This window comes from Pieris napi, chromosome 18, assembly GCF_905475465.1.
Source record: "Pieris napi chromosome 18, ilPieNapi1.2, whole genome shotgun sequence".
Taxonomy (NCBI): Eukaryota; Metazoa; Arthropoda; class Insecta; order Lepidoptera; family Pieridae; genus Pieris; species Pieris napi.
In genome coordinates, this window is record NC_062251.1 from 4373629 (window position 1) to 4445717 (window position 72089).

The following is a 72089-nucleotide window of genomic DNA, read 5'->3' on the forward strand; positions in this document are numbered from 1 at the left end:
AAAATTTCCGAACACACCAAAAGTTTTTTTTATAACTTATAAATTGTACTGAAAAGAAGATGAATTATTACGTAAAATAACTAATTTTGTTTGAACGTACCTTCGAAAACCAAATAATTACACTGCAACGCAAATACACAATTTTCATCCGCTCCAAAATTACGATCGGCTTTGATTTGTCAAAATCAATTTAAATTTGACAGTCGTGAAGAAAAAAAGTGTGATGCCACTCGATTAAATATATCACCATGATAGTAGTAATCCTGCAACAGCATGCATTGAACTCATACTAATAATTTTATGGTCGTTTGAATGGTATGTTGCAGTTTTACTACTTTATGCATTTAAGGGTTTGGCGGTAGTCGTATTTAGTACAGAATTGAAAGATAATATAATAATATAATAAAAGATAAAAACTTACCACTTATGTTACATTTTTCTCCTATCTCATCCCATATTTTATTTTTCATAAATATATTTTTATAATCCGTAAGTGACATATCATACAAAACTGGATTGCACTTCACCATCTCAATAAATGAACCGTTATTCGTTCGTTTCGATGACGCCATGTTGCAAATGCGTCCTTTCGCTAAGGAATATCGTGCGTAACTATTGTCATGTTAACCCCGCTTGCGGAGTGAGGGGCGGGATGCATGCCGCTGCTCCCGCGCAGTATGTACCTCTACCCACAGCGGCAGCGAATATCGCTCAGGTCGCTCTAGCCGCGGTACTTGATACCAAATCCTGAGCGAAACCCGCGCGGTATGTACCTCTACCCACAGCGGCAGCGAATATCGCTCAGGTCGCTCTAGCCGCGGTACTTGATACTAAATACCTGAGCGAAACCCGCGCGGTATGTACCTCTACCCACAGTGGCAGCGAATATCGCTCAGGTTTGAATAGGCCTTAAGTTCGTCCGCGCCCGAGGCACTGCCAGCAATTGCGACCGCTTACCCCGCCGAGTGTGGTTATTTGGCACACGCAGACCCAATCTTTCCAACATTTCCGCATTATAGATTTTACCTCTAAGGATCTTAAAAAAATGGCCGCCCATCTAAGATCTCCCACACACCTTGTAGTTTTTTAACTAACTAAAAATAGGGTATGTTCGATTTGTTTCAATTGTTTCTTTTAAATGAAAAACAGAATAACATTGTCGTACATTTTAATGAGACATTTTTAATAAGATTTCGTGTTGTAAATGATAAAATATTTAAACAGTTAAATGTAAAAAGTTAAATATGGTACTCTATGGTATAACCACTCTCACGTACGGGCCGCGCGACTGTTTTCACGTCACCTGTACAACGATTCGCGCGGCCTAGACCCGTGCGCACCGCGCCCGCTACATCGCAACAAAATCTAATATATCTGTTGAAATATAATAACTACAACTATGAAAAAAATACTGCATAACAGGTTAAAGTATATAGATTAAAACACATGTTTTAATAATTGGATATTGTTAATAGATTAGTACTTAAAACGGGATAAAATATTTGAGCCTGAGCAAAAATGCTTATATGTTTTATAGATGTAGGCCATAAGCAAAAAATATAAACGATTTCATCATGAGAATAATTTTACAAAAAACTAGACTAATTATCCTTTCAAACGATGCCAAGATGTTTATATTTATTCAACATTGAGTAGGGTAATAAATTAAAACAAAACAACCACTTCTCGTAATTTTACCATAGCCTCTCGAGTCGCGCGCTATGACTTTTTGTGCCAAGATGGTTGCCTTAGGTCTACCATACACCTTTAAGTGTCGTTTTTTAACTAAGTAAAATATAGGGTATGTTCGATCTGTTTCAATCGTTTCTTTTAAATGAAAAACAGAATAACATTATCGTAAATTTTAATAAGACATTTTTAATAATAAAGATTTGTAAATAAAATAATTAAAACAGTTAAATAAAAAATATGGTACTGGTATTAAATAGTTAAATGTGGTACTCCATAAAGCAGCCTTCAATGCATATATTTATGTTGCATTCTAGACACTTCCATACAGTTCTTACAGTGACCTTTCGCTGGGCGCACATCCAACAGCGAGCTTGTTTATGCCCATTTCTCACTGGAAAGTGTCTGTGTTTAGGTGAGGTCTATTGGTTGTTGTTGGTCTTGGTCGCGGTGTCAGTGTCAGTCCGGTTCGAGATGTAATAAGTCGGGGTTCCGTAGTCAGGTCAATATTTCTGTGTATTTTTAATAAGTCTTCCGCCAGAATTGTCCTAAACTGCCTATGGGAAATTTTGGGATTTGCGGACTTAAAAATAACAAAGCAATTAAATAATGCTGCATTTAACATGCGACGGAAAAGTTATTTGTACCAAATTTTGTTTTTTGTAAGAACTGAGCAGACAGGAATTGATCTTTCCTGTCCACGCCTCCCATGGATTTATTGTAGTCTAGGACAATGCTTGGCTTAAATTTCAGTCGATTGTGTTTTGTCGAGATCCGATTTGGAGGTAATATAATATCGAGATCAAGTTAACTATGTTAGCATCTCGCCATACACATATCGACAAATGGGAACAGTAGCTAGCCACTACTTCACCTTGTCGAAGTTCCGTTTTTGTCAGTCTTTAATGAATTTTAACCTTTTACTATTTTTTTATTTTTATTTATTTTTTTATATATTTTTATGAATTATTTATTTTCGTTCGTTTTTAAAGACTTGTATATCAATGTGTAGCAATACTTTTTGCAACACTATAATCAACTGGTGGACTGGTGACTTGTAATAACAGGTTTTCCCAACCTTTTTCAAGCACCAGTCTCTCAGTATAATACATAGCTTTAAGCTTATTGTCAAGTTTATTATTATTATTATTAATTAAATTAAATTAAAAATTTAAAAAAAAATCGAACTAATACCCGATTCAGCCTTAGCAGGTTTCGTAGCAGTCAGTATTTTGCGTTTTAAACATCGCGCTAGTAATGGGCAATTGTAAAAATTGTCCAATATTAACGTATGTCCACGTTGAACTAATGGCTCTACCAAGTCGTATACAATGTTGGAAGTAGCATTGCTGGCACGGACTTTTATATTTCCAGTCGATGTTTGGTCAATCATTTTAGCCTCGTCAGTTGAGGGACTGGTGACTTGTAATAACAGGTTTTCCCAACCTTTTTCAAGCACCAGTCTCTCAGTATAATACATAGCTTTAAGCTTATTGTCAAGTTTATTATTATTATTATTAATTAAATTAAATTTAAATTAGTTTTGTCGTTGGTATCGTCAACTTTGTTGGAACGGTCATTGTTATTTTCAATCGATGCCGATGGTTTGTCAGTGGTTTCATACTCGTCAGGTCTGACGTCATTTGTAGTTGCAGTCCTAGTCTTTTCTTATCCAGCATATTATTCCAGAGATAGCCACTGGAACACTCGCACAACTCGTAAGTTTTCACACTTGTGCAGCCTTTGACAAAATCTTCTGAGCGAAGCCTAGTCACTCATGTCACTTCAGAAGGGATTCGTCAATTACTATCTCTTGTGATGGACATTATAAACTGGAAAATTTGTCGTTAAAATAGTCAAATATCGGCAGAATTATTATACAAATCTTTTGGTTGGCGTATTGATTAGTCTCTGTACAAAGTTTGTACATAAAGTCATTGTCAATCATCATATAAAAAATGTCGATGATACGTGTCGTGTCTGTAAGGCCTACAACGCACTAGCGGCTGGCCGCGATGCGGTGTGCTGCTGCGGTAGGCCGCGGTATATACGGTCTGCTGTAGTGGCATGCCGTATTCCGGCTAACCGTCCCTATTGCGGTCTGCCGCAATCGTCACTCGTCAGTGCTTCTTCTTAACCCTAGAAAGATAACGTTATTTTTTTGTACTGAAAAGATAAACATGCGCCTGAGAGGCGCACTATTTTAATAGCAGATTTTTTTAATGAATGTCAATTATTTTTATTTCATTCACTACTGTAAATTGTTGAATTATTAATAAGTAAATAAAATACATAAGTATTATCATAAATTTTTATTCAAAATATGAAAATTTGTAGGTTTTTAACAGGGTAGGTTTTTTAACAGGATTTATAAACCCTTAACAAAAATTAGAAGTTTTCTGTACTTAGGTAGAAATTTTTAAAAATAGGTAATTTTTATAGTGTTTTTTCTTATTAATTAATTAATTATTGTATAATCAGTCTCAATTTTAAAAAAAATACTGGAAAAATCAACGGCTAAAGACAATTGTTGCAACCATCTTTTTTATGTTCTCCGCACACTGTCTTTTTACATATTGTGCAACTCATCTTGGACATTCTCTTCTTTTTTTTGTACATAAGCTACAATACCGTCGAATTTTAGCTGGAGGTTCCTCATCAGCTTCTTCAGACATATCTCGGTTAGTTTGTGGGAGGATATTCTCAACACTTTCTCTTGCATAATCTCGTCAGTTGTAAATATCTCAAAGCATGTAAGTGGTTCAAAAATATTTCGAGACATGCGACTAGGCCCTCTATTGGAATGAACTATATTGATCACAGACGTTCTTCTGTTATTTTGTCCTTTAGCAGTAGCCCAAACATGCCTATTCTTGCCCCTGATCACATCATTAGGCGGCGTTGGTCATGTCCAGTATTTTCAGTGACATTCTGCGATGAAGGATCATTCGAATGTTTATAAATCATAGCTTCATCTACGTACTCATCATCAGTATCGCTTTGCACATTGTCTTCACTTACATGGTCCTCGATCTCACTGTCACTGCCGACATCTGCGCCTTCATCTTCTTCATTCAATAAAGAAACAATTTCTCTTTCATCCAACACTCTTCTGCTCGCCATGATGCTAAAACGCTCCTAAAAACAATTAATTACAATAAGTAATCACCAATAAAAAAAACGTACCTTTAAACTTACCGTACATTGGTAAAAAGTTAAAAAAACAAAATCACTATGAAAGTGGCGAAAGTTACACAAAAGATAAACATGCGCCTCCCGAGCGCAACGCATCGCTCTAACAGCAAAACTGTGGTACTTACCGAACAGAAGCAGTAGTCTCTCGGAAGTGATGACCAAGCACTGAATTGGCCCGGAAACACAAACTTGTATGCGCGTCGGTAACAAAATGGCAGCGAAATATATATTTCGCGGGCGCCTCTGAGGTGCACGTTATCTTTCTAGGGTTAAAGAAATTTAAAGATAAGTTCTTTGGATACACTACGATGTCAGTAAAATCGTATGAAGAATTATTATCAAAACTATATTTAAATATTCGTGGTACACGATTTCGGATGTCTAAATCCTCAGAAGAAACTAACCATCAGGTAAGAAAACAGTTTATTGAGTTGAATCACATTTATTTAATTAAGGCACATAGAATAACATTAACAATAAAACTACGGTGAATTAAACAATTCAGACATCAACGAAGAGTCGTCTTGGTTAGCCGAATCCTGAGTTGCCTCTCCAGTTGTATCCATTGTGCACGTGGATTTACCTGGTAGATTTTGACGGTTTTGGTAACCTGTAGTTGTGGATTCTCTATTATATCAAGTGTTTGATATTCCTTTCCAGCATATTCACTTTCATACATATGGTTTCGATACCCTCGATCAAATTGCGTATTAGGATAACTAAAATGAAATGATGGTTGTTGAGCATTTCTTATAACTCTTATGATTTCACATCTGGCTTCTAATTTATTAGAATCTGGATTTTTTTGAACTCATTTAAAATGGAAAATTTGCATTAGAGGATGATGGTAATTTACATCCATTAGAAGGCTCTGGAATATTGTAGTCCCTTACAAGAGACTCATGTGCTACATGATCGAAACTTTTACTGTGGAGGAGGGGTTCTGGGTTTAGTGAAGACTGTTTTTTATAGGATATTGTACGTGAAGGTGTTGAACCAGGTAATACTGTATTTCTACCAGGAAGAGATTTACTTGGGAGAGAGGATACAATATCCGCAAATGATTTAGAAGGGGGGGATGTAATTTTGACGCTTCAACATAAGATAAGCTATTCTCTGCCATTGTTAGTTTAATATTTGTTTGTCTGACTTACTCTGGGTACTTTTTGCTTGAAGCATAGTTCAGCCCAGAGCATAAGCAGCAAGAACCATGGTCTTCCTCCAAATTACAACTATCTCCAGTGTGGCCCTGACCACACTTGTAACATCTGGACTTTGACCTGCATTGTCCTTGGTGTGCCCAAAGCGGCAACATTTAAAGCACTGAATAGTCGGATATATAACGGGTGTCACAGTAAGAGTTGCACTTTTTCATTTTAAAATAAAAACAAGTCTTTTGTGACAGAGTTGTGTTATTTTTATTGTATTGTAAAGAAGACATGTTCCGATTAAGTATGGAATAAAATATCCGGCAAATGACCCCCACGGCTCCGATGACAGGCCATTACTCTTTTCATGACTTGCACAGAGATGTGGCTGTATGTCACCGATGACGAGTTGGATTTCCGATTTGAGCTCAGGAATTGTTACATAAACCCGAGATTTCACAAAACCCAACAGAAAAAAATCGCACGGCGTTATATTGCACGATCTTGGTGGCCAGTTGACATCAGAACTTCGTGAGATAATGTGTTCTGGAAATCGTTGCTGCAATAAGTCGATTGTTTCATGCGCGGTGTGGCAGGTTGCGCCGTCCTGCTGAAACCACATGTTGTCCAGATTCATGCCGTCCAGTTGAGGCCACAAGAAGTCCGTTATCATATGTAACGAATGCCGTTCACATTCACTGCAATTGCGGCCTCATTTTCAAAAAAGTAAGGTCCAATCACGCTGCCTTACCAAAACCCGCACCAGACAGTTGCTCGGTGTGGATTGCATGAGGACTTTCTGATTCCCAAATTTGACAATTTTGTGTATTCACGAAGCAGCCATTCATATGGAAATGCGCTTTATCGGAGAAAATGACTTTTCGAAAAATTGGCATCGACTTCACTTTGCTCCAGTTTCTAATAGTTATGGGTATGAATTATTGGATATCTTAGACATGTATAACCTGTGCATTTTAGACTCGGGTTCACCTACTCGCCTCACAAAGCCTGGTGAAGCAATTAGTGCCATTGACCTGTCCATTTGTACTCCCAATTTAGTATCTTCTCTATCTTGGTCTAATTTGTGTTCATCTTTCAATAGTGATCATTATAATATAAAGATAAGACTTTCTTGGCTGACTACTTAACAAGATGTAACCATTTCCACATTCTTCCTCTCTCAGTTAGGCGTGAGATTGCAGATGTTACAAATTTAATAAATTTAGCTACAGGTAAAGTTGACTGTCCTGAACTAAGTAAGGTATGTCTGAACAGATCTTCGAGACCTTGACGAAGAGTGCTACCAAGGTTTGCTTCATTATACTTATCGTTTAAGCTTCCATATATGCTTGGTTCATCGTCAAAAGTGATCTCAAACCTTTTGCCAAATGCGATCAAATCATCTTTGACCGCATTAAAATTTCGCACCAGTTAGTATCCATCATCTTCAATAGGATATGCTGATAGACTTCTTTCCGTTTGAAATCTTATATTGCTGTAGATTTGGTCACCTCTTATCGTATTCATATTGAGGGAGTTTGTAGACCAGTGTTGTGGTGTAAGAATACTGGCCCTCAGGATGTTAGATAATGCCATTGCACAGCATTGTACACCTGCAAACCCTGATGTGAAAATTACATCGTTTCCTTGATGCCATGAAGCATGTACAATTCTGGAAGAATGAATTGTCATATAAGCACTACTTCCCTCGGTAGGTTCTTCGTTGGTTTCCACAGCAATCTCTACTGGTGCTTCTTCTACTCTTACAATATCCTCGTCATTCAGTACCACGCTTTGATCGATTGTGACGTCTTTATAAAGTGGATTGTTAGCAACTAACCAGTTTAGTGCGTCATATACTTTTTGCCTAGATACTGAAAATTGTCGTGTTACATTGATATTTTCAAGGCGCTCTGTAATACCAAATTTACTATTCCAGCATTATTTATGAAAACTCAGAAGAAAACATCAAAAGTTTCATAAAACGCTACTTTTCTTTAGAGCTAGAGAGCAGTGAAATACAAGAAATTAGGAGAATAGGGAAGAAAGGAGAAAAAACCCGACCAATTACTGTAACATTCACTACACTGGGCACAAAAATAAGAATTTATAAACAGAGGAAAATATTAAAAAAATACTGAGTATTACATAAATGAAGACTTTCCACAACACATTCTAGAAAAAAGTAAGAAATTACTAGAACAAATGAAAATAGAAAGAGAAAAAGGAAACTATGCCACCATCAGGTACGATAAATTAATAATACGCCGCAATAACGTAGAAGCATCAGGCAATAAGAAAAGAACCCTACCAACATCACCGGGAATAAACGATACTATAGGAACAATACAAGGTACACAAGTAAACAAAAAGAACAAAACTCAGACAAAACAAGGACTACAGAGAACGTCAAGTTTATCAGAAGGAGTTCTTAAACCAGGAATACTTAATTATTTAACCAACAAAAACCCTGGAAACCCACGAAGCGAACAAACAGATAAAAACTTAAACCAATAGCAATTACCGCCCCCCTCTCACATGAAAAAAGCGACAAGTAAACAATTAAAGAATAAAAAACATCTTCCAAGCCGGCCGGTCACCGTGGAAGATCACGACCAAAACCCTCCAGAGAAAATAAAGGTTACGAGCGGCAGAGAATAGAGAGTACTGGTCTTCTCTGGAGGAGGCCTTTACCTTTCATGGAGAGGGTTCTTGCTAAAAAAAAAAACAAAAAAAAAACATTAAATTAAGTATTGTTACGTTATTATGTCAATTTCATCAATCAATTTACTTATATATTTCTAAATGAAACTATAAAAATGAAATGGATTTGAGTATATTATTATTACATTCTAATTATTTGCTAATCATAATCACATTAACTGTAATTTATTTATTTTTTAATCTATTTTGCATGTACTTTGTAAATGAAATTGTAATACTTATGGAATGCAAGAAATAAAAGGCTTTTTATTTTTATTTATTTATTTAACTATTGACACCATGCACCCCACGCTTTTTTTACAATAAAACATTTTTTTTCATATTCAAACTATTAATAACTTATATAATTTTTTACATTATTCTTAATTAATATTTATTAAAATTTATTTTCTGTTTTTTAGTTTAGTTTTCTATATAAAGCGTGTGTTCTAGTTTTTTTTAACTTTTAAACTTTTATATCTCAATTCACCACCGATCTAAAATACATCCCCGGTAAAGACAACATCGGCGCTGACGCCCTATCACGTGTAGAAGAGATTGTCACTATAAATTACGACGCACTTGCAAGAGATCAGGCTCAAGACCCTGAATTGCAAGCTTTGCTAACCAAAAACACAGCACTACAACTGAAACAGATCGCTGAAAACCAGCTGTACTGCGATTTTTCTAAAAAATCGCCTAGACCGTACATAACACCTGCCTATCGCAAACGCGTTTTTGAAACCATACATCAACTCAGCCATCCCAGCGGCCCTACCTGAATCCTGGTTCCTCTGGTAAAGAAATTCAGACAAGTTGCTAGGAATACTGCGGTTTCTTTCGTTTCTTTGTATATTTCTGAATAAATTCGTAATTTCATATCTGGTTTCCATAGCCAAATCTGGAGTCATAGAATCCATAATGGGTACAAAGGACATAAGAAATGCTCGATTTCCTTTTGCGTCACTATCGTTATTTAACTTTTGTAATTGTAAACTTTCGTTCAAAAATTTTGTTATTTGAAGAATTTGGGTACTTTCCGTTTGTTTCTTTTTTTTGGGAGGAACTTGGTTTTGTCGAGGTGGTCTCATCAAATTATCTTCTTCCTGATTTTGTGATTAAGTCGAAAGTATTGGAGATACATTGGACTCTCGTTCATCTACAGTACTGACGGTAGGGCGTAAAAAGGACAACAAGTCAAAATAAATATATCTTTTTTTTGGAGCCGATTGACCCGACACTGAGGTAGTTTCTGATTTTACTTCTTTTATATAACTATCTCTAATATTCTTCCACTTCTTCATCAGATCTTTAACTGCATAAAAAACCGTTCGCCGTTGTAAAACCAACATTTTTGCAATATTTGATGAGTTCGTCGTATGCTTTTTGTTTTAAATTACGGTTTGTATAAGCCGACTTATTTTTATGTTCCCGATATATCCTTATAAAACCTGTCACTGCTTCCACGCTCCAAACTGCCATTTTGAAATAATTGTCATCCACACGAGGCACCCGCATAAAACTGTACAAACGTTCGTACACACCAATGCGCAACTGTAAAACCACCACTCGCTTGATGCGTCTACACGGACGGATTGGACGGCAGATCGGAATGGCGCGGGCTGTTTCCTACGGGTCGCACTGTACGTGTGAAGGCCGCTATTGATAGAGTGGTTAATGGTGGCAGGAGAAATAGATTAGAGTTTCATTTGGCGAAATGCAAAGTCAGATCTTTCTCGAGAGCACGGTTGCCCACTCGATACACTGTTAGTGTTCTAACGTTGGCTAGAGTATCAGAGGTCAAAGATCTGGGAGTATATTTTAATGCGAATCTTGGGTTTGCGCAACACGTAGGTAGATAAGATGTACAACGACCGCGTCGAGCTGTCGTAGCGACAATTGTGTTTTCGTTCGCTCCGTGTTTGGAAAATTCCAATGGTGGGTTTTTAGTGGCGGAAATTATAATTTAAATTGCAGAATAATTGAAAGTGAATTGTCGGCCGCCATCTCGTTTACTAGTTGGGTGCCAAGGTCGGGCAAGTTAGTAAAGCGTCGGTCCGCCATCTTGTTGACAAGCTTGGTGGACAGCTGAAGGTTGGACGTCTCTCACACCGAAGTGAGTGGGCGTCAGAAGATTGGATTTCGTCACACCGAAGCGGATTGGAACAATAAATTTTAGTTTTAATTTTTTTAGAATTAAGATTGTTATGTGTGGTGTATTGTATTCAGTTCTTTATTCATTTATTCATATATTTATTGGGTAGAGGGGTAGAATCGGAGGTAGTCGGCGGTAGAGTTGAGGGTAGAGTCAGGGGTAGAGTCGACTCTACTATAAAGTTGGGGGTAGGATCTTATAGCACCTTGATATGCGGCGAGCTATAGGGTTAGTTTTTTCGACGTCTTTGGATAGTGACGATGTGGGCATTGTGGATTCCGGTGAAAGGAAACGGGCGTATACTAAGAGCCCGGTTGGCAACGGCAAGGAAAATGCTTCTCCACCTGCCAAGGGTAAGCCGCCGAAAAAGGCGGCTTCTCATGTGGTAGGATTGGAGGAGGCGGAGGTAGAGTTGCGGCGTCAGAACGCTCGCTCTCGCCTCGTAGAGAGGTTAGGAGAAGGTGCGGGGAATCTCTCCTATTATGGGGCCCCCGCCAGTGTTGATCTTAGGTTAGCGGGGTTATCCGGGGAGGAAAAGTTGGTGGCTCCGAATTTTGCGGGGCTCCAGGGCCCCAAAGGTTTTGGAGTCCCGGAGGGCCCAGGTGTTTCAAATGTCAGAAGTTGGGACACGTGCGTGCCACCTGTGACTCGGCGGTGGACTTGGCGGAGGCGTGTTTTCGATATGAGGTTGTGGGCCACAAAGCCTAGCAATGCGCTGTCTGCTCAGCGGTTGGAAAGCCGGCAGACCATAAAATGGGTGGAAGGGCTTGCAACCCTCCGAAGTTGAAGAAGAACCCTGAAGGTTGGTGTGGCACAACCATCATAGCTGCACCAGCCTATTGGGGGGGATCTTGAGACGCTGTGCCGCAACTCAGGGGTTGTGACTGCACACCCTGGCCGAATGTGCCACTTGGTGTAGGCAACATCGCCTCGACCTGGTGTTGGTCGTGTGGACGGACCTCTCGCTGCTGAGTGTTGTGGCCAGGCGGTGTGGCGATTGGTTCTTCCGGTTTTCCGGTGGGCCGGTTTGCCGGTATTCCGGTATTTCCGGTTTTCCGGATCGTCAGCGGGAGGTGCGTTGATGTGGCCGGGGAGGTGTGCTTGGCGACGGCAAGGTGAAGGGTGGGAAGGCGCATGGTGCATGGGCCCAATCGGGTCCAACTGCGTCTCACTGCGTCGTCGCCAGGCCCTTATGCGGACATACCCGCCTGAGCTCTGTCTGGGTTGAATTCCTAGTGCGACCCCCGGGGAGCTCAATGCGGTGCCAGACGTCATTCATTTAGAATGGGTGTAGTCTGGTGCCGCAGGCGGTATAGAGGGTTAGGAGGAAATTTTAGTGGGTCGGTTCTCCCCTCTGGTTAGCAGAGGGACTATTAGATAACCAACCCCACAGTCCCCGCGATAGCGACTGCATACGCTCGCGGGACTGCATTTGTGCAGTTCTACCTCCTTTATAAAAAAAAAAGATAAGACATCCAAAAAAGGTTCACGAATATCAGTGCAATTAAAATTTTATACAATGCTATCAAGAAATACAAACAAAACCTTACCGACGAAGACGCTATCATACATATGGATTTTTCAGAAAATTATTGTTCTAAATACGGTCAAGAAATACAAGCATTTCATTTTGGAGGGTGGAGACTTCAGCTAAGTCTTCATACTGTGGTAGTGTATACCAAAAACTCTGTCAAGTCTTATTGTACCGTTTCCAAAAATCTCACACATTCACCAGCTGCTATATGGGCACATTTGCGGCCAATCTTTAAAACTCTTCCACCTAACTCAATACAGAAGCAAAACGATGTTTTACATCCTGACTGCAAGGTTTCAACAAAAGGTTTTAAATTTGAAGAAGTTTATCTGGAACTATTCAGAGAATGGCCCCATGGCCTTTGATGGCAAATGGGCCCCTGATGGCATTGAAGCGACCTGCAAGAGAACCGCTGATGCCGTCGTTGCTACAGGAAGTGATATTGACAGCTTGGAATCATTTGTAGACGCCATTCAACGAAGATGTTCCGCAATTACCTTGTTCACAATCGACGATAAAGACATCCAAGGATTGACAGATGACCTTCAAAATGAAACAGTTAATTTAAAAAGCTTTAATGGCACTCTAAAAATACATCAAGTAAAGGCTGAAATATTAAGAAGTTCAAGTGCCGCTAAACTCATTATGAAAAGTTTAAGTTGAACTTGTGAAGACGATTGCCAGCATTTCAATTTAGGAGTGTTAGAGTACAAAAACAAGAAAAAACTTAACGTAGATAATATTTACACAGACTCTGAAAGTGAAAACATTGACAACTCACAGGATTCCACAATTGAGACCGACGACGCTGCACTGTCCTAGTTTAATCAACCAACAGAATTACACCATAGGTGATTACGTTTTGGTTAAATTTCTAGTAAGAGTAATAATGAGAGAAAAAAATTTACTGATAATAAAAAAAAGAGTGCTTATGCTTTTTTTTTATTTTTTTTATTTTTTTTTTATTGGACAATTCACACCAATTGACCTAGTCCCGTGGTAAGCTGGTGAAGCTTGTGTTATGGGTACTAGGCAACAAATATACATACATATTATAGATACACATATAAATACATATTTAAACACCCAAGACCTAAGCACAACACCAAATGCTCATCACATCGATGTTTGTCTCAGCCGGGGATCGAACCCGGGACCCATGGATTCGCAGTCAGGGGTACTAACCACTAGACCAATGAGCCGTCAAAGCCGTCATGGCACTATCTTACTACTAACACTTTCACTTTCATTGTGAACCACTGATTTTATTTCACTATTATCACTGCGTTGCGCGCCCGTTGAGAGCACCAGACGCCGCCGACGCTGACACCTCCAGGCGAAGAGCGCCGCGCACGCGCACGCGCCGACCAGGCTGTAGCTGATGGAGTCTTGATGTATTTCGTGGCTCGATAGCTCAGGCATTTCATCCATGTTGCTCTTCATGCTCTTTATTTGGGATTCCAAGCTGCCAATAGAGCTGTTCAGTTTATCGATACTGTATCGTTTCTTTGAAGTAAGGCTTTGTTATATTGATAATGTGGTTGATTTCTGGAACATCTGGTGTAAGGATGTTCGGTGCCAGTTGTATAGTATTGAATTGTTGCCCGCATGCCTTCTTCTTCTTCTTATAGTGCCATCTCCTTGCGAAGGTTGGCGATCATCATGGCTATTTTAATTTTGGATGCCGCGCTTCTAAACAGTGACTTGGTGCTTTGACCAAACCATTGTCTCAAGTTTTTCAACCAGGGCGTGCGTCTGCGGCCAGGTCTCCTTCTACCTGCCACTTTGCCTTGTATGATTAGTTGAAGGAGCTCATATTTTTTGGAGTTGCGTAAAACGTGTCCAAAATACTCAAGTTTCCTTTTCTTAACCGTCATAAGCACTTCTTTAAGCCCGCATGCCAGTAATGTGAAATCCTTGCCTTTAATTTGGCACTTATCTTGCAGAGTTATTATTTCAGATTTCTTTATATCGCGACTATGTATTGTATTGTCACATTTGATCCGCAAATTGTATATATCGCAACAGAAGTACAGATACTGCAGAGGATTGTTTAGTTTTATCCACTGGTTGCGGCAGGTTGTGGTAGCTACTTTGCAACTAAGTGGCGTTTGTGGTTAGGTTAGGTTAGGTTAAAGCATATAAAAATCCTATGTTGGGTTTTTGTATCGGATAACTTCGTGAGTGGTTTCAATAATAGCTAATAATGGAGGGGTCTCATCAGAGACGCCTCCATTATTAGCTGCATGCAAGAGGCAAGGTAGCCTACACCGTTGATAAGACCGCGACGCTATCTGGAGTGCTCGGTAAAATGCTGTGTCAGTAAAAGTTGATTGTTGTATTGTAACTCGTGAGTAGTCGTGATTCGTTTGTAGTAAAATCATATGGCATTGTTGATTATGCTCGATGTTAGTACATAGTTTGTCCAAGTGATTTCATATTTTTTTGTATGCCAGTTCACCTTGCCAGTACGGGGCCATATTGTGGTACACAACTAAGGTCCATTTGTCTCTGATAAGTTGCATCTATATTTCTAAAATAGTTTTAATAGAATTCAGTTTTTAAGAGTGTTAGTAAAAACATAGGTAATATTGTTGTTGTGTGTTTGACCTCTGAATCACTTAAAAAGGTTGCAATAGTAGTTTCGTGGCATCTAAAAAGTACCAACACTTGCACTTACACAAATGAATAAATATATAAACACTAATTTTTCTTCTTTATTATTCAACAAAATATTATATGAAAACAAGCATTTTACCTTTAGTAATATTTGGAAAATTTAAAATACCTATACATCCTGTTTAGTTTGAATCCTTAGACCATTTGCTGAGAGAATCACTTTTAGCGTGACATAATAATCTTTTTGTTAACATAATATTCTTAAATTTTTTACGATATATCCAGATGTTAGGTATCCCTTGTTTCGTGCTGAAACATAATTAATGTTTTTAAGTTGCTTTCGCTCATAAATACCACGGCTGGTCATTTGTCGGGTAAATACGAAGTATAAACTCTTAATTGGAAGTTATAAACAAAATACGTAACTTACGATTTACTAATAAATAAACTTACTACTTACCTTTAAGCGGCCCCATTGCCAGATGGGTTTTAATAATTTTCCTCGCTATGCTAAACCATTTTATATATTAATCTTGCTAATTATTTTCCATCAGATAAATCATTTTTGAGATATTTTCACAGTTTATCTTTTTTTTAATATTCTTCATTTTATTTCAAACAAAATTTTGTTTTATTAAAAATATTTTGTTTATGTATGATGAAAATTTTGACAATTAACTCTTTTTATAAATAAAATGAGTCAATTGTTACGATATTAATAGACAACAACTCTAGGTTCACTCTCTCCACTTATCAAGACGTAATGTAAAATTTCTTAACAGAATACCGTGAGATTCCAAAAATTACTCACGGATTAACAGTGAGTTACAGAATCGCAGGGCAGGTTAACATCGCTATTAGTTGCCTTCGCATTGGTGGAGGGTATTACGGACGCGCTAGTATGGTTTTGCTTCGCGCTTGTCGATTGTTTTTGTTTTGAACGACAATTTATTTGTTTGTGACCCGTTCGACCACACGAAAAACATTTAAGCGGAACACTCGGAACATGCCGTTTCAAAGTAAAGGTCGATTCGACCAAACAAGAGTAAATCTTAATCTTAGAATAAATCGTCAGTTAATCGAGAGTAAGGGTCGATTCGACCAAACAAGAGTAAATCTTAATCTTAGAATAAATCGTCAGTTAATCGAGAGTAAGGGTCGATTCGACCAAACAAGAGTAAATCTTAATCTTAGAATAAATCGTCAGTTAATCGAGAGTAAGGGTCGATTCGACCAAACAAGAGTAAATCTTAATCTTAGAATAAATCGTCAGTTAATCGAGAGTAAGGGTCGATTCGACCAAACAAGAGTAAATCTTAATCTTAGAATAAATCGTCAGTTAATCGAGAGTAAGGGTCGATTCGACCAAACAAGAGTAAATCTTAATCTTAGAATAAATCGTCAGTTAATCGAGAGTAAGGGTCGATTCGACCAAACAAGAGTAAATCTTAATCTTAGAATAAATCGTCAGTTAATCGAGAGTAAGGGTCGATTCGACCAAACAAGAGTAAATCTTAATCTTAGAATAAATCGTCAGTTAATCGAGAGTAAGGGTCGATTCGACCAAACAAGAGTAAATCTTAATCTTAGAATAAATCGTCAGTTAATCGAGAGTAAGGGTCGATTCGACCAAACAAGAGTAAATCTTAATCTTAGAATAAATCGTCAGTTAATCGAGAGTAAGGGTCGATTCGACCAAACAAGAGTAAATCTTAATCTTAGAATAAATCGTCAGTTAATCGAGAGTAAGGGTCGATTCGACCAAACAAGAGTAAATCTTAATCTTAGAATAAATCGTCAGTTAATCGAGAGTAAGGGTCGATTCGACCAAACAAGAGTAAATCTTAATCTTAGAATAAATCGTCAGTTAATCGAGAGTAAGGGTCGATTCGACCAAACAAGAGTAAATCTTAATCTTAGAATAAATCGTCAGTTAATCGAGAGTAAGGGTCGATTCGACCAAACAAGAGTAAATCTTAATCTTAGAATAAATCGTCAGTTAATCGAGAGTAAGGGTCGATTCGACCAAACAAGAGTAAATCTTAATCTTAGAATAAATCGTCAGTTAATCGAGAGTAAGGGTCGATTCGACCAAACAAGAGTAAATCTTAATCTTAGAATAAATCGTCAGTTAATCGAGAGTAAATCAATTTTATGTTTTACCAACTACAAATTCTAAGAATAGTGGGCTTATTCGGGAATTGCTACTATACCGCCGTTTCGCACGGAATAACAGCTATTCCTAGAATAATTTAATGGCGTCAGTCAGTCCAATCAGCTGATTTCTGTCGTTTCACAAATATGTATTCTGTGTTTTAATTTCAAGTCAACGCAACGCACTAAATTAATGTCTGGCATTGTATAATGAAACGTTTAAACAATTTACTATTTATTTATTTATTTTTAGATTTTTTTATTTCTATAATATTAGAATGAAATTCAACTAGGCTCAACAGAAGTTCCTTTTTAGACGAAAGCCTCAAACAAACAAGAAATAAAAACTTTTTGTTGTCGTTTGACACCTGTTAAAAGCTACTTTTTCACACTATAATACGGCAAAATCGAGTTGACATGATGTATGCTCTTACACTGTCCCGTTGTAGAACAACATTTATTTGCCGAGTTTTATTTTCGTTCACCATTCTCTTGCTATTCGCGTATTGTTATTCCTAGCGCAATTATACTATCGATTACGTGGACAAACGACTATGGATTTACTCGAGATTAAAATCATGGAATAGATTATTCTTGGTATAGTTACTCGTGTATAAATTGAAGTTTGGTCGAATCGACCCTTAGAGACTTGTCGTAACATCTATCCTTATCGGAAGTCCAACGCTTTTCTGATTTACTCGGGACGGGCTTAATGAAAGTAGCTAAGTAATTAACTAACTCAGAAGGCTTCAAATTATGATTTGTAGCAGAGGCTTTAATATGAGGATCAGTAATACCACGTATAACTATAGCACTAATAAGTTCGTCACTCAAACCTTGAACTACCCTTAAACGCAATAAAGAACGACGCGCATATTCGGCGTACGTAGCATAACCATCGGAATTCGTGCTCATCACCTCATATAAAATATTTGCCACATCAATCTTTTGGACACAAAGAGACTTAAAATCGTTTTTAAAATTACTCCATGTTCTATCAGACGTGACCCAATCGTCCAACCATGATTTGGCATCACCCTTTAGGCAGAATCCAATACGCGATAAACACTCGGAATCGCTCCACTTATTAAGAACCTGTGCCCTATCTACCTCCGCGAACCAACAATCGACATCGTGCACATTAGGGTCGAAATTCGAAACATAATAATGACGTGAACTACCCCACTTTAAGGATTGAATTGCTTCTACGATTTTTTCAGTAGATCCAGGCGTGGACTGCACAGGCGTTTCTGCATTGTACTCCGTCGTTATAGTAGACCTATTCTCTAACGCACCTAATCGCGTCATTATTACGTGCAATGACTCGCGCAAATCCGATCTGCGTGTCGAACCACGACTAGAACGACTACGACGACGACGTTTATAATCACTATCACCACTCGTAATCGAATCTGTTTTATTACAAAGAAGATTTTAATGCAGATGCAGAGTTGCATTTTCATGCAACATCTCACGGAAAGGGGCCATGCGATGGTCTAGGGGGGAATCTGAAACGTTTAGCTGCGCGTGCAAGTTTACAGTTACCTGCAAGTTTGCAGTTACCTCCAAGTAAAGCAATTATAACACCAATGCGAATATATGAATGGGCAAAATCATCTTTAAAACAAACCGCCATTTATTTCTGTCTAAAGATGATATAGAGCGTCAGAGAAGTTTGGAACCCCGATTTGCGTCTACGGTCACCATTTCAGGAACCAAAAAGTTTCACAGCTTCATTCCAACAACCACAGGCCTTCTTGTAAAGAGGACCAGTTCTGCCATAGATTCCCATTGTAAAATTGTTAAAATTACAAAATAAACAGTTCTTGTGTTGTACCAATGTTGTTTTATTATATTTGAACTATTTTATCACAGTAATTTATACAAGCCATTTTATTTGACGCACACCAACCGATCTAAGCAAGTGCTACATATGACGCCCCTTGCGACGCGGGTGTATATTATTCAACGTATCTCCTAAACTAACAGAGATCCCATTTTAAATTTTCTAGTGTACTTTCATTATCATTTAAGCTATATTTTGAAAGAAAAAAATATAAAAAAAATAAGTCGAAGTGACTGTAATTCTGGTTTGAAAAGTTTACTTCCGGTTTTGGCCAATAATTTTTTTTTAATTTGTTTTTTACTGTCAAAAAGAACAGTAAATTTTTAATATGTATCTGTTAAATGAAACGAGTATTTTATTTAATCACTGTGTTAATTATATTTTAATGTTAAGCAGACAATGGCGAAAAAGGAAGTAAGCTTAATTATATTACACAGAGCAAATCATAGATACCAGATATATCATAGACAATAAGTAATGTATTCTATAATAATTGCTGAAGGCACCAAATTTACATTCCATAGACTAACACTCCTACTAAATTTGAGCCTTCTATTAAAGCTTACAAATGAAAACCAAACATTAAATAGCTTAGTTATAAAACTTTATATAAACATACTTGAGCAACACAGTAATATGATAGCTTTACATTTTTGGTTTCTCAATCACACCAAGTTTCTCTCTGAAATATTGAAATTTTACTTTACATAGAGCTTTTGTAAATATATCAGCTAACTGACTATTAGTACTAACATATTTCAAATCTATCAATTTTTGTGCGTATTTTTCTTTTACAAAGTTATACTTAATATCAATATGTTTACATCGTTTATGAAAATCATTATTCTTGATCAAACAAATAGCACTTTGATTATCTATATGAAGATTAATACAACTCTGTTTATATTCGTTAATATCAAGCATTAACTGCCGAACCCAGAGAGCTTCTTTTGTAGCACAGCAGGATGCCATAAACTCTGCCTCAGTGGTAGACAGAGCGACGGTCGATTGTCGTTGAGTGCTCCACGTCACTGCTGCTCCATTTTTCATGAAGATGTAACCAGTGATAGACCTTCTGGTGTCAGGATCATTGGCATAGTCGGCATCAGAGTAACATTCAAGTATGTTACTTTGAGTTGATCTGAAACAGAGTCCAAAATGTTTTGTTTCTTTTAAATACTTAAAAATACGCTTTACCGCATTCCAATGCATCTGATCATAATTGTTGAGGAAGCGAGCAACTGTCGACACTGCATACATGATGTCAGGTCTGCTCACTATTGCAGCAAATATGAGAGAACCCACAGCTTCTCTGTAAGGAATGTGTTTGTTGTTGCTATCAGACTCAGTGCTTTTTACCAAAGTAACATGCGGATCAGCAGGAATGCTATTAGTATTGGTATCACACATGTTAAATCTTTTCAGCATCTCTTCAATGTATGTACTTTGATGCACAAATATATAATCATCACATCTTTCTATATGCATTCCTATAAAATGTAATGATTTACAAATCTTTACATCAAATTCTTTCTTTAAGTCATTTATTACTTGAGTAAGAGCAGAGGCATCTGTAGAGAGTAATAATCCATCGTCCACATACAGTAATAAATATATTTTAATACCATTGATGCAGCCCACATAAACACATCTAACAGCATAACTGTTCTTAAAACCATATTTCTTTAAAACATTATCAAATTTAGCATTCCAACACCTAGGTGATTGTTTTAAGCCATACAAAGATTTCTTGAGCTTGCATACAATATCTTTTTGCACAGTAAGGCCCTCTGGCGGCGTCATGTAAATCTGTTCTTTCAACTCACCATATAAAAATGCAGTTTTAATATCAAATTGTATCATTGACATTTTCTGTTCTGCAGCAACAGATAAAAGTAAGCGAATTGAGTCATACCTGACAGTTGGTGCAAATGTCTCAGTATAGTCAATACCGCTTTTCTGTGTGAATCCTTTAGCGCATAGCCTTGCTTTGTACCTTAGTCCTTCAGTTTCATCCTTTATACGAAACACCCATTTACATCCTATAACTCTAGCTTCAGGTGGCTGTTCTACTAACTGCCATGTACCATTATCACTATGTGATTTCAGCTCTTCTTCAATCGACTTCATCCACAAGTTAGAGTCTTTTGATGACAATGCTTCTGCATATGTTTGTGGTGTGACAGAGAGTGGTACATTACTTGAGCATAGGTAAGTCTTAGGTTCTGTGTTCTTATTAATTTTATTTCGAGGACGAAGTGTAATATTAGAACTCTGAGGATACTTCACTGACATCTCCGGTACATACTCAGGGTCATCAGAACCATCGCTGTGATCCACGGGTGTATGAGACGACAAATCTGTGGTGTTATCTTCACGGTTTGAAAAACTTTCAATCACATGATCTGATTCTTTATTTTCTGATTCTGACAATGAGAGAGGAACCACATTTCTTGTTATACTATTCTCTAGGAAAATTACATTTCTACTTTTTATGACATTTTTTGTTTTGGAATCTAATAATCTATATCCTTTACTATTTTCACAATAACCAACAAAAATAAGTTTCTGTGATTTAGAGTCCCATTTCTTAATTTTCTCTTTAGGTATTTGAGCCATTGCATAACAACCAAATATTTTCATGTGACTTACATCAGGTTTCCTTCCACTCCACATCTCCTCAGGTGTTTTATAATTTAGTGCTCGTGTAGGTGAACGGTTCACTATGTATGCTGCTGTCATTATTGCTTCAGCCCACAAGTTTTTCTGTAAGTTAGCATTGATTAACATACATCTGGCTTTTTCAAGCAGTGTCCTGTTCATACGTTCAGATAAGCCATTTTGTTGAGGCGTGTATGGAATTGATGTTTGATGTTGTATGCCGGATGACTTCAAAAATTCAGTAAAATCATTATTTATATACTCAGTTCCATTATCGGTTCTTAATACTTTAATTTTAGTGTCAAGTTGGTTCTCTACAAGACATTTGTATTCTTTAAATTTATTAAGACATTCAGACTTTGATTTTAAAATGAAAACAGTCACTTTTCTAGAATAATCATCAGTAAAGGTAAGAAAATACCTTGCATTTCCGAGTGACTTCACTTCCATGGGCCCGCATACGTCGGAGTGAACAAGTTCTAGCAATTTTGTTGCTCGGAAACCTTCACTTTTGAATGGCAAGCTTGTTTGTTTACCTTCTATACAGGAGATACAGGTCACATTACTGCTCAGAGACATTTGCACACCTTCAGCACAGGTGTCCAGCTTCTTCAGGTCAGTGTAGTTCAAATGACCCATACGCTGATGCCATAAGTAGAAATCATCATTTTCTGTTGAAGCAGATATGTATGCTGGAATACTATGTGTATTTAGCCTGTACATATTATTTATCATTTTAGCAGCTGCAACTTGCTTGTTTGTTTTATTCAAAATTTTACAACCTTGTTTGTCAAATTGTACTTGACAGCCACTATTTATTATCTGACTGACAGAGAGAAGATTCGTAGCCAACTCAGGAATATAGAGAACATTCTGTACCTTGATAGTTTCCAACTTACCTTGTGTATTGACAACATTAATATTTACCTTTCCACAGGCCTTCACAACTAGCTTCTTGTCATTAGCTACTCTTATTGTGGAAATTGGAGGTGTAATTTCATCGTAAATCAAGTTACGATTCATTGTCATATGCATTGATGCTCCAGAATCAATATACCAATTATTGTCGTTGTTTATTGTTGCAGATAACACAGCAACATACCCAGAATCTGTGTTCTCCTTAGACTTCTGTTCCTTTTTCTTACTTCGGCAATATTTGCTTATATGCCCATATTGATTGCACACATAGCACCTTGGGCCTTTACTTGTTTTGTTTTTATCTTGAGCTTGTTTGACAAACTGATTTCCCTTACTTTTGACATACAATGCACTAGACTCAGAGCTTCTTACTTCTTGCAGAAGCTTAGTCTTCACAGAATCAGCTGTAATTGTCACACCAGAGCTTTCAAGTGCCATGATCATTGGTTGATACATTTCTGGTAAACCGGCAAGTAATAAAGTCCCAAGCCATTCATCATCGACTTCAAAACCAATGTTTCTTAACTTGTGAGCAGTGGTCATGATCTTGTTAACATAATCTTCAATGTTCAGACAATTTTCAAGTGTTGTATTGATCAGATCTCTCAACAGACCAACTCGGCGTGTCAAACCTTTGTCATCGAAAGCTTTGGCTAAATTATTCCAAACTTCTTTAGCTGTTTTGGCTTCTTGTATATGTACATAGTTGATGGGATGTACTAATAAGATAATTTTCGACTTCGCTTTTGTGTTAAGTTTGGGATCAATTGTTTCATTGTCTTTCGCAGTGACACAACTCCATAATTCCTCATGTTCGAGGTAGGTTTGCACTGCAAATCTCCACGTAGGATAGTTTTCTCTTCCCGTCAGCTTTTCAATCAGTGCCATCGTATTATTTGAAGACATTTTTTGCTGATGAAGAATATTGAAAAAAAAACGCGTGGCGAGTTTTGAGGTTATACTGAACTCAATTTCGCACTTTTCACTTTAACTATTTTGTTTTTTAAATAAAATCAGGTGGTCTGGGCCCATAACCTGTTAAATGAAACGAGTATTTTATTTAATCACTGTGTTAATTATATTTTAATGTTAAGCAGACAATGGCGAAAAAGGAAGTAAGCTTAATTATATTACACAGAGCAAATCATAGATACCAGATATATCATAGACAATAAGTAATGTATTCTATAATAATTGCTGAAGGCACCAAATTTACATTCCATAGACTAACAGTATCGAATAAATTGTAGTACTAATCAACGACAATTCTTTTGAAACCTATAACTTGGTAAATATACACTATACAAAAAAAATATTTTGCGTACACATTCATACCTACTAGAAGTACAAATGGGCTGAATGTGGTCGATTTGCAGAACCTCACTTTTTTTTCCCTGTCCGCTTCACGTGAAATGTCCCTATAATTATTTCGTGGTGAGGAATAAAACTGAGAGTACTATCCAGCGTCACATCAAGGTCTCGTATACGATCAACCTCCTCAAGAGCAACTCCATTAATTAAGTAAGAAGATTGGAATAAGTTTTTATTCCTAGTAAATTTTATATGAAAGCATTTACCAGCATTTAAAATCATGAGGTTTTTTTTACACCAAGTGTGTATGGCAAGTAAATCCTTTTGCAATAGAGCAATATCATTCGTTGAAGTTATTGTCTTAAACAATTTCATGTCATCGGCAAACAATGACGAATGATGAACATTCACTATAATGAACATGATCTACTATATCATTTATAAATAAAATTCGTAGTCTTTGGTAAACAACATTTAATCATAATACCAAAGACTTGGTTTATATATATCATCCTGTGCACTTCCGCTTTTATTTCTGGTTTCAGACACATTTTTTAACTCCTTGCGGAATGCACCCGATTAGATTTTGTATTTTTTTCGTGACAAAATCCCGGTTCGCCCTTATAAAACCATCATTTTTGCAATATTCGATGAGTTCGTCGTATGCTTTTTGTTTTTAATTACGGTTTGTATAAGCCGACTTATTTTTAACTTGCCATAAACATGGATGTTCCCGATATATCCTTATAAAACCTGTCACTGCTTCCACGCTCTAAACTGCCATTTTGAAATAATTGTCATCCACACGAGGCACCCGCATAAAACTGTACAAACGTTCGTACACACCAATGCGCCGCATCGAAGTGTCAAACCACCACTTTTTTTTTTTAAATAATTTATTTCATAACCATGGATACAGAGTCCTTCTTTCGGAATCATAGAATTACATAAGGTCCTTAAGAGTATGTAATGGTAACGTGCAAATGTTATATTTATACCATAAATAATAAATATAATATTAGCATAAACATTCTTAAAGTGTGTAATAAAAGTGCGTTGCAGACATGGCAAATGACAGGTATGTATAAAAAGTTATATTTTACTCGTGAGTTGTTTTTTTCTGTGTTAATATCTAGTTGATAACCTTAACTTTTGTACTAAATAAATATTCTAGCAAAATAATATAAATAAATTACGTATAACTTGTTACAAATACTAGCGTACTATATATAGGACAGTAGGATAATATACATGATTTTAGTACAATAATACAACTTTTACTTTACAGACCGTTAGCTGCGCATGAAATTTTAGATGCTTTAGAAAATGTTTCTGATAATGAAGAAGATTATAGAGAACGACTGATATGTATTCTACCTCCTCCTGTTGATCCTGACTGTCTCACTGACGAAGATTCGGGTGAAGAAGATAATGTAACTTTGAATAATTTGCCACGAAACATTCTGCTTCAACCGGCTGAAGTAATGATTCAAGGGCAGATTATGGTGAGTGATACAGAAGAAGAACCTTCTGATTCTACAGGTCGAACTAAACGTAGGCGTACCTACGCATGGAGAAAACGGGACTTGGCAAAAAATCCCGTGAATTGGCCAGATGTTCAAGGCGCTTGCCAAGATAAGCGCCCAATTGAGTGGTTTGAAAACTTCTTAGATGAAGATGTTATTTCGTTGTTGGTGTCAGAGAGCAATAAATATGCTGTCAAAAAGAATTTGCCTGGAGACATAACCACTGAAGATATGAAATGTTTCATCGGCATATTGTTGGTTAGTGGTTATTCATGGCTCCCCCGTAGAAGAATGTATTGGGAAAACTCCCCTGATACAAAGAATGAATTGATCAGCTCGGCTATGACTAGGGATAGATTTGACTTTATTTTTCGCCACCTTCATGTCAATGACAATCTGGATTTGCAAGACAAATACACAAAAGTACGCCCCCTAGTTACACTTCTAAATAAAAAGTTCTTAGAGTTTTCTCCTCTTGAAGAGCATTACAGTGTAGATGAGGCCATGATCCCCTACTATGGTAGACATGGCTGCAAACAGCACATAAAAGGTAAACCTATTAGGTACGGGTTCAAAGCTTGGGTTGGTGCTACACGGTTAGGGTATGTTTTATGGATGGAACCATACCAAGGTGCTACAACTATGTGCAATCCAATATATAAAGAATTGGGGCTGGGTGCAAGCGTTGTTCTCACTTTTTGCGATGTGCTGATTTCACGTGGCTTCGACCTTCCTTACCACGTAGTTTTTGATATATTTTTTACTGGGACGCCCTTGCTGGAAGAGATAACAAAGAAAGGCCTTCGTTGCACTGGGACAGTTCGAGAAAACAGGACATCTAGTTGTCCTCTGATTACATCGAAGTTACTGAAAAAAAAGGAACGTGGTGCTGTCGATTACAGAACGACACATGACAACACGTTCATTATTGCTAAATGGCATGACAATAATATATTCAGTATTGCTTCTAATGCTGTAGGAATAAATCCTAAACAATCTGCCAAACGCTTCTCACAAAGTGAAAAGAGAAACATTGTCATAGAAGAACCACATATGGTGTCCATCTATAACAAATATATGGGAGGAGTGGATCGGTCTGATGAAAATATTTCACATTACCGAATTGGTATACGAGGTAAGAAATGGTACATGCCGTTGCTCACACACATGGTCGATCTTGCCGAACATAATGCATGGCAGTTATATAAAATACATCATGGAAAACTGGATCATCTTGGCTTTCGCAGAAGGGTAGCAATTGCTTTGATTGAATCAAACAGAAAAAATGCCAAAAGAGGGCCTAGCCGACCCTCCCATCATAAACATGCTGATAGTCGTAAAGACCAAATGAATCATCTGGTTATTCCTCAATCGAAGCAAACACACTGTCGTCAATGTCACAAAAAATGTTTGACACGTTGCAAGAAATGTGATGTTGGAGTGTGTGTCAAGTGTTTTGAAACATTATCATTCATAAATAGTGTTAATCTAGTAAATTACATATAACAATGGGTAATATAATCAATAGTTATCTAATAAACTAAATAATTAACGTTAATACAAATTGTAATTATATCCAAATTAAGTATAATACACTTCTGGACACATCTATTGGCCCACCTTGCATTTTCAGTTTCTTTTGGTCGTACCTAAAAATGTATATTAGGTCGAGTAAAAAGTTTTTATGCAGTTTTGAACCTGATACATTTTACCATCTTTTTCTATCGTATTGTTTTAAATTTGAATTTAGAATACCACACCACATGGAGATACGCTTAACAAGTCGGGTATGCGCCTTGATAAAGTCAGTTGATTTTTGAATAAAAAACGTGTTTTATCAAATAAAGGTTTAATTTAATAACGTGTGTTGCCTCCATGGGCATCTACGACAGCTCTCATACGATTAGGCATAGAGTTTATCAACCGCTCTATGAAATTTTGAGGGATCATCTCCCATTCCTCTTCTATGGCAGTTTTCAATTCCTGCATCGTCTGGGCAACTGGCTGACGAGCCCTAACACGTCTTTTTAGCTCGTCCCAAATGTTGGCAGCCGTGGTCCTGTAACAACCTCAAGTTGAGTTTTGCCGCTCGCGGATATACCGCCCCAGACAGTCAATGAGCCACCGCCATAAGCAACCCTCTCTTCAAAGCAGCATTGTGCAAAACGCTCTCCCTTACGTCGGTAGACCTTCTTCCTACCATCATTGCCATGTAACGCAATTTTCGACTCATCAGAAAAGAGTACACCGTTCCAATGCTGCTGAGTCCAATTAAGTGTGAGCGCGCGAAATGAAGGCGCGCTATTCGGTGGGCTCGCGTTAGTTTTGGGCCATTAGCTGGCTTGTGTGGTACCATATCGCGTTCTTTTAATCTTCTCCGAACAGTTCGAGCGCTCACATTTACTCCATGGAAGTCGCAAAGTTGGTTTTGTATCTCAATGGAGGTAAGGTGACGATTTCTCAAGCTGGTCGTCACGATGAATCGATCCTGCCTTTCAATTGTGACCCGAAATCGTGGCCTTCCTTGGCGACGAACAAAGCCGCCAGTCTCTAGGTATCTCCGATAAACATTTCGGAACGCAGATAGACTTAAATTAAGTTGATCACTCACATTTCTTTGGCGGCTCTCTTAAGTTGGCGGGGGGAAATTAATTTTGTGCACTTTTTTTTGGCTCTATCAACTGTTCGTTAACTGTTCTTCATTGTGCTATAAAAAAAAATTTTGTTCGTTTTTTTTTTTTTTTTAATTATAAAAACTCTCTATTATATGACCCTCAATTTGGAACGAACTATAGATATTTTGATTTTTTTTTTCTAATAGTTTAGAACTATTCAATAACTGTTAGTTCAAAATAAACAACTGTTCGGCTTTCATTATCCTGTAATTTAATAATAATTAACTTTTTTTTATAAATCTTAATTAAATGTTATTGCGCATGCGCAGTATCAATGCGCATAGTTCTCATAAATTATGCGCGGCCTATTTGAATTCGATTCAAAGAGACAACACAACAATAACAGCAGCAACAACAAAATCATCATCACCCGGTTTTTACTTTCATTTATATTTTGTTATTTTATACAAACAAAATGAACTCTTTCTTAACATCTAAAGTCGTATTTCTTGTACTTATTCATTCTTTTAACATTCCTGATTAAATAAATTAATTCCTGATGAAATATATTGATTGAGAAAAATAGAAAAGGATTAGTCCCATGCAAACTATCGGTCTTACTAATAAAAAATCACTATACATGCGTTATGACAAGGTGATAGTAATTCAGTGAATAGAGCTTGTACAGGGCATAAACACCTCTTTGACCAATAATCGATGTGTATTGGTAGAATAACAAAACGACCCTTATTTATTGTTACCCTGGCAACCCGCCGTGTTTGATTGACGTTTGATTTAATAATTTTGATACGACTCATAATTCTAATGTAAGTTGTATTTATTTTATCAACCAAAGCAATTATATACACATTTACTCAATATACTAATAACATTTTATTATTTGCAGCTAATAGAAACTCCAAAACCTCAGACAAAGAGGACTAGAATTTTACATAAAAAGCCGCGTTCTGCAGTACAAAAGTTAGAAGAGGTTAGTATCAATGTGATAGAGAAAGGACTATTTCATTCAAAATCCCTCAACGATCATACTTAAATTTTTTAGGCATCTCAAATAGTGGAAAGTGCCAAACTCCGCAACACGGTAGTGTTACAGTGTTTCCAGGAAGAGCACGAAACAAAACAAAGGCAGATGGCTGAAACACATGAGCTCAAACAGAAGCGACTCGCCGAAGCTCACGAAAGGGCTAGACAGAAGCATCTTCTAAGGCTCAAATTGTTACAGCAGCAATTAAATAAATAATTATATACTTATAAAAAAAATAAAACCCCCGTTTTAAATGAAATATAACTTTTTATTTATTTCAAGTCCTTAACTATACACACCTGTGTAAATAAAACAGCCTTAAAAATATGTTTCAATAAAAGCAGCTCTAGCGGCTTGTCTAGCCAGATTGCTTGGGGGCGTCTAGGTTGGCCTTGGTTCTTCTGGAGCATTCTCAGTGTCATCAAACGTAACATCCAGGTCTTCTTTGATATCAATAGCAATATTGTGGGGGATTGCCAGTGCTACTATATATAATTTGGCATTTTCTAATGACACCGAGAAGCCATGAAGAAGACACCTAAATCGAAAACCCTCCACCTCTAGTACTCTTTTCGACATCAGCTCGCACTCTGTCACAGATCTTCATAACATACTTCTTTGAAAAGCGGTATTTTGTTTTGAAATCGCCATGCGAAAGTAATAACGGATTGCACCGAGTTTGGTTTGTTCTTTGACTTTCCTTGGAGGCGGCAAATCTTCAATCGTATGTATTAGCTGCATATCAATATTATCTAAATCTTCTATTTGATCTATAAAATCTATTTTCAACAAACACAAATATCTACTAACTTAAATCTTTCCTTGAACTAAACAGTCAAAAAATGCTGTCAAACGCGAAATCAGATGAAATTACGCAATTTTTGTCTTATACACCCGTTAAACTAGGCCTCTGCGTTGTATAAGCATTGTACAAGTCTTCATACAAACCAGACACTTGTTATAACAGCAGTATACATCAACCTTGTCAATTCAGACATTATTAGTAACATTTTTCTTATAACAGGCTTATACGATGTGCATAAATCTTTATTAGTAAGACCGTATATATTTATATATTGATACAATATATTCTAGAACCAACTTCTTTTTCATTCTCAGTCAATATTTTTAATTATTCATTTAAAATAGATGATAATATAATTTCATTTTCGAATACGAAAACTTTAACAAATTTTTTCTGTACTACTTACGTTATAAGTTGACTTAGATTTTTACTTCAAAATTAATATAAAAGAATTTTAATTTAAAATTAATATCAAAATCTAATAAATAAACTTTGCAAATAGAAAGTACATTATGTATATTAAGTAAAACAATAAAGTTTAATGATACGATACTTTTAATAGTTAAAAAAAATATTTTTATCGATAATAACATTTTCTTCAGCATACTATTTATTAAAAAAAAATATCGTCGTTTTTATATCAGTCTCATCAACACATGTTAACAAGATTTTAATTATAACGTAAACGACGCGTAACATTAAGTTATAAATTCCGTATTATACACCAGTCATTATAGACATTCGAAATCGAAAATTTGATAATAATTCCAAAAGTTTTCAAACTTCGGTCAAGTGAATGGTACATTGGGACGACAATAAATCTCATTTTGCAACCTTGTCCGCAGTCCGGAACATTGTTAAAATTGCATTAATAAATTAATTTTTGCTGTATGGTCGTGAAAAAAATTCCAAAAGTTCTGCAAACTTGGGGAAGTTTTCGATATAATATTTCATATCACGTATAAAATTTGCAACCAACCTAAGTGTACGGAACATTTTTTGTTATTTATTTTATTTTCGATATATCTGTCAAATTTGCAGAACTTTTGGAACGTTTTCCTTCAGTTTAATAAAGAAAAACATTAATTTTTAATAACAAAAAATGTTCCGTACACTTAAATTGGTTGCAAATTTGACACGTGATGTAAAATAATATATTTAACACCACTCCAACTTTGCAGAACTTTTGGAATTTTGGTCTCAAGAACTGAGCAAATTATCATTTATTGCATTTTTAACAATGTTCCGGACCGCAGAGCAGGTTGCAAAATTTTATAGTTTGTTTTAATACCACTCCCGACCTTACATCAAAATATGAAAACTTTTGGAATTATAATGAATTAATTGTCTTGACTGACTGGACTATTAGCGATTCATCTCGAATGACAGTTTTCATATTATACGTCTATTTTATAAAATAACATATGGATATTTCTTATTTTGTGAATAAACAAATCAGAAAAAATACACAATTAATGAATAATCTATTAGACTTTTTTATCAGATAAAAGAAATAACAAGAAAAGTTCTTTATTATCAATACATCTTTTATTGTTGTTAAAAATAATCACATCGTAAGCCCTTATTATAAATTATTCATCATTATGTGAAAAATATAGCAAAAATCAGCTGGTTTTGAATAGAGTTTAAAATGCTGTACACCGATGCACTTAAACTAGCCAAAGAACAATCATTAAATAACGATAGATATATTAGTAAACTAAACACTTAAGATTTTAACTTTATAATAAATAACTATGACAGATAACATTACTGAATTAATCAAATAATTAAATTTTTATGAACTTTTCTCTTCATTTTTTGACCTAAGCATATATTTGAGTATAAAATAATATTTTTAATAATCATGCAGAAAAATAATCTAAGAAATTAAATTTTTAATATATTTTTGGTAATATATATTAATAAAATTTCTTGAAAATTTAAGAACTCTGCTTTAACAATACTACCATTACAAATATAAAAAAAAATTTAAAATAAAATTTAACATTAAATAGTATGTTTTTGGTAACATAATAAAAATCATTTTGACATCGTAATAACAAAACATAAAATTGCAATAAAATTACTTATTCGTCTACTGAATTTTCTCGTAAATAAAGTACTCCATGTGGCACAATTTCAGAATGATCACCTATTATTTGTGATGCTGGTAACATATCGTTATAGAATCGCCAAATTTGACAATCTTCGACAATATGCAATATAATGATTCACATTATGACCAATAGCTCCACACAAACTGAAATAGAAATTAATATCAATATAAAATTTTTTGTATCTTACAAAAAATATAATAAAATTATACTTACCGATACCGTATGACTTTAGTTTGACTTTCTTTGATATTTAAAATAATGGGAAAATTTCTTAGTTTACATGATAAGCCTTTAATATCGTTACGCAACCGTATATCTAGCTCAATATAAATATACTTGTTGAGCTTTTGTTCACAAGTTTGTATACTTTTACAAACCGGACAAAGCTTTTTAAAAGAACCGCGAAAAATCAACGCAGACTGCAAATCCTGAATTCCATTTTTCAGTAGAACATGATAATCTACACCTATTGCCGGTTTACTCAATCGAAAATTACACTGTTGTGATTCACATAGAAAATTTTCGAATAAACTAGGCTCGTCTCGAACAAATTATTCCATAATCTAGTCACATTGTCATTACAGTCAATTACACGTGATATGACAAGAGCTTTACTTTTTTCTTCGTCCGATGTCCACTGCATTTTTTGCCTTGGTTCTATTTCCTGATAAAATTTATGCAAAATAGAAAATCGTTTATTGTATATTTTCGGGTTCTTCTTAACGCCATTTTTCATTAAATTTAAAGCAAGTTTAAAACTCGAATTTTCAGATCCATTTGCATATTCGCTGAAGCTTTCATTATCCAGTACTCCATTAAAAAGTAATTGAATTATAGAATCGAATGGACATGTGTTTTGAATTAAAAAATGCATATTTTTATAAACAATTGGCCCACTTTTATTTCCATTTATTAATAGGTAAGTTTCTTTACGAATTCCTTTTTTTTAAATAGCTGAAGCATTTTCTTTGTTATTTTCAGACTTAATCATATTATTTACCAATTTTAATTCAAGACAGTCTTGGAAATATTTACCTTCTTTTGTGATTTTTCGACTAATTTTCTCAAGAGCGACATCTAATGTATTATCTTCATAAATTTTATCACTTAATGGAGTATTAGCTGTTGCATCATAATCGTGGTCATTATTTATAGATTTCATCAGAATGTCGTTATCACTAATGTCCATACTTGAAATATTTTTTTTCTCACTAGCCATATCATCTTTAAAATTTTCGTCTAAATCACCTTGATCAGGAAAATTTACATCGTTTTTATAATTCATCCAGCATGTTTCGGGTCATTTCCTAATCCTCGCCAATTTTCGTTCTGTAAAATGTCCTGAAACGTATCATTATTGTTTAATTTCTCTTCAGACTTTTTATCATGGCAATTTAAATTTTCAACTGATATTGATGATTTATTAAGATTGTCATCACGAATTTTGTAATTTTATTTTGAAGTAAAACGACCCCGCCCAAAAGATTTTTAAGATGAGCCTTTACGAAAATACGTGCTGGTAAAGTGATTTGTTTATTCAACATAATCTTCAAGTCCTTGAAATCCTCTTCGATATATGAAGACGTTGGGCGTAACTTTTTATTTGGGACACAAACTTTGGTCCATAAAGGGAATTCTTTGGCTATATGTATCAATGGTTCTTTAAATAATGGAACATAAAAACAATTTAATATGGTACCAATATTTTGAATATTGTCTGAATGAATGTTGTTAGCTCCTTGGGCACATATCGTATGACGCCCGTCGCTTCAGTCAGGTGAGATGGAACAAAAGCTTTAAGTTTGTGTCTTCCTGTCTACTGTCCAGTTTTAGGAAATTATTGGCCGGAGCTGGTTTTTTAAAAGTGATGCCTATTTTGTGAGCATTCACTCGGTGTACTCCCACTATTCCTTTAACATTGTCCGTGAATAATTTAGTTAACGTGATGGGATTTTTGTTCCCTAACTTTTCATTTTCGTGTGATTCTACATAAACCACACAATCCGTGCTATGGTTGTCTGGAAATTGTCTTTTATAGTTTGGTTTGGTAAACACTTTATAGTTTTCATTAGTCACCTCTAATTTTGTTTTCTTGGCGTCTTTGTCACCGGGGGCCCGGCGCTGTTTTCACTCATTATTATCTACTATTTACAAAATGTTACAAATTTTCTATTTACAGAAAAAAAGAACATAATTGTTCTTTTTGATCCCCTACTAAAATTGCTTGTTCTATGTTTAGTTGAGCAAAAATCAATATAAAATGTATTTTATACACTCACACAATTTAGCGACCTTCCAAAATGTCGCTAAATTTTCACCATTGAAATAGGGCTATGTTATTTTTTTTTGATAGCTGGACAAGTTGCGTTTTGAAACACTACATAAAATGGACTAAACATTATTTGAAACTTAGAGATCTTATCCACTCTTCTACACAAAATAACTCTGATGCCGCCCTATCCTCTCTAACCTTTCACGTTAATGGAATTAAAAGGTGTATTAAATTACGTGAAAGACAGTGCTCCTGGGGATGATGGGATCCCATATTCCTTTTTGTCTCACCTTGGCGAAAATGGATTATTGATTAAATTTAATTCATTTTAATGGATATTTTTAAATTTAATAAATAAAGTTCTATTGACAAATGACATACCGCCATCTTGGCGAAGTCAAATAGTGCTGACATTTTTAAAACCGTCTAAGGTACGATCAGATATTAAATCATATCGTCCGATTGTCTTGTCATCGGTGATAACAAAAGTTGTTGAACATTTAATTAAAAATCGTCTTGAATGGTATATAGAAAATAACAAATATCTGTCCCCAACTGTTTGGATTTCGAAAAGGTAAAAGTATGTGTGACAATTTAGGCATATTAGTTACGGACATTCGTAATGCTTTCTCAGATGAAAAGTCAGTAGTCACTGCTTTCTTGGTTATTATTTCTGCTTATGACATCGTTTTGTTACATATTCTAAAAAGTAATTTTATTGTAAATCTTCTTTCGGTGAGGAAAATTATTTTAGATGTTGGCTGCCCTGACATGTCTAGTAGGCTGGTATGGAGGGGCTTGCCATAAGGGTCTGTTTTGAGTCCTTTATTGTACAATATTTATTCACATGACCTAGATCATTCAATCGGACATTCATTTAGTTTATTACAATATGCCGATGACTTAGTTATTTTTGCCTCTGAGATGTCTGTAAGTATTGCTGAAAAACATGTTTCCTCCTCTTTATCTTTGCTAAAATCCTGGATGGATGCGAATGGCCTAGATCTTTCTGCCTCAAAAAGTACCGTTGTACTCTTCACTAAATCCCAAACTCCTCCCCCACCTACTATAACATTTGATCATTGATCATGATATATTACCCGTTAATAATCAAGTAAATTTCTTAGGAGCTATCCTTGATTCTAAACTAACAGGTCAACCACACTGCGAATTTGTAGTTGGTAAATGTGAGCGACACTTGAACATGCTGAGATGTCTCAGTGGAGTTTGGTGGGGTGCTCACCCGGCCACATTGAGGTTGGTGTATAATGCTGTCATTAGAAGTATACTGGATTTTGGGACCTTTTTTAGATCCAGGTAATGTAGCTGGCTTTAGAAAACTAGACCTCATACAGTCTAGGACTTTGAGGATTGTTTCTCGTGCTATGAAATTGAGGCCGGTTAATGCTCTGCAAATATAATTTTGTTAACAGACAGCATATAAGTACATATCAGGTATTAGTGTGCCTTGACCCAAACCAAACATGTTTGGCATTAGAACGCCGACCAAAAATAAGCCATCGCCGTCTTCAAGCGCGACTAGGAGAAATTAAAACTGCGGTAACGGCCGCAGTCAAAAGGCTGTACGAGTTAGTACGGGATGGAGAACTTCAGGACAAAGATAAGAGAGATGATCAGCCGAGCAAAGTCACGAACCAAGCGGAAGCCAAAAAACCAGAAAGGAGGGAAACAGCGAAGGAAGGTGAACTGGACAAAAGAATAGAAAAACTTGAGTAGCAGCAGTAGCAACGACTGCGCCGAAGGATCAAGTGGCAGAACCGCAAGCAACGACCAAAGGGAAACTGGACAGTATTCCTTGATTGTCGAGCCGGGGAAGAAACCGAAGCGGCCGAGGATACAGTCCAAAAAATTAGATGCTCCCTTAATGCAAGAGACAATGGCTTTAAAATTGAAAAACTCCAAAAAATAAAGGGAGGTAAGGTGGTCATTGGTTGCGGAACTGAGGAGGAACGAACAAGGGTGAGGGAAAGAACGCACGGAAATAACGGACTCACGGCCAAGGATCTTAATAACAAAAATCCTTTGGGTTATACTGAACCTTTGGGTTATACAAAAATTTAAGGTTATACTGAAGTACAACACCCTCGAATACATAAAGTAAGCCCTTAAAACACAGAATAAGGCAACGACTGGAAACCTAACCGGTGAGGACTGGGTGATGACGGAAAAGCACCGCCAAAATGCTAAATGTGGAACACGCACGACTGCCACGTCATCGTTCAGGTCTCCCCGGGGATGTGGAAAGCGCTGACCCGGGCGCAGAAGGTCCACATTGACCTCCAGAGGGTCTGGGTGGAGGATCGGTCCCCCCTTGTGCAGTGCTCCACATGTCTCGGATACGGACACACGAAGAAGCACTGCCAAGGGGGAAAACTGACCTGCTCCCAGTGCACAGGAGAGCACCTTAGGGCAGACTGCCCAAGCAAAGATAAGTCACCAGAATGTGCAAACTGTAAAAGAATGGACAACGTACACCACAGCGCGTTTAGTACTGAATGCCCAGTGCGCAGGAAGTGGGATGCGCTGGCCAGTGGCGTACTGCTAAAGTTCCCCTAGGCGAAATCCGAGTAATACAAGAAAACGTACAGAGATCTGCACTCGCCACGGAGGAGCTAATTATCGAGGCCAAAAAACAACGTATCTCCATCGTGCTCGTACAAGAACCCTACATCGGAGCGTTAAGAAGAATGAAGGACTACACGGGCACAAAAGTCTACCAACACACCGGGGTTGGCAATCATACCAAAGCGGCTATTGTCTTACCAGACAATAAAATCCATGTCACACAATACCCCGAGTTATCAAGTCCGAATATGGTTGCCATATCTGTAGATACAGAAAGAAGAAAACTCAACCTAGTCTCGGTATACTTCGAACCGCATCCGAACCCCCTAAGTCCGCACCTCCAGACACAACAAGTCGTCGAAAAATTAGGACGGAGAACAATAGTGGGAGGGGACGTAAACGCCAGAAACGTCTGGTGGGGGGGATAGGATAACCAACGAGAGGGGAGAAGAGGCAAAAGCGACCTTCCATAGCGCCGGATTGGAGATCTTAAACCAGGGCGGGACGCCAACGTTTTAAGACTATAGTACGAAATGTAGTCAGTAAAAGAGTAGGAGAGTAAACGCGTATTAAAGTACGAACACACTAGAAGTGCAAATGAGTCTTCGTAGAAATATATCCCAGCCTGCAGAGCAACGTATATCCTTCAAATCGATTGCCGATGTATGCTTAGGTGCCAGCACTTATCATGTGCAATCTTGACCCTGATTCACAGCCGGGGTCTCATTGGGTGGCTATTTATATAAACGTCGAAAGAGTTGGGGAATACTTTGATTCGTTTGGACGTAAACCTATTGAAGCAATAGAAGGATTTTTAAGGAGGAATTATTGCGTGTGGAGGTACAATAGCGTTACGGTTCAGGATATTATTAGACGTATATTACAAGTTCAGAGGGATGAGATTAGAAGACTTCCTTAGAAAATTTACATGTGACTCAGAGAACAATGATGTGGTGCTACTAAATTTGTATAGAAATATAAATTGACATATAAATAAAAGAATAATACCTGGAATAAAAATGTTTTATTTAAATATGTAACCCTTTCATCTAATTCACAAATTTTGGATTACCTTCTCCCGTTCGTACCCAGAATAATACTATTGACACAATGGTACAACAGTATAACAGCAATGATCTAACAGCGTTTGTTAATGACAATGTGCCAAAATTAGTACCAGATCAAAGACATGCTTATGAGACTATTGTGGACAGCGTGAACAATAACATGGGGATATTATTTTTTTTGGACGCACCAGGAGGCACCGGAAAGACTTTTCTCGCAAATTTGACACTTGCTAAGATACGGCAATCAGGGAAGATAGCGATTGCAGTTGCTTCGTCAGGAATTGCTGCAACTCTCTTGAAAGAAGGAAAAACTGCTCACTCTACGTTTAAACTCCCGCTATCCGTATCTTTAGATCAACGGTCTACGTGCTCTATTCGGAAAAATGGGCCTCTTGGTAAGTTGCTGCAAGACGCGTCTTTGGTAATATGGGATGAATGCACCATGAGTCATAGAGCTCATGTGGAGGCCGTGGACCGTACTTTAAAAGACCTCCGAAGCTCTGCTAATGTCATGGGTGGTATCACTTTTGTATTTGCTGGAGATTTCCGACAAACGCTTCCTGTCGTCAACAGAGGTACGCGAGCAGATATTATGAAGGCATGTTTAAAATCGTCTCACCTTTGGACATCTGTTCAACATTTGAATTTGCGTACTAATATGAGAGCTCATCTACACGGAAATACGCATAGCAATTTTCCACAACAGCTGCTGAAACTGGGAGAAGGAATTTTTCCATCTTTAAATTTGGGCACCGATTATGCGGTTACTTTGGATGAGTCACTAGGGCAAATAGTCTATAATTTAGATAGTCTGATAGATGCTATATATCCTGACATCGAAAACTTACATCAAAATGATTTTCGTTGGCTGTGTTGTAGAGCAATAGTTTCTCCCAGGAATGAAACAGTCAACGAAATAAACAATTTAATTATGCAGAAAGTACCGGGTGAAGTTAAGTGCTATAAATCCATAGACACCGTCACTAACATCGAGGACGCAGTGCACTACCCCCAGGAATTTTTAAATTCTCTGAACCCCGCTGGGCTTCCACCTCATGAACTGTCGTTAAAAGTTGGCACGCCGATAATGCTTCTCAGAAATTTAAGACCCCCCAACATGTGTAATGGCACGAGACTTCTTATAAAGGAGCTAAAAGATAATTTAATAGTTGCGAAGATTATCACCGGCCCTGCAGCTGGTGAATTAGCTCATATACCAAGAATACCCATGATCCCTACTGATTTGCCTATACCCTTCAAAAGGCTCCAATTTCCAGTAAAAATTTCTTTCGCACTCACGATAAACAAATCCCAGAGCCGAACAATTCCTACTAATTTGATTTACGAAAAGAATGTGTTACGCATGGGCAACTTTACGTTGCCCTATCACGGGTCGGGGCTCCCGACCATCAGTATATTTTGTTACCAGAAAATAATATAACGTCAAATGTTATCTTATTTGTAACATTAATTAATGTAATAAAATGTAACATTAATTTTGCAGTGTGCACATAGTTTTACGTTAGAATCGAGTTCAAAACTCTTAGTTTTAAGTTTATTTTTGTAAAGATTGTAATGTGTTTTGTGCATCAAATAAATAAATAAATAAATAACAACAAGGCAAAAAGTGAGGGGGAAATTGACCCGGTGTATATGTGTGTTGGATTGTGTATCAGTGAGTACTTTTCATTTTAAAATCGGCTCACAGAGTTGGCCAAGAAAATATCTTATAAATTGAGGTGGTTTTTTAACCATTTCATCTCGGAGGGAGGTCTGGTGACCAAGAGGAGGTAACCATCGTCTTCGTCTCCATCAGACGGTTGTTTAGGAGATATTCTTGTTTGGAGAAGGGAGGGTTGAGTTATTGGGTTTAGCATCGTTTATTTGATTGCTTGCAATATACGACGCCATGTTGTCGTGACAAATTGGGTGTCAAGTGAGGGATATGGGATATCGCTGTGACGCGTCGGTGCTTGGCGGACGTCTCTCACACCGCAGTGAGTGGACGTGGCAGATCCGAAACTTACACCGAAGTGGATTAAGACTATATTTAATTTTAAGTTTGAGTTAATTTTAATTTAGTTTTAGTGTTTGCTGTATTATATTATTTATATAATTTAGTTTTTTTTATTCATCTCATGCATATGCATCATCATATATGAGGATGACTATGGGCAAGTTTCCGTCGTCGTCCGATAGTGACGACGATGCGCCCATTAGCACTTGTTTTGTGAAAAAGCGGGCTGATACTAAGAACCCAGGTCGGGAAGGGAAGAAAAGTTCTTCTCCACCTGCCAAGGGTAAGCCACCGAAAAAGGCGGCTTCTCATATGGTAGGATTGGAGGAGGAGGAGGGAGAGTTGCGTGATCTTAAGGCCTGCACTCTCCTTGGAGAGAAAGTGTGGTGCTGGGGGCCATCTACAGGCTGGGGCCTCAATAAGTCAGTTAAGGCCCCGGACGGCCCCTGTCATCATGGAAGGACTATGAGGATGCTGTGGTCTTCCTGGGAGTGCCAGAGATTTAGGAGAAGTCGGCTGCCCGGGTTCGCCAAATCGTAGAAATTGTGGTGAAGTCGGGCAACCTCAAAGGTACGTTTGTCCGCGACCTAAAGGTCGCAGCAAAATATATGGGCGAGATGGTGGAGGATCTCGCCGACAGATGCCTCAGGGGGGATGAGGATGGGCGGCTCCAGAGGGACAACGTTCGTCTGAGGGCCCAGGTAAAAGACCTGGGTCTGGAGCTTGCGGCCCTCAGGAGGGAATTCAATGAGCGCACTGTGCACTTTGCGCAGTCAAAGGGAAACCCCGTCTTGGTGGAGAGTCCCTTCACTCCAGATGCCCTCCGTCAAATAGACATAAATGATGCAGAGTCTTTTAGACAAGGGTGAGGGAGAGCCTGTTGGGGAGTTGATGAGGGCTGTGGCTGGGGCAGTTTGATGCCAAGCTGGCAGGGATCGGGGACAGGCTCCTTCCTGAGCCTGTGCTGCGCCCCCCGCTGGCGGCATCGGCCCGTGGTTCTCAGGGGGCCCCCAAGGATTCCGTAGGGGGTGGGGCCCAGGTGGCCTCGAATTGTTCGGGACCCCAGGGAAAGAGAGCCCCTAAGGTTCTAGCAGGGGGCGTGGCCCACGGGGCCTCAGATGATTCGGGGCCTCTGAGCCCTGGGGGAAATGTTCCGGGAGTTTCATGTTGCATGCAAGAGGCAAGGTAGCCTACGTCGTTGATAAGACCGCGACGCTATCTGGAGTGCTCGGTAAAATGCTGTGTTAGTAAAGTTGATTGTTGTATTGTAGCTCTGAGTAGTCGTGATTCGTTTGAAGTAAAATCATATGGCATTGTTGATTGTGCTCGATATTAGTACATAGTTTGCACCTTGCCAGTACGGGGTTATATCGTGGTACACAACTAAGGTCCATTTGTCTCTGATAAGTTGCATCTTTGTTATGGGGTCGAAATAATAATATTATGCTCCGATCTAGAAGTAGGCATAATGCTCATGTATGAAGGAAGCCCTATCGCCATTGATATAAAGTCGAATTTCTTCTTAACTTGTCCGCATTGTCGTGTCTTCTTTCCGGCTGATGATTGACCTTTACATGATTCATTCGTTTGCTTGCTTGATGCTTTTTTCCTGTTTTGTTCTTGCTCGTTTTCAGATGCCGTGTCGGCGAGAGGTAATGCTGACAATTTGATGATCGGTCTCCTTAATAAACCATTTTTGTCTTTAGAGTAACAACTCTTACCAGTCCATCTGAACCCGGGTGAAGCTGGACGACGCGGCCCACCGCCCACTTCCCAGGCGGTAAATTAGCGTCATGTATGAGAACGATTTCTCCAACTTCAATGTATGTAGTTTTTGGAACTGATTTGTAGGTGACGAATCAAATTTTCGGCTTCACCTTGTTCTTCAAGAACTGCATTCTTTGTGCGTTTGATAAGGACGGGTTGCGGTCGATTGTTTCTAGGAAAGGATCCTTGAATGAGTTCCAGAGCTGGTAGTTACTCGTAAAAACGGGAATATCCATTTTGGGCGTAGAATACTCGCGATGTGCAATGACCATAATTTGCTGTTGATTGATTTGATGTACTCGTTGTATATTCGTTCATGCTTAGAAAATACGTTTTGATATACCTCATCCTCACCTTCTTGGTACATGTCGACCTCCCAGTGAAGAGAGTCAATAGCTGACCAGCGCTGCTGTAATGATTTTAGGGTGTATTCAAACTCTAATTTTTCGGACATGCTACTTAAATCTATGTTGCTGACTGTTCTCTCAATTGCTTTAAAGTTTGATATCTCCTTTCTAAGAAGCTCTCGAAGTTTCCCGTTGGATTTCGGGGGTTCTGCTTGCTGTGCTGGTTCATATGTGACATTAGACGATGTTTGGTGTTGACTAGGCTGATTTCCTTCATTATGCTGTGCTGCTGCGTCTGGAGTCACGATGGTTGCTGTTGGCTTATTAGCTGACAGTGGAGAGGCTGCCCGATCCCTTACACCAGAAATAGATGCCTTTTCTAATATAGGATGTTGGACAGAACCTCTTGCTTGTATCTGCTTGATTAATGCCTTTGTAGATTCATACAAAGTTGTTGCCAATTGATATTTGGAATTGATAATGTACGGATGCTGTTTGATTTCTTCGTAGGCACACATCTGTATGTGATTTCGTTGAAAGTCAGACCACAGGTCTTCCAGATTAGCTAACTTACGCCTAGCATAGTCTGGTAGCGACTTTCTTTCCGCGGGGTCTTTTTTGATATTTCTTTGTAACGACTCGAGAGCCTCATAGGTTGTTTTTAGATTTTCAATAAGATTATCGAGATCCATGCTGGATTAAGCAAAAAGAATGTAAGATGGAAAGATCTCACTTGATATGCTGCTACTGTTGTGCTGTTGCTCGAACCCGCGCGGTGCTGTCAATGCTATATGCTGCTGCGTAGCAAGCCTGCCTGGCACCCACAGGAAGTGATGCTGTTATGTGGGTAGCCTGCCTGGCTACCTCACGAATGCTGATGCTGCTATCCCTGGTAGTATGCCTGCTGGCTTGCCGAAGCAGAACTGATGTATACTGTGTGGGAGCTGGTGCAGCTCACCGCACTTGACGATTTAATCCAATGGTGCTACCACTTACACACGAAACTTTCACGAAAACTCGCGTTTCAGGTCCCGCCTGTACGGCGTCTGTGGCTCCAAGGACCAAAAATGTTCGAGCTGCTGCCAAACACTTTAATGATAGTTAAATAAAAGATTGCTTTGCACTTAAAAACTGATTTAATGAGTGATCGCGGTGAAAGTTGATGACACACTGATGTATATAGAAAAGCGTCGCGCGCGCAAAAAACGTACACTATGTGTAACGTTCCCGGTGTAAGAAAAAAGCCCAGACAATTCTATTGTGTCTATACGCCTCAAAAAGTCAGTGTCATTAAAAAAACGTAGAAGTGGCGAACCTATTGCGGATGGTAGGGGAATACATAGAGGTGACATAAATTAGTTGACAAATGAGGATCATAAATTCATTGTTGATATTATTAATAATGTTCCGAAATTCGAGTCACATTATCGAAGAAATAATAACAGTGGCACTTTATATTTACGACCCGGTATGGCAATAAATAAAATTTATGATATATATACAAAAGAACACGCAGAAATGTATGGTATCGATCGCAAATGCGCCTCCTTTGCGACATTGAAAAAGATTTTCTGTGCTGATTTTAATTTAACCCTTAAATGGACAATGTTGTTTTTAAACAACATACTAAACATCACAGATAAAATTATCTTTATTTTATTTTTTTGTTAATTTTGACAACTACTTCTTATTTCTGAACGAATTTTGTACTTTTTTTAATGTTGGCACTATCCAATATTTTTATGCATTAAAAATAAATGAATGTCAAATGTCACTTTGAAGAAAACTTTTCTAGTGGCGCGAAACTAAGTTTTGAAGCTGTGTTCCGACTTTGATAAAATATAATGTAAGTATATAACATATTTTTATTTGCTTGATTATATCTTCAATTACATGTTCATGTTGTAAAACATTGAAAATTACTTGATGCTACTGTCGAATTACGCGAAATCTGGTATGTTGTAGGAAATCTACAATGCGCATTGCCTGCTAAATAAATGCATGTTTGGTGAAGGGTTTTTATTTTGCTTTTCAGCATGCCGCGATTACTAGAAAGCGAAATTACAAAGTATTTAGAAACTCTTGAAGATTCAGAAGATGGCTTAGACGGCTCGGACTCCGAAGTAGAGGATGAAGGTCACTATTATCAAACAGCTCGAGTTGTTCTTCGGGACCTTGAAAATAGTGATGAAGGTGAGAATGCCCAGTCTGATGAAGTGGATGCTGATCCTCCTCTCGTAATTGACAACGATCAAAATATGCCAGACCCTCCTATTTTGGAAGCCGGAGAAGCAGTACCCCAGAGTAGATCACAAGGGATTTCTAAGCGACCTCTGGTTTGGCGAAAACGGAATCTTGTTACTGCTGAAGACAGCCTTATTTTTAGGGGAGAAACTCAGATAACGGAAGCATTGATGTCTTGTAACACGCCGTATGATTTTTTTTCATTTTATTTTACATCAGATCTAAAAAAGCAAATTGTAGAACAAAGTAACTTATACGCGGCCCAGAAACAAATATCCAATCCTGAAATTATAAATGAAAATATCCTAAATAAATTCCTAGGCATTCTGATTTACACCTCAGTCATAAAATTTCCAAACACCAGGGCTTACTGGAGTGATAAATTTGGTTATGATCACATAAAAAATACGATGCCGTTAAAAAAATTTGAAAAAATAAGATCCACTCTCCATTTTGCCGACAATACGCTATGCTTACCCAAAGATCATCCAGACTATGACAGGCTATTCAAAATAAGACCTCTTGAGGAAATGCTCAACTGCCAGTTTGGAAAGGTTCCCTTAGACCAAAGGCTTTCCATAGACGAGCAGATGTGTGCAACCAAAATGAGCCATTACATAAAACAATACATGCCCAATAAACCCCACAAGTGGGGGTTCAAATTATATCTCATCTGCAGTCTACAAGGATATGCTCATAGATTTGAGGTTTACAGTGGAGGGGGCTCCAAAAATAACATCTTACCTGGTGAGCCAGATTTGGGAGAGTCTGGAAATACAGTCGTCAGGTTAGCTAGAATGGTACCACGCAATGTGAATCACATTATATACTTCGACAACTTCTATACTTCTGTGCCTCTCGTCACCTATTTAGCTAAGGAAGGAATTTTCTCACTGGGAACAGTAAGAGTAAACCGATTGAGAAACTGCAAATTGCCTGACAAAAACACTATAATGAAAAAGAACGTACCCAGAGGATTCTATGAGGAAAACGTGGCGACTGTGGATGATATTGACGTAAGTGCTGTTGTGTGGAAAGATAACAAGCCCGTTAACCTTCTTTCCACTTACGTAGGAGCAGAACCAGCAACCACAGTCACGCGCTTTGATAAATCGAAGAAAGAGAGAGTTGCTATTCCATGCCCCAAAGTCATCAAGGAGTACAATGCTCACATGGGGGGCGTGGACTTATTAGATTCATTTATAGGTCGTTATCACATCACAATGAAGAGCCGCAAGTGGACCATGCGCTTATTTTATCATTTCCTGGACCTCGCAGTTATAAATTCATGGGTTATGTTCAAGAAGGTAAATAATATAAAAGGAAATGATCAACTTCTCAATTTGGGTACATTTAGACTAGAACTTGCCGAAACCCTCTGCAAATTGGGTCTACCTGCAAATGGCGCTAAACGTGGTCGACCTAGTGGGAGCACAATACAAAGAGAACTTGTAATGAAGAAGTTCCGAGGACCAGCTCAAGCAATTCCTTTGAAAGACGTCAGATTGGATCAGACATGTCATTGGGCAGTTTGGCTGGATAAGCAGCAGAGGTGCAAATTCCCGAAATGTTCAGGATTTACGTTCAAAATGTGCCAAAAATGTCGTGTATCTTTATGTGATACGAAAAAAAGCAATTGTTTTTATAAATATCATAATTTAGAATAAATAAACACATTTCAAAAACAATATCCACTCTTATTTTACCCATACTTACAAAATGTCATTGAATGCGCAATGTAGTTTATAAACAACACTCACATTATTGCAAAAAAAAAATAGTAAATTCATGTCTAGATTTTTTTACTCATTTTTCCTAGACAGTAATACATGTCTATTATACAAATATATTTTTTTAAAACGTAAAAAAAATCGTCCATTTAAGGGTTAAAATTGAAAAAAGATACTTGCAATAAGTGTGACCAACTATTGAATCAAATCTCTAATGCCAAAACTGAACAGGAACAAGAAGATGCTAAAACTGAGAAGCTTAAACATTTAGAAAGAGCAGAAATGTTAAGAAATCAGATGAATCAGGATTTTATAGACGCAAGAAACATACCGGATGTTGAGTGTTTAACCTTTGACTCTGAAAAGACATCGCCACTATCGCGGATACTAACAAATGTTGCCTTTTATAAAAGGCAATTGTGGCTTTACAATAGTGGTATCCACTTTGCATCTGATGACGTAGGAAACTGCTATGTTTGGGTCGAAGGTGAAGCGGGTAGAGGGGCGCAGGAGGTAGGATCATGTTTAGTGAAATATATTAAAACAAAAATACAGCCGTCTGTTAAGAATCTTATATAGCGATTGCTGCGGAGGGCAAAACAGGAACATTAAAATAGTTCTCTTAGGGCCGAAACACATAAGCGCGTTGCGGCGCCGCGCCGCTGAAATCGGCAGTGCGCTATAGCGGTGCGGCGCCGCAACGCACGACGTGAATTCCAGCGTTATGACGTCATACTTGTTGACAAGGATGCAGTTTGTTTCTAACTAACACTCTTGCAAACAACACGTGTCAACCGAGAAGCAGTTTTAAAATTAAAATGTCTGACGTTGACGTCGATCTGTTTATATCTTCGGTTCAGGAACACCGTTGTTTGTGGGATACTAGTGACGAAACCTATAAAGACAAATTTATAAAACAAGAAGCATGGAAAAGCATTTGTGAGATCGTTTATGTTGATTACAAGGAAAAAAACTCAACCGAAAAATCAAAACTGGGTAAGTAGTAACATATAGTCTTAGGCAATGATATTTTAAACTAAAGATAAGTTATGTTCATAGTAATTTACGTTTTAAATCTGTTCCTGTGTTTAAATCATTACCTCCCAGCAATCCAAAACTGCACACATTTGCAAGTTTTACTGATAAGCAAACCAAAAGATATGAAATAAAACGCAATTGAAAGAGATAGCTATAATTTTAATGGTTGCACTTCAAACGTTTCTTGTGCATAGAGTAACATTTATAGTCGTAGAGTGGACACTTGATTCAAAACTATTCAAAAGTACATAGATAAGAAATAAAACATCTTACAAAAGTAAATCACATTTAATATCATTGGTCTTAGGTTTACGCGATCACTATTCACAATAAAACTACAATTTTTACTGTAGTAAAAACGTAAAAATCTGATCCGCGGTTTAAATTGTAGTTTAATGTAAGTAGCATGTATCTTTTTTTTTAATCATATGAAATACACCATTTATTTTAATGCCCTATGCAAAAGATTTTCTCTAAGTTAAAATTATATTTTTTTCTCGCGCTCTTATTCAAAAAGGTAAACAAATACTATAAATAAAACCAAATTGCCATTTAAATTGTTTATTCGCAGTTCACAACATGTTAAATAGTTTGAATCAAATGTATTAAGGTATTATTTGTATTTTGAACTGAGTAGGTATACGAACATTCATATTTTGTTTAATTGCCAACTTAGGGCGCCAACATCACTGGAAAAGTAATTACAAAAATCATTCCGTATTAGATGTGGGCTTAAATTATTTTCATTTGCTGTGGGCAAATGCAACATTTGCAGATCAGAATCATCAAAGATAATGTCATCGGTCGCTTGTACTCCATTTCGATTCAAAACAAAGTTGTGCATTACACAACATGCCTTGATAATGTCTGTCGCAAATTCGTATTGCACATTCATAGATCGATGAAATATGCGCCATTTATTGGCTAGGATGCCAAAAGCGCACTCGACATATCTTCGGGCACGACTCAGTCGATAATTGTAAACTCTTTGTTGTACCGACAAATGTTTTCCTGAGTAAGGGCGCACGACGTTATTCGAAATTGAGAATGCTTCATCTCCTACAAAAACAAATGGAGTTTCATTTTGAGAACCTGGTAAAGGCTTTGGTACAGGAATAGGTAATTTGCGTGTCATAATCAAATCATAAAGTTTAGAGTTCTGGAAAACGGTGGAGTCACTTTCCTTGCCATACGCTCCTATATCGACAAAAATGAATCTATATCTAGAATCTACAAGAGCTAATAAAACTATTGAATTATAGCCCTTATAATTGTAAAACAGTGATCCACTGTGCGCAGGACATGTAATACGGACATGTTTACCATCAAGAGCTCCTATGCAGTTAGGAAAATTTGCTTTCTTGTCAAACTCAATAGCGACATCTTCTAGAACCTGTTTTGTTATAGGAGGTATATTTTGACTTGATAGATGTTTCCATATGGCGCGACAAACTGTCTTTACAATTTTTGCTATTGTACTTGCTCCTCGGAAGTAATTCGTATGCATGGTTTTAAAGTCACTGCCGGTTGCTAGAAATCTAAAATGAAATAATAATTAGTAGGCAAATAATAAAATAATACAAATGTAGGTATAATCAAACTCAAACCGCGCAGGTAATAGTGTTGCTAAAGGAATAGATTTTCAAAGATAGACAGGTAGTTTTTCAAAGAAGTACTCAATAAATATTTTACATTATGGTTGTTCTAGGCAAAGTCAATCAGTTTTTAACTTGCCTAAGTCAAGAAAAAGCAGAAAATTATTCTTTTTCGGCGGCCAGCCATTTATATGAAATTGGATGGACCGAAAGTACTTATGAAAGTTATATCAAATTTTATATGTAGTATAAATGGAATCTAGGGAATTTTAGTCTTTATTACTATTTTTCACTTGTGAAGTTTTTTGTTGCAGGTAATGATTTAGTCAAGAAGTGGAAGGCCATAAAAGATAATTTTGCTAAATATCAAAAAAAACTAAAAGATGCCAATCGATCAGGAGCTGGAGCTGCAAAAATTAAAGAATATCACTTGAATAAACAATTACAGTTTTTGAAAAAGGTTTCACAAAATGCAACTGATTCCAGTTTATGCGTAGCGGAAGGAGATATTGAGAATGAAATAACGGCATTGCCTCGTTATAAAAGTCAACCACGAAAACGAAAGGCAGATGATAAGGATGATATTGAAGAAGATTTATTGGCAATATTAAAAACACCGGAGAATAGACATTTGCATTTTTTCAAGGGGATTTTACCATCTCTACAATCGTTAAATGAGAATCAAACATTGATATTTCAAAGTCGGGTGCTTCAAATATTAACCGACATTCTTCAACCTTCAATTCATCAAAATACACATCACGGCTATAATCAAGAATATCAGCATCAGGGTTACAATCAAGGATATTCAACTATGAGATACGATAATACGGTTCAGAGTGGCTACCACACTTCTACTCCTGGAAGTTCGATTACTGAACAGAGGACTACCTCATCATCAAACCAACAACGTCCAATAAATTCACCATTTTTACTGGACGAAACGTCAGCTACTTCCTATGTTTCACAAGATGAGGAGTTTGATTTTTCTTAAATTGATCATTACATTTTTTAAGGCCTATTAAAGTATTCTTAAAGTAAGAAAATTGTATAATGCAAAAAGCTTAATTTGATTCTGTCTTGTTTCATTTGAACCTGGCTTTGTACCACTAGGTACCCCCAAACCATGAACACTAGTGATGCAAAATTTTTATCGACACCCCGCTAGTACCACAGGTGTATAAAGCCAGGGGTACAAATAAAACTAAACATTTGATTCCGAGTGCCATAAACATCAATAAAAAAAAATAAGAAACCTATTTGTTTTACCTTAAAGTTAAGCCCAGCATTTCCAAAGCAGTAACTGGTTTTCTTCCTTTATTTTTTTTCTTCTGTATATATTTTGATAACTCGCTTAATAGCTCTTCAAATGATGATATACTCATTCTAAAGTAGGCAACAAATTTTTTTTCGTCTATCTTTAATGCTTCGTATTTTTTAGAAAAGAACTCGCCATTTGGATTCATACCCTTACTTAATGGATGTATCCAGTATCTTCTTTGCCGTATTTTTAAGATAGAATAATGTCTTCTTAATAACAAATAAGCAATAAGTTTATTACGATCCATCGCAGAGAGACGTCTATCCACACTCAAAAATCACGAGAAAATGGTTGCCCTACCATAATGCCCTGTTTCGCGACGCCGCAACGCGGCAACGCAACTGCCGATTTTGGCGTTGCGGCGCCGCAAAAATAAGCAGTTTGCGTTATGTGTTTCGGCCCTTACTAAAAACTGTCTTATGTTGTCTCCCAACTTTAGAAAGCATTACATTTCGCTTTCTTGAATCTAGGCATACCTTTTTACCTAACGATACGGACTTCTCTAAAATCGAAACTGCTTTAAAACATCACCAGCGTATATACTATATATACAGCCGAAGAGTATATAGATATTTTTAATAATGCTAAAAAAAAGAAACCGTTGCACGTAAAAAGAATGGAGAAAGCAGACTTTTATGAAACTGAAAAGATTGAAAAAAATATAATAAACAGAAAAAAATGTGACAAAAGTAAAGTAAGCTGGCTAAATGCCAAAGAAATAAAAATAGAATAAAATAAATTATACTCAATATTTATGAGAAAGAACTTTAGTGAGAATTTCCTTTGAGGAAGAGTTTAAGGAGTTGCTTATTAATAAAAAGAACAGAGAAATAAATAAAGATGATTTAATTCTTTTGTGGCCTAACTGAAAACCGATCGCACCAGCTAAGTTGGCCGATTAAGAATCAATGTACATGTTTATACCCGAGGACTGTGTCCAGTTTTATAAAAAATTATAAAGTTCGGATGAGTTTATCGATTTTTTTATTTTGATTGATGATTTAGATTTTTTATTTTAACCGATTCTTGTTAGTCTTAAGTTTTTCACAATAAATCCTTCTTATTTTGTAACTTTTTAGTAAACAAGAAAGACATGCAGAGCGACGAAGGAAATAAAAGAAACAGCAACGACATATAGCAACTAACAACGCCTCTCTCAGTGTACAAACACAACATAGATAAACTTATCAAACATGAATCATCACATCTTCCAAGACGGCCAAAACCAACTCATCAACAGAAGAAAACAATCTAATTAACCAGCTCTACATAACCACGTACAATGTTAGAACACTCTCCTCATACGAACGTCTAATAGAACTTACTGAAGCTTTTAAAAACGTAAAATACGATATCATCGGATTATGGGAAGAAGATATTTAAAAAAATAGCTGGCCCCAAATGGCAGCACATAGCGCAAAATAGAGAAAACTGGCAAAAGCTGGAAGAGGCCTTCACCTATACAATAATTAGAATATCAAAAACTGTAAATAATAAAACTTAGCATGATAGAAATATAGTCATAATATTTATTCATTTACTAATAGATTTTGTTAAGTTTTGCAAAGGTTTAGAAAACCACAACCACATGAAATGTACCTTATTAATTAACTATATTGAGAAATAAAAGGCTTTTTATTTTTATTTATTTTATTTTGTAACAAGTCGTATTTTCAATAAATTCTTCAAGTGTCTACAATCTTAGGCTTTTCCTTAGGTTCAAAATATACTGAGTGCTACTTCGTACAATAAACGGCCTTTAGCTGCCGAATCAAACTTAGATGAAGAAGACAGTGTAATAATCGATAACGAAATCAATGATGATATGTCCATTGAAGGTATAAATGAAGTAAGGTCACCTTTTCGTGCATCTTCACCTATTGAACCCTCTACCTTTAATTCCCAAAATTCAAAAAGGCCACAAAATATACAAGATATTCGGGCACAGTATTTAGAGATTGAGAAACAAAACTAAAACTTTTACTACCTACTATCCAAAAAATGAGGTTGAGAAATAAAATAAACCAGGCTCTTTTAGACGAAATAAATGTCACGATGTGTAGAAATCCTTATGGGCGCAATGGTTACTCTACTCAGCCAAACCATAATAACTTTAATAACGAATAGAGTACCTACATATGAGTAACATCGAAAAGTCTGATTATTATAATTCAAAGTAATTGAAAAGAATAAAAGAGACTAATTAAAAAGTTCGAAATTCATTATTCATTCTATAGTCAATTACAAGTGAGAAGTTGTCCATGGACTTTGGATCCACCATTTAATTAATATAATTAATCGTTTATTATTTACTAACTAGTCGTTTGTTTTTTCGGTTTGAAATGTTGGACTTTAAGTTGATTTTATTAGATTATTATTTAATAAAAATAAGTAAAAAATTAAAATAGCTGTTTTTTCTTGATTATTTTTAAATACATACATATATTTTAAAAAAGTGTGACGTCACATCAGGAGGGGGAGGGTTATAAAAATGTGACAACCTGTGACAAGGACGGGGGGAGGGGTTCAAAAGTCTCTCTCTGTGACGTACTTTATGGATGGCCCCCTACCTACGACCCCTCTCGCCCTCTCTCCCAAACCCAAACCCGACATCACGGCATTCACAGCCGCAGCCAATGCTCTCACAGCAAAAATCGAAGCTCACACAAAACTGCTCCAAGAAAATAAGAATAACATGTCTCAGATCTCCAACAAAATCAACTCAATCAACAAACCACTCACCGACACATCCACCAACCCCCGTACAAAGTAAACAGTTCCTTCCTATGCTACAATCGCAGACACCACCTCCTCAAATTTACACCTGGCCCTTCCATCATAGTCAGTGGTGGTCCTGACTCTACACCGCAAGCTATGCTTGAACAAGTCAGGACTGGCATTAATTACCGTCAAGGAGGCCCCCCTCAAAATTGGGGGGGCCCCCCTAAAAATCACATTCCGCTCTGAAGAGCACAAAAATGATGTTTTTTTGTAACTAAGCAAATCTTCCCCGCTCAAAGCGGAAAATGAAAAGCGACTCGACCCCATGATGATCATAAAGGGAATAAGTAAATCAATGCCAGAGGAAGAAATTGTTGATACCATTCGGGATCAAAACCCCGAATTTATGTGAAAAATTCTCCATAAAATTCCGTCGCAACAACCGCAACGATAAACTATTCAAATTAGTTCTCACAACCTCCCCCTCCGCTTGGCGCAAGTTTGTAGATTTGGGCCAGTCGCTATATCATACCAATATGTCCACTGTTCCAATTTCTCACGCTTTCTCCAATGCAGACGGTGTCTAAACTTCGGTCACACCATGCCCTGCGTCCTCCCCCACTTGCGCTAAATGCGCTGCTCAACAGAGTCCAATTCACACACAAACATCTGCGCCAACTGCATCGAGCACAATGCTCAATTCAAGACCAATACCAAAGTCACCCACCGCGCCGACAGCGAGAACTGCCCCAAAGTGAAAGCAATGAGAGCCCGCATTGAGGCTAAGATTAACTATCAATAAAATAAATACACTTAAAATCACACAAGCGAATCTAGATAGATCTCGCCATGCACTTCAAGAATTTAAATTACACGTTGTAAACACCAACACTGACATTGCTTTTATTTCTGAACCATACAATTACACTTACAACACAGTTTCACACATTCCAGGCCTTCGGATATTCCAATCCACAAACGATGGACCCACGAAAGCCTGCATCATCATCACACACCACATAAACGCACACATCCTCACTCATTACACCACCAATAACCTCGTCACTATATCAGTCAGTACACGAACAGACACACTATTTCTCATCTCCATATACATAGAGCCAGACACTGACAACGCCCAAACACTTCAAACTTTATATAACTTCCTAACACACAACCCAAATGCACACACCCTCATAGCGGGCGATCTCAACGCATGGCATCCACTTAGGGGCAGCGGACATCACGCTCGCTACAACAAACGTGGCAAAGAAATCGCCGACCTCCTACTTACACACGACCTCTTCGTACACAACAACACCCACACCCCCACGTTTGAAATACCAACACACGGCAAATTACGCACGGCAATCATCGATTCCAGGACCAACGATCCTCCTCTCGCACCGCAGCAGTCAACCGACCACACAAAACTAGTCAGACTAAGAGAAAACGTGTAGAGCAAAACGAAACCTTAACTGCACTTCAACGCCTAGAAAATATTGCTACTGCAATTAATAATCCTGGAACAAATGAAAAACAAAAGGATGAGTTTTATTATTTCGGACAAAGTGTTGCTGCTCAGTTAAGATCATTGCCATTAAATAACGCTCTGGATATGCAATCCAAAATTCAAGTTTTGCTAAGTACAGAAAAATCTCGATTGTCCACTCCATATTCTAACACATCTATATATTCTGAAGAAATTGCAACTATTTTTCTAGGTAGATATGATGAATCCGAGGTGATTTTAAATGATTGTAGTTTTATTTTTTATTACACTTGTGTTTTGTGCTTGTAATATTGTCGTTATTTGCGGTCAAGCGGAAAGTTAATTTTTTATTGCAAAAACCATTTCTTTCATAATGAAAAGAGGAAGAAAATTTTCTAATTCGTTAGAGGATCAAAAAAAAAAGAGTTTTCACCGTACAAAAACATATTTATAAGTAATAATCATCTCCCTGCAGCAAGTGACCCGGTGTATACAGAAATAAAAAGTGTGTTAGCTAACCAGATCACAGAAAACAAACATGTACAATCAATGCTTACGCAAAACCTACTTTCCACAAAAATGGAAAAAAAGCCATAATTAAAATCATACCCAAACCTAACAAAAGCAACACAGAACTCACATCTTCCCGGCCAATAGGCCTTATCCCAGTATTTGGAAAGAAGCTGGAGAAACTCGTTGAACCAATCTCAATTCGGTTTCACCGAGCAAACAAGCACAACGCATGCAATAAGCTAAGCGATTGACATTATTAAAATGGCAAAAACAAATGGCTAACATCCAAGAAGCAGAAACAAAGCTACAATCTGATTTCGATACATTGTATTGGCTAAATGGTCCCACATTTGTGCACATTCCTATAACTCGTACCCCATCATCAACTGTAACTGCAACGCCTTAGAATTAGTTCATAACCACAAGTACCTGGGGCTTACAATAGATGACCGAATGTCCTGGAAAATGCACATTAATTCTGTCTGTTTTCAAAAAGTTTGCTAATAAAATATCACCAATGCATATATAGTTAGCAAATCTAATCATTGTTATATTTGTGATAAAATTTTGTGTGGGGATTCAATGACTAACCATGATTGGTTTAGGGCCGAAACACATAAGCGCGTTGCGGCGCCGCGCCGCTGAAATCGGCAGTGCGCTATAGCGGTGCGGCGCCGCAACGCACGACGTGAATTCCAGCGTTATGACGTCATACTTGTTGACAAGGATGCAGTTTGTTTCTAACACTCTTGCAAACAACACGTGTCAACCGAGAAGCAGTTTTAAAAATCTGATCCGCGGTTTAAATTGTAGTTTAATGTAAGTAGCATGTATCTTTTTTTTTAATCATATGAAATACACCATTTATTTTAATGCCCTATGCAAAAGATTTTCTCTAAGTTAAAATTATATTTTTTTCTCGCGCTCTTATTCAAAAAGGTAAACAAATACTATAAATAAAACCAAATTGCCATTTAAATTGTTTATTCGCAGTTCACAACATGTTAAATAGTTTGAATCAAATGTATTAAGGTATTATTTGTATTTTGAACTGAGTAGGTATACGAACATTCATATTTTGTTTAATTGCCAACTTAGGGCGCCAACATCACTGGAAAAGTAATTACAAAAATCATTCCGTATTAGATGTGGGCTTAAATTATTTTCATTTGCTGTGGGCAAATGCAACATTTGCAGATCAGAATCATCAAAGATAATGTCATCGGTCGCTTGTACTCCATTTCGATTCAAAACAAAGTTGTGCATTACACAACATGCCTTGATAATGTCTGTCGCAAATTCGTATTGCACATTCATAGATCGATGAAATATGCGCCATTTATTGGCTAGGATGCCAAAAGCGCACTCGACATATCTTCGGGCACGACTCAGTCGATAATTGTAAACTCTTTGTTGTACGAAGCGAAGATCCCGTCGCGACGAGTCTGGCCCGCGCGCCAAAGAACGCTCCCGCTCGCGCGGTGGAGCCGCGCCGCCGCCGCCGTCGTCAACGAAAAATACACCCGCGTCGCGTATGGCAGACCGGCCCAGGAGTGACTCTCGCTCGCGTAGCGATCGAGCCCTAGGATCGGGAGCCGAAGACAGTGTAAATAAAAACATTTTCTTATGAACAGCTCTCGTCGCGGTATACGGCTGACGTATACCCCGTCGCAGCGGCCCCCCACAACCCCTCCCCCGCGGAGGAAATTAGTGGCCAACGCAAACTATTGCGTACGACCTCGGATGTAAATTTAAATGTAAATTTAAATGTAAATTTAAATGTAAATTTAAATGTAAATTTAAATGTAAATTTAAATGTAAACTTAAGTGAAAGTGAAAGTTCAAGTGCCCACGGAGGCGATTTAAGGCCGCAGCTCTCGTCGCGGTATACGGACGACGAGAGCGCCCTTGTCGCCACCCCGCACCGACCTCAACCTCACCAAATAATAAATCCTGTAAGTAAAGATTTATCAGACCTATCTTACCAAGGTGACAACCCTGCCCATGGGCGCGATCCCGAGGAGTTGATCGCGTACCTAGAGGGCGACCTGCGGCCTTTGCAGCCCGTATCCGCGCGGGCCGGATATGAGTTGGATGCGTTTTTTGTTGCGCAGACAATCATAGGCCGGTACGCAACGGACGGGCTCGCACGTGCCATGTGCGAGTACCTCTCGCAGACCCGCAGGCGCCTACTGGAGCAGGGTGTCTTGACATCACCGCTGTCAAGTGACAAACATAATGCGCTCGCCGAGGCGAGGCGAGCGCATAATCTTTCCTTACGCCGCCCGCCGCCGCAAGACTTTTATGAGGACGCCGCCGGGACGGCACCCAAGCGCGTCTGCGCACAGACGACACCGCCAAATATCGAGTCACAATATACAATGCCGCCGCAACCGCAAGCACATTCGGCGCCGCTGTCTCAGAGAGACCCGCGTCGTCGTCGCCTGGCGGATGCGCCCATGGGCATGACGCCTACCATGGCGCCCCCCGCACCCCATCAAGTGACGGCTCAAACAAAGCCGCAGGACACGGCGGACACAAACATAATTACGACCGCCTCGCCCATGGGCATGACGCCCACCACGGTGCCCCCCGCACCCCCACTTGCGACGGTTCAATCGACGCAACAAGACGCGGCGAATTCATACGCCGCGACGACTGCTTCGCCGGCAGTAGCCCGCCGGGCTTTTTTTTTTTTTTAATTTATAATACTACAAAATGTAATTATTTTATTTTATCTCACACACTGTTTTATTGTGTTTTTTTTATATAATTTTTATTACTCTTTAATGTATAATATTCTACGGTTTCGATGTTTGTAAATATGTGAGGAACATGTATACTAACTTTTTTAGTGTAGTAGTTTTATTCTAAAGAGCTTATTACACTACGCGATATTCAGACAGTCTTACTAAGATTTAGCATAATGTAATAAGAGTTAGCAAGTTAGCCTGTCTAATTAGACTGACCGAATGGGTTCGGCGGTGCTTACTTGCTGAATACCGCGTAGTGTAATAAGACTTAGCACGCTTAACCGTTCAGTCAGCACGTGGCAGCCGCAGAGCAAAGACGTTCGTACATGTTTGTTTGCTGTGGCCGCGTGCACCATGGCGTGTTCGCAAGAAAAAAAAGTACTTTTCAATATTATCGATTTGTACCGAGACATGCCATATTTATGTTATGCTATATTTATCTTCTTTTTGAATGTATGGAGTAACTAATTTCAATAGACATTCAAACTCGGCAACTCCTACTCTAAGGTAGTTTCTTAAGTCACATGGTTCCAAAACACTCAGTATTTGCATATTTGATAATTTTTCTCGCAAAAGTAAATACTCTTTCACCCATATTTTTCTTTTATTTTTGAAGTTATACTTCTTTAGGCGCGTTATGAAAAATTGATGAGAATGAAATTTTACGATGCGCGCGCACCGTGACACAAAATTAACAGAATGAAGTTGCCCACGGAAGATGCTACGGCATTGGACATAATTTAAAAACAACATTCGAATAATAATAGAATTTATGTTACACTTTGTAAAAGAATAATAATATTTATTTATTTAATTTTTCAAATGTAAACTGAACTTTATTGACTATAATGACTCCTTTTCCAGTCTTTGATTATTTAATTGTTTGTATGCAATCAAAAACTATTTTTAATAATGCCAAAGAAGTATAACTTCTTACGCGTGTACGTAGGTACACGCACCCTTTTTTTGTATTTAAATTAATAGACGCGGCAAGAGCTATGGCGATTTTCTGATGCTTTGAAAGTTTTCCCATCGCGAGACAACCGTCACCGACTACGTACGCTTTGCAAATGAGTAAAATGAGTTATCTTGCGGTATTCAGTCCAGTGTAATAGCGAGCTTGACTAGTTAGATTTTAAGACAGTCTTACTAAGACTGTCTGAATACCGTGTAGTGTAATAAGCCCATAAGAGTAAATTGTCTTCACATATAATTATTTAACTAATGTAAACAAAATATTGTAAACCTATTTTAAAAGAGTAAGTGTGGAGTTTCTTGCTCATTCTTCTCCACAAGATAATACCTTTTGGAAGGGGCAACTAGAATATTTTTATATTTTTATTTGGCTTTCAAAGGTGCCATTTTAGGTGGTCTAATTGAAATAAATGATTTGACTCTGACTCTACTTACCACATATACCAGGCCTACGCACATTCCAAACCATACGGGGACGAATTACGAAAGCCTGTATAGTTACACGACCACACATCAATACTATGCTAACACAAAACTCTACCGGCAACCTGGCCATCATCTCAATACCCACTCGTACCTCCACACTATACGTGGCTTCTGTTTACAGAGCCAGAAACAGACAACAATGACACATTCAACTTATTAGCTAAATGACCTGATCAGAGACTTAAAGCTTACTAAGTAACCTGCTCAATTACTAGTGTCAAGATTAAAAGTAAAAAAATTCATTTTCTCAGACGTTCGAGTGTCTACATATCGTATGAGAGTATAAAACTTATTGCAGTTCTTTACATCTGATGAAAATTTTGTGTATTGCTGTAATGTGAGGGGTTTACTGACTTTCATAGGTTTGCCGATTCATCTGTCCAGTGAATGGCGTCTGTTTATTGACTAAAACTATACATTTATATTTTTTATTTTATTTACGATTTTGTCTTGCGATTACATAATAAAAGTGTATGTATATGAGTTACACAAAGGTTTTACTGGCAATGAAATAGCAGACAAAAGCTGCATACGGGGTATTTTCTTGACGTCTGAAATGTGCTGCCATCTAGAATATGGAACTTGGACGAAACAGGAGTCACCATTGTATTAAAACCAAATAAAATAGTAGCTGCTGCAAACGACATACCACCTATGTTTGTTTTTCCTCGCCTTAAGTACAAAGAACTATTATTTATGATGGACTCAGAAAGTAGTGGTGGGGGAAAAAGCTCGGGATGGATGACGGTTAAACAATTCCTCATCTTTATGGGCCATTATTTTTTAAAACACCAAAAAGCCCACTCCCGAGGACCCAGTATTGTTATTGCTGGATCAATCACACGTTGACATTAATGTTGTTGAAAAGGCTTAATAGAATGTTGTCTTTCCCCCCACATTGTACCCATCATTTGCAACGTCTAGTACGTGGACTTTACTGGACCGTTTAAAACATATTGTGCCAAAGCTCAAGAAAACTGGCAAAATAATAATCCAAGCAAGACAATGTCTATTTATGAGATACCTGAAATTGTAATACATGCATGGTCTCTAGCAGCGAGTAGCGACCCCAAATAACATTATGAACGCTTTTAAAAAGGCAGGCATAAATAAGTCTTTCGTTACAGACCGACCTATGCCTGACACTAATATATAAAATATGGAATCACAACTTCAAGAAATAGCTGGCCCTGAAGAGCTTCTGGTGGATTATAAATATGGAACCCATCCTAGATAGCGAACCACTTCCAGCAGCAACAGGTTCATTCAAGCCACAACTAGCACATGTTAAACCCTTAACCTAAAGCATCACAGAGAACACCTGTACCGAATAAGCGACGAACAATAAAAACAGCAATACTGACAGATACGCCTAAAAATATTGCCTTCGCTGAAGAAAAGGAAAGACCTCTGCGTGAAAGAACAATAGTAAAGGAGAAGGAAATTGAAGAGTGGGAAAAAAATATAAATTAAGTTACCTTAAATTAGATGTTATTGATCTAGTTATAAATGTTAAAATTTGTAGATTTTCTTTTTGTTTTAATTAAAATAAATAATTTTGTTTTATTGACAAACAAGCGATGCAGCTCCATAACTCGATCAGAGAGGTAGACATTAGAATCGCTCTCACAAAATGATGATGACGATGATAAACGTATTAAAAAAGAACATATTTCAAGTTTACCTACTGAACAATCACATTACTCACGAAACAAAAATATGAACAGACTATATTTGTCACCGCTACTGAATGTCACCAAAATGCAGTTTAAACCTAGGAATGTGTCATAATGAGGACCAAATTTTTGTCACACAATTCAACCTGTTTTTTTGATACCCAAAGAGTGATACGTGCGCTCTTGCGATGCTCTGTACTCAAATGACGAACATAAGTCAAATTATTATGCTGCAGTTGAAGCTATTTAAGTTGACCGAAAAAAAACCACCCCGAGATTTACCAAACCATACCTTTACCAAAACTTCAAAAGCGTTCTACTTGCGTCAAATGTGGTTTTACAACCTGGATATTCATGTTTGTGATGGAAGAAAAGATAAAGCCGTATGTTGCACCTGGACTGAAGATGTTGCGGATCTCAAAAGTGTAGAAGTCGCGAGCGCACTTCTAAGATTTGTGGAAGTAGATCCTTGGCCAAAACAATGATCGCCTATTGATTTGGTCAGATTCATATACCGGCCAAAACAACAATTTCACCATGATTACACGTTATCAATATCTTATCCTTAATGGATATTTCAAAGTAATCGTACACATGTTTCTTGAAGTTGGCCATTCTTAAGACCCATTTAGAGGGAGAGAGATTCTCGCACCGTGATTTTGGCACAATAGAAAAAGTCCTAAGAAAGCATGACACAGTTTATGTCCCTGGATATGACCGAACATTTCAGGCAAATTGTTGGGCTACAGGAGAATCTCAATTTGACAAATAGGAAAAAATATGTAAGCAATGGTAAAATCACTTTTAGGGGTGTTGTTTTAGCTGAGTTATACCTAGGTAACACTGAAAATGTTTATAAAATGAAAAACGGCTTAACACGATGACGGACAGTACCGCCCATAGGCGTCACGGCCTAAAGAGCAATATGACAGTACGTCGGTCGATTTCTCCTACTATCATAAGGCACGGCATGTCATACCGTCACCAAAGGTACATTATATTGTGGCGTCCTCGTCGTCATCGTTCATGTAAACCGTGTCTATTGTTCTCCGCGGCTGGTGGGGGCGAGGCGTACGCGCATTCCACAGCGCGCTCCTTCAGTTAGTACGGCTCACGATATCATACGGGACACACGTACAACTCGCTGCCGACGCCGCGGTATATATTTACGCAAAATATATACATTCAACGATCACACAAGTATTATTATTTACATAGTGGTTATATACAACAACGCGAACCCTATACTGGTGACCCCGACGTGATCAAGTAAAAAAACTACACGCCACGCGGTCGCAGCACACTTAGTACTTGTTTACCATGCAAGACGAAAACGGATGGGACACGGTCCAAATGGAAAAGAGTGCCCATGAACTTTTCAAGGTTGGTATTAAAATTCCACCAATTTTACCAAATATAATACAATTATATACATACAATTTATATATTTAAAAACTCATTGCACCGGTACTTTGCGGTCAGATCGTAAAGGAAATCCTATAGACATCACAAAGAAGAAGTTGAAAACAGGTGGGCACATATGGGTACGCAAGAACAAGTATGTGTCAAAGTGGAAGGATAAACGGCCTGTCCTAATGATTACCACTAACATCCATCCTACGATAGTGGAAGTGAGGAATCGATTTGGCAACACCAGGTTGAAACCGGCAGAAGTAGAACTTTATAACATACACATGTCTGGCATCGATCGTTCTGATCAAATGGTATCCTACTACTCATGCCCCCGGAAAACCATTAGATGGTATAAAAAAGTGCTATTTCACTTTTTGAGTATTGCAGTGTGGAATGCATATTTCCTTTTTTAAAAATATAAGAAAAACAATGCTTCCACATACCATTACGTAAACTACCGTAAAGAACTGATCAAGATAATGAACCAATCATTATGATTTCCTGGGTACGGCTTCAACATATGTGTTGTCAATGCAAATGCTCCATCTTCCAGAAAAACATACGGAACTTCTTTTGTACTGCCTGGTACTGGTTGTGGCTTTGGCAAATTTAAATAATTCGAGCAAATTCTTCCGCAGTAGGCTAATTTGAAATACACCACCATCACTAATTCTCTTTGACTTTTTTGAAACCTTTTTGTGGTTGTAACCAGGACCGAGTATCCTGAGGCATCTGTAAAAAAGTTTTTTGTTTTTTTTTCAGAATCCAGCTATACCAGAAAATGTGGTTCAGACTGAACAGACTGAAAATGCAGTGCACAATAATTGTTCAGCCCCTTCGACATCCTCATCATTGTCAACAATACCATGACGCCGAAAGAATCCCATAGAATTACAAGAGGCCGAAAAAACAATGAAGGAAGCTATGAGCCTGAAGACGATTTCGATCGTTATAGCAAGATTCTTGCCAATGAACTCCGTAAGCTATCTGAAATTGAAAGATTAAAAATGATGTATGAAATAGATGGGAATAGATGGTTGGCCGCATACCGGATATTCGGCCAACCATGTGGCCGAATAGCCGAATATCCGGCGGGACTTAGCCACAAAATCGTCGATGTATCTCCATCTCCAATGCCCAAGAAAAGAACCAAAAAAACATCTGGCTACATAGATTCAGCCTTAACTAAACTGGACAATATTGAGACACGAGCGAGACTGGAAAAAAGGATGACGATTTGGGTATTTTTGAAAAATATGTGGCGTCTTTATTGCGCACAATAAACACCAAAAATAGCATACATGCACAAGGTGAAATACAAGGAATATTATCAAAATATAAATTGCGAGATCTTAAAGAAAATGACAAACAAAAATCTACTCTAATGTCAGAATCACCATATTCGAAACAAGGCAGTGATGAAATGTGGTGAAACGTGTAATATTTTGACTACTATTTGCCCTAAAACTTGTTACTTTGTTATGCTGAACTTATACCTTTCATGAATGGCGTTTATTAGTAAAATATGCCAAGTAAAAAGAGAAACCTTATGTTTACAATGTAAGAGTTTTGTATTTATTTTGTATCTTTGCTTGATTTTTTATTAAATTATGGCGCCAAAAAGGATCGTGTCCAAAAAAATACACGCTAAGTTGAATAGGCACTATTACTCAGGACACTAAAGAACACTTGAACTCCACTCAACTTGGTGAAGGGTATCAAACGAAATTTCAAGCTGCCATTAGCCTATTACTACACCTTCTACTTCACTATTAGTTCACTATAAGTGAACTAGTAAACGAAACGAAAGCGCTCTTTATTCGCAAAAATAAGGAATGGCGCCACGAAATTTTTGACATCCCTGTAGATGCCTACATTTGTGATTGATGCAAATTATGGCCAGTTAAAGGTTTAATTACTTAAAAACTCTTATCTATCACAGGCAGTTGTGCACCTAAAGTATGATCCTATACTTTATTGGCAAGAGCAAAAAAACTCTATTTATCACCATAAACACTCAATAGCCGTGATGTATATGAGTATCGTAGGATCATCTGTTCCCTGTGAGCGCCTTTTTCGATTGCCGGCAACATCGCAAGTGATGAGCTGAGATATGAAGCATTGGGAACTATAAGCTATATTATCTACTCTCCTCACTTTTTAATGTAACAAATACATTTAGAAAAAAAATATGACCCAGAATCAACTGCAACTACAGTAACTGTGCTCCCAAAGAACGTCAACGTTCCTGAGAGTGTGAAGAAGAAATTATTACTTATCGGAGAAGCGTTATTTCTTAACAACAATTTACAGCGCAGAAGACTTTCATGCATAGATTGCGAAGAAGATTGTACCCACTATCATTTGGGATACTTTCAACAACAAAAAAAGAATCGATTTACAAGGCGCAACAAATCCCCTGAAAAGTCAATGCAATTGGATAAAGTGAAGGATAATATTAAAAAAAACTGCTTTTCCGGCGTCTTCACGCATTTAAGATCATACCCGCAATGTTAAAATAATATGATACAAATTGATTTAGGTGATGAGGAATATTAATATTTATATATTTTGTCTCAGATAGTGATAAGATTACCATTGGAGATTATGTTCTGATTAAATGGGGCACGCCAAAGAAACCCGGAGAAGTCCTATCTACTTTTGAAGATGGTTTAATGGTTATGTGCATGAAGAAAGGTTTAAAGTTTTGGAGATGGCCAAATATTAAAGACGAGCAATTATATTGCTGGGCAGATGTAATACAGAATATAAAGACGCCAAAGTTTTATATTCTGTATTAAGAGTTAGATGAATCAATAAGGGATGTCAACATTATTATTTTTTTTGTAAAACTTATGTTTACTACATTTGTAAATGTATTGACTACATTTTATTGTCATACATTTTAGATGGAAGATTTTGTAAAATAATCAGTATGTGTATATGTCGTGGCCATATCGTAGATTAGCTCAATTGATGAAATGTTCGAGAATTTCATGAAATGGTTACATTTTATGAAATGTTTCATTGTCTATTGGCCACATCGTGATGTGGTTTGGGCAGATCAATGATAAGAAATCGTTTCTCGATATGGGCAACTAAACGCGCGGCTTCTTCATGAAATGGTCAATTATTTGATCATATCGTAAAATAGTTACATTAATTACCGGTAGAGGCGCTGCAAACGCTTTGTTTATGTGTGAAGATGGCGGCCGCTGTCGATAATGTTGTTTCTCGCAGTGAAAAAGTGAATAATTCGTTAATAAATGACGAAGAAAGTGATAGTAAAAGAGTTTACGACGAAAAGGTTCTCGAGTACTATGCAAGTCACGCAAAAACTGAGCAAAATGTAAAAAAACCGTGGAGTTTAAAATATAAAAGGAAGTACATAAAACTGTTGGACATGGTGGACGATTAAAAATGATTCAACACATTAAAAATAGGCTTTATATTCCGAAGAAACCCATCGAGCTATTCGTTGTATACTGTGTATCATTTCGTAAACTGAATAAATAAATAAAAAAAGACTAATATAGTGTAATATTAATAAAGAATGAATGCTAAATATAAATAAGAAGACCTTCTCAATTTCGAAATCTTAAGTACAAAGTTTAAAAATATTTGTAACCTCTATATTATATGTAGTAATTGTAAAATGCACACGATTGTTTGAATAACAGAGCACTATGATCTCCAACAAACTGTTATACAGTTTGGCGATTTTTTGATGTTGTTGTAAGTGTTTGTCCATGTTTTGATAAATAAATATTTAAAAAAGGAGGCGGAGGAACGGCTCCGCATTTGTCACAATTAATCCAAAAATCTAACATAAGCAATTGTACTCAAGACTGGCAGAACCTATTTTTATTTTCATACAGCACTCGTGTGTCATGTAGCGCGAATTACATACGGTACCCTAAAGAACATCGCTGACATCGCGGCACGTGTATGGTCAACGTGCCGGCTTCAAGGAATTGCTCTGCTGATACAGCATTTACCGCGATTTAACATTTTAATTAAATAAAATATGTTTGTTCATTCCGATTTTATCTAGCATCGATAACGGATGTAGTTTTGTAATTTAATTATAAGTTAATTAATAAATACTTAGCTAATTATTGGTTTTTTTTGGGAGTCCGGGCTGTCGAATTCGTAATTCGCGCCTCACAGATCATAGGTGGACGAAAACAGTAACTACGTGGAGCGGCCCACCAGGCAAACGACACAGAGGCAGACCCTACGCTCGATGGGATGATGACATCAAAAAAATCGCGGGTCCTCACTGGGTCCAAATAGCTCGGGATAGAGAAAGATGGCAAGCCTTGGATGAGGCCTTTACCGGAGAGGGTTCCTGATACTTACTAACTGTAAAAGATATTCACTAACACATGAGATAATTAGATATTTTTGTATTAGGAAATAAGATAAGGCTTAAAATAAATAAAAAATAACAGCACTCTACTCTTGACACAAAAGATTAAGAATAACTGTGTTGTAATCTTCTCGCCATCTTCCGCTTCTCTAATCAAACATGTTGCACCTCGTAATCGCATCAAACTCATCGAAAACAAAATCTGTGACGGTGATCTCAAAGGTGCCGCTCGTCTTTTGTTCTCCAACGACGTGCTATAACCAGATACCCCTGACACCCTTCAGGCCTTACGGACAAAACATCGTCCAGCTCCAGCAAACCCGTATTTTCTAGACCCACCAACAGCAAGGCAAGCATGCCTTCAAATTTAAAACAAAAATGTTACGGATGCCCTTTTATCTTTTAAGCCAGGTTTGGATGGAATCTCACCCCAACATTTGAAAGACTTGACATCGCATTCTGTGGGTGATGCAGGCAACTAAATTCTAAATAAAAAACAAAACTAAATTCGATCACTAAATTAATCAACTTTATGTAGTCATTACGGAAATTTTTCCAATTATTTTCGGCGCGAATATCGAAATTGATGTCAAAAATGCATTCAATTCGGTTTCATTTCCGTTAGTAGAGTATTTCACTCTAAAAATAAAACAACAACACATACCGAAAATATACAATTATTTTGCAAGGTCTATCTATTACCAGGGATTAAATTACAAGTTATTCTTTGATAACTACTACACATGCCCTGAATTGATTAAGCATCTTGCCAATGAAGGATATATTCATGGGAACCGTGAACAAAGGACGACTAGGAGAATCTATACAAATACTATCATTGAAATATCTAAAAAGTAGCCAGGAGAAAAGAGGATATTCAGAGGAATGGGTAGGCAATGTAATTGGCACAGATATCGTCACAATATTGTGGTATGACAATAAACCGGTGGTGTTGTCTTCATCTTTTGTTTGATAAGAGCCTACTCAAAAAGTAGGAAGGTTTTGTAAAAAAACAAAAGAAATATATAAATATCGACTGCCCTTAAATTGTACGCAACTACAATCAGCATAAGCCAAGACATCACCAAGCCCGAATACACAGAAGCCTTTGAAAAATGTAAGGAACTGTTAGATAACGCGCCTATGTTACAATTTCCGGATTTCAGTAAACCATGTGTTCTGAAACAGACGCATCGAATGTATCATTAGGTGTAGTACTTTCCCAAGGTCAAATTGGTAGTGACAAACCCATCACTTTCGCGAGTCGTACACTGAACGATGCGGAGACACGCTATAGTACAATAGAAAGATAGTTATTGGCCATTTCCAGCCTCATTTAAATGGACATAAATTCACAATACCTATACACCGATCACAGGCCGTTAATCTGACTTAACTTAATAAACGAATCAAATACTAAATTAACACGTTGGAAATAACGTTGAGCCGAATTTGACTATGATATTGTATTCAAAAATGGAAAGCAAAATCCAAACGCAGATGCATTATCTAGAATTAGGATTAACGCTTGGGCAATGACGATATTTCACTAAAAGTTAATGTGGACAGAAATGAAGGAAATCTTATCATATTGATAATCTCACCGAAGTAATGAACCGTTTAGCTAGAAACCAAAATCAAGAAAATCCTCCAACACCTATGGAAGTATCTCCAGTTTCTGAACGAAAACTCGGTGTTACATCTGAAAAATTAAGAAGTGCAATGATAAGCACAATCCATTCCGCGGAAGATATAGATTCACTCGAGAGATAATGCCGACAATAGTGAGATTTTAAAGAATTGTGACCTCTCCCGTAATAAAAATGAATAATGTAAAGGGAGGAACGAACTTGCTGAGTTTCTTGCCCGTTCTTTTCAAAACAGAGCCTCCTGGTAAACCAAACGGATAGCATAAATTTGACTTGCATAAATTGTACCTAAATGACAAAATAACTTTTGAATATGATAATTTACACCTCGTTTTACAATAGGCCCTTGCTAATGAAACACTTTAGTGACTTAGTTCAATCGTATAACCGAGTATTACGAGAAAACTCTTATGTCAACTGCAAGCAATAATAGGGCCTGATATGGAAATATTCGATATAGTGACTAGGTGTCCTGGCAGTTCACACGACAGCAGGATATTTAGAAACTGCCAGGCGTAAGCTAAATGGTGACCTAGAAGGAGTTTTAGTAGGTGACAGCGGTTATCCAGCACTTTACTTCAAGTTAACACCACTTTTAAATCCAATAACAAGAGCTGACCAATAATTATAATTATTCTCAAATAAGAACTAGGAATATTGTCGAAAGGTTTTTCAGAGTGTGGAACCTTCAACGTTTGCATCTAGGACTACGGTCAAAATTGACAAAACGTAATATAATTATAGCTTGTGCTGTATTACATAATATAGGTATACAAATGAATGCTTATGACGATGGTGATATCAAGGTATTCCCATATTATTCGTTATTAATTATATTATAGCTTTACTAACATGGTGCATAATTAAATAAAGGTATAATAAGTAAATTAATTATTCCATGGAAGCTGTCCAACCGATGATTTGAAATAAGCAGTAAACGAATCCCGTATGTCAAAAGCGGTACTGTTTCCTCCTGATGTAGGTTTTGATGCGCTGGCCTGCTTCTGGGGGCAATGCTGATCACGGCTTTCGATATAGTAAGTTCGCATTACATTATATACAATATACATGTTGTCAAAACAACATCATCAACAATGTCTGGAGGTAAACGAATATTTTTGTTATTTCAAAAATTTTGGTATAATATTCCGAATGAATCTTCGACTACTTTGCGTGCGCGTGACAGACGATTGTTAAATTCTTTATGGTCTTGAGACGGGTCTCGGGAACGAACCTCATCCCCCACAAAAACATATGGAAGTGCTACGTTTGTCCCGGGCAATGCTTTGTCATTTGGAATTTTTGTTTGGCTTTATCGTTTGCAGCTAAAATATTTAATAATCAGATTGATTGCCCGAACCTTCTATCTAAATTTAAGTTCGCGATACCCCAGACATCCCATAATTCCATTTGTCCCTCCTTTCCGTAGAACGCGTTTTAGTCAAAGCTCACCAATGTCCAGATTAAGCATCCAAATAATCCGAGCTAGGTCATAATATCCATAGGTGCTTCCCTCACACGTTAAAATCGAGTTTTGTTTAGTTTTTTGTAATTTTAATTTTTTTGATTAGTAATATTTTTTTTGTAATGTTTGTTATGTTTAACATTTGTATGGTCTCTAAATGTATGTCATGTTTGCCTTTAAGTGCTTGTCACATTAAAAATTGTATTTAGTGTTTTTTTTTTACCAATGTATCAGTCTGCTGAGCGTTGGCAAGCTTTATCAATAAAAAATATAAAAAAATATTGAACCTATTATTTTGAATTCTTTTTCCAATTTTTGTAGATACAAAATTCCACCGTCCCTGTTTTTCCCCGAAGCACGAACAATAATAACTCTACACACCACCTTTATTATTGACCTAATAGTCGTTTCATCTAATCGATAGCTTGCAGATAAATTTCTGATTGAAGCGCCGCTTGTCATATATCTGTAATATGAAGTTTTTTTAAGATATAAGAGAAGTATTAAACAAAATACAATGTTACAAAAATTTGATGTAGTTAATGTTTTGGGCTGGATTCTGACTCTGACTAAATACCCCAAGGAACAGCTCGTTGACTCCAGATACAAAATGGAAAAACACGTGGTCACCCATTTTATGGGGCTCGACAACTGTTTATGAGTATCATACAGAATAAAGTCCTAAAACATTATGACACCTTCTTACTACATAAAGTAACTCCAAGAAAACGTGGTCAACATTTAAGGGAAGCTCATCGTAGGGCTATTAAGAAAAAACTACCAAAAGTGGTCAAACTGCAGTCTCTAATAAAAAATGGCATTACAAGGGTGAAATGAACTTTTTGAAACCCCATTATAAAGAAAGATCAACTATATCTTCACTACATAGAGATAGTGATCAGGAAAGTACTGGCAATGAAGATTCTCAATTGTCTGCTACGGACTGCCAATCAGATGCTTCAATAATAGAAAATCGTCCTATATCAGCTGCCTCTTTTATAAACATATCGCACCCTTAATATAAGGGCTCAAGTCAAAAAATTTGTAAAGTTTGATTTTGAATGCTAATAATATACCCCATATTGTTTGAAATGCATCTGCTATTTCCAACCATGATTTAGTAGATGGAACTGGGATGTACTCTGGTTGTAGTATCTTCCAAATTTGTTCACATACTTGTGTTACTATCTTTGAAACAGTACATTCACCCAAACGATAAGAGAAAGATATTGTTGTGTATGTGTCACCAGTCCCTAAAAACCTGAAAATATTGTTACAGTTAAAACTCTAAAGGCTAAATGGAGAAATCTAAGGGACACTTATAAAAAATATAAAACGGGCCAGCACACAAGCAGTGGACAAGCAGCGAAAAAACTTGCTAATTGGCAATGGGCTGATCAAATGTCGTTCATAGATTCTTCCATAAATTTAAGGCAAACCGAAAGTACACTGGAAACCAGCAGAATAATACCGGATACCAGTATTATATCAACAGAGAATGACAATGAAGATGTTACTGAAGCTGAACAAATTGTTGAACCCGAGGCAACTGAGAGTAATCCAAGACATGAAGAAATATCCCGAAGACGACGACGTGTAAGCAACAACGATCCTGCTGACAAAATTATAAATTATTTGAAGACTAGAAAAACGGGAACTTCTTTCCCTCTCAAGTTTTTAGGTTATGCCAATACTGTCAAGAAGTTTTCTTTACATAAACAAGCTTTTATTAAACTCCAAATAACAAATATTATAACTCAGGCTCAACTGCAAGAACTTGATAATGGCCGACCAAATTCTAATTTAAGTAATTCTTCATCCTGCAGTACTAGCAATCTTTACTACATTAATGAAGACTTGGTCATGTCAACCCCAATGCAATCTGCAGAACAGCCATCATATCATACAGAAATTACACAAATGCACTCACCCAATACACAAACACACTCACCCATTACACAAATACATACGATCCCCCCTATTGACAATACAGACTCCCAAAATGTTTCAACAATTGCACAAATACACATACCTAATAAACCAACACATTCGGTCCCGACTTTCATAAACGAAATTATCTACCGGCTACCGCTGACAGAGAGAGAAAAGGAACATTAACGACTAAAGCATGTGCTACACGGTATGAAACTTTGGTTTCAAACCGTGTGGATAGTTGTTTTATGCAAAATTTCGTTTAACCTTGATATGACCTTGGCAGCGCGCTTCGCGTTGCAAACCGCGACCAAAACCGTTGGTTTGAAACAGTCTAGCGGCTAGACTCTAGCCGCTTGTTTAAAACCACGCGTTCGGCAGTCGTGCTGCGAAGGCGAGCGTAGACGCACGCGACGACGACATTCTGCACAATGGCACAAGAAGCAAGTGAACGTGAAGTTATTACCGAATTGCTCGAATTATACAGAGAATTGCCATGTCTTTGGGATTTATCATGCGAGTCATATAAAGAAAAAAAATGCGTGGGATATTTTAGCCGAAAAATTAAAAGCAATAGACCCAACGGCCAACGCCGTGACTGCAAAGAAAAAGAT

The 72089-nt window shown here is 37.4% G+C and overlaps 2 protein-coding genes and 1 pseudogene across 2 annotated transcripts; 2 read left to right on the top strand and 1 right to left on the bottom strand.

The window, feature by feature from the left end:
* The first annotated feature begins 24874 nt into the window (after window positions 1-24874).
* On the top strand, window positions 24875-29335 carry LOC125058866 (piggyBac transposable element-derived protein 3-like). Its single transcript, XM_047663008.1, has 3 exons — window positions 24875-25011; window positions 25222-25882; window positions 29138-29335. Exons 1-3 carry the CDS (start codon window positions 24998-25000, stop codon window positions 29333-29335), a joined length of 873 nt encoding a protein of 290 aa, XP_047518964.1. The 5' UTR covers window positions 24875-24997.
* A 17369-nt stretch (window positions 29336-46704) lies between these two features.
* LOC125058382 lies at window positions 46705-50288 on the top strand (annotated as a pseudogene).
* LOC125058384 lies at window positions 47658-50275 on the bottom strand. Its single transcript, XM_047662460.1, has 3 exons — window positions 49977-50275; window positions 48436-48650; window positions 47658-48171 (listed from the first exon to the last, which is right to left on the bottom strand). The coding sequence occupies exons 1-3, from the start codon at window positions 50273-50275 to the stop codon at window positions 47762-47764; spliced, it is 924 nt and encodes a 307-aa protein (XP_047518416.1). The 3' UTR covers window positions 47658-47761.
* Window positions 50289-72089: the final 21801 nt, after the last annotated feature.

What these genes read in the sequence shown, in the direction of transcription:
- LOC125058384 (XM_047662460.1), bottom strand. Translation starts at nt 50,275, where the DNA reads ATGGATCGTAATAAACTTATTGCTTATTTGTTATTAAGAAGACATTAT. An exon ending in ATGCTGGGCTTAACTTTAAG is followed by an intron (nt 48,651 to 49,976) that starts GTAAAACAAATA and finishes ATTTCATTTTAG; the next exon opens with ATTTCTAGCAACCGGCAGTG. An exon ending in CTGCATAGGAGCTCTTGATG is followed by an intron (nt 48,172 to 48,435) that starts GTAAACATGTCC and finishes TTGTTTTTGTAG; the next exon opens with GAGATGAAGCATTCTCAATT.
- LOC125058866 (XM_047663008.1), top strand. An exon ending in TGCAAGACAAATACACAAAA is followed by an intron (nt 25,883 to 29,137) that starts GTACGCCCCCTA and finishes TAAATTTTTTAG; the next exon opens with GCATCTCAAATAGTGGAAAG.